The sequence below is a fragment of the Blennius ocellaris genome (genome assembly GCF_963422515.1).
Source record: "Blennius ocellaris genome assembly, chromosome: 3".
Lineage (NCBI taxonomy): Eukaryota > Metazoa > Chordata > Actinopteri > Blenniiformes > Blenniidae > Blennius > Blennius ocellaris.
Window position 1 is genome coordinate 8,618,829 of NC_137652.1, and position 60,948 is coordinate 8,679,776.

Genomic DNA, 60,948 nt, shown 5'->3' on the forward strand with positions numbered 1-60,948 from the left:
AAGAGGAATTGGGGTAGTGAAGAGTTAGAAGGCAGATCCCCCAACACGCGGGCCAACGAGGCCCCTATTTCTGATGCCAAGCCAAAAGTGGACAGGTGCCACCAAAAGAACTCGCACACACACGCAGTCGGCACTTTACTCACCCGCCGGACGATCTTATCGCCCTGAAAAACCATAACAATGTGATACCGTTCCTGATACGGTGGTAAACAGCGGACTTTGTCCTCTTGTGAGAAATAGTCCTGGTTTACAAGTGTGATTGTTTCACTTGGTACCTGGGACAGGATGTTGGTGCACTGTTGCAGCAGAGAGACGGGAGGCTTGCCCAGGCTGGTGGCAAGTTGAACCCTGAGCAGCTGCTCCTTCTGAGTGAGGTTGTCCTGGAGGGCGTGAGCCAAAGCCACAGCAGCACACCAGTTTGACAGAGAGTCTGCCGAGAACAGGCCCCCGCACAGCAGCTGGCCGGCTGAAATGGAGTTTGCTGGAGAGAGAAAAACATGATTTAAAAAACACAATATGTACACATTTGTAGGAGAAAGCACATAATGGATTGAAACTGACCATCGATGGTGGAGGGCAGCAGGGTAGCCACTATCTCCCCTTGACCCTTCTGGTTTTTGTAGAGGAAACACTGGAAGCAATAAAGAACTGCACAGCGAAGCACGAAGGGCTGTCTTTCGTTAACCATGGACATCAGCAGCACCACAATGGCTGGTCTATGGAGACATAAAGAAGGAAGATTATGCAACCACTTTACTCCAGGAACATCTCTCCGCTGGATAAATGAATCCACACTTTTTTAGTTTTACCTTGGCGGGTTTGAAGGAGCATTGACAGAAGCGAAGTAGTCCTGGTTGACCTGAGAGCCCCTAATAACCTCCGAAACAGTGTTGATGGTCTGAAATAAAGAAGCATGAGACCTTTGAACTATGGTATGAAGTCACGGACAATATGCAACAGTCTAAACCAGATCACCATAACAACCCCTTATCGCATAGACTTTCGTAGCGACCACGGATGGTAGCTTTAAGAAATAAGCTGTACAAGCATGATTGACGGATAGAAATAATTTGTTTGATTTGGGCGCCTGTCATTACCTCAGTGAGGATGTCTGCAGGAACACCAGTGGCCATGAGGATGGTGCACAGCTGCTGCAACAGGCCACACTGGTACATGGACTTCTGACAGCTGGCTGTAGCTCCGGGGGAGTTCACTGGAGACACCATGACACGCACCAGCTGGAAGCAAAATGTTTGACACACGACAACCTCGTTTTAGTTCTTTAAATTCTGTACACAAATTCAAATGTATATCAGACATGGCCCCGTTACCTGCAACATGAGGTGGAGGTTGGTAACCTTCTGTGCCGACCAGCCAGAGTTGTCGTCGCCGACCTCAAACCAGGGCTTCATCTTCTGGATGTACGAGCCCTCCTTGAAGAAGTTCTGGTTGGAGCTGTTGTTCTTCAGCAAGTTGAGGAGGAGCAACAAACAATCCTCCACCACAATACCTACAGCGACAGTACCGTTGTGTTATTGCGGAGCAGTTTTCATTCCTCTTTCCTTAATTTTTGTGCTTCCGATTTCTGCCCCGTGGCCATTGGGTATAAAACATTAGTTAATAGTAATTACATTTTTTTCATATTTAAAATTCTGTCATTTTGAATTTGCATGACAACCAATTTGTAGTAGTTTGAGTCAGTCTTTTGCAAATAGTGGTCATATTAATATTACAATAACAATAAATTAATGAGAAAAATCGCATTGTTCAGTTCTAATGTATGGAATATTTGAAAAGGTATCTATATCAGAACATAAACGTTTCCACATTTCAAAGTCTTCTAACCTCCATCACTGCTGCCCTCCTCTGAGATGATATCGAGGAGACGCTCAAATGCATTTTCGAATGCCACAATTTTCTGAATGGCTGCATTGCCTTTAGTCAGTTGTTGAAGCAATAACAAACCCTGTAAGCGGCAAAACAGGACATGAAGTTAGACACTCAAAGACCTTCAATTAACGCTTCTGATGTCTTCACACACGTCAAACAGTTTGCTGCTGCAAATTAGTGCAAAATAATATATAGCTTATTTTCAAGAGCAACTTACAGTCCATTTCAATGAATCTATAGTGCAAATAGTGTCCATGTTAAAGGCTTCAAGATATTTCATTAAGATATAAAAAGGACTCACATCATTGCGAATGACTTCTCTAGAATCTGCCAAAAGGTCCATCAGCCTGGAAACTCCTGCCAAAGGAAACGCAAACAAATACATGTATCAGTTTGCAGTGAAAAGGCAATGCTGAATGTGTTGAATTTAAACTACAAGTGTCAGTTTCCTGGAAAAAAAAAAAAAAGTCCTAATTAAAGTAGATGTAGATAAACAAAAATTACCCATGGGGCTGACCAGAATGATGCCCTGGACCTGAACACACTGGTTTTTCAAGAGAGAGGTCAACAGCTTCACCCCTGGCCAGCGTACATGGAAGTCAAAATCCTGAATTTAAAAGAGCGCAGAAACGCGTGAGGACACAGTCGACACAGCAACGACAACTCAGAACCTCTGCTGCTGGACCAGAAAACGGCTCGGCACCTCCAACAGAGTGAGCAGCAGGGTGATGTGCTCCGGGTCTTCAATGAACTTGTCTGTAAACTGGATACCCAGGTCATCTGCCTGCTTCTGGGCATTCTCATCTGTAAAAGTAGATGAGAAGCTGTTCTTAGTCACATTTTCAATAAACTCAGCAGCAGGGGTCGTTAGTCTCGTGGGGAAAAGCCACCTGGTTTGTTCATAGCGATCAGCCTGAGCCCCACAGCCGTGATCTAAAATGACCTGTTAGTGACTGCTACAAGAAGCAAGCATGTGCCCAACAAATGAGCACATGCTCAGGGTGAATCTTAGGGAACAAACCTTTGGGAGAACAACAAGAGGCTACACACACAAACAGGGGGCGATAGCTGGATGGAGGAGTGTATTTAACAAGGTTATTGCAGAATGAATTTTACTCCACAGATACACCGAATCAGAGCAGGTCGGAAGTTCTGATTTCATTTGGAAGAACTGGAAATTGTTCCGGTACATTATATTTCTTGTTTTCCATCATAAGATAATCTTAGGTATAAATATATTTTTTTTTTAGAAACAGCCATTACAAACCTCACTTTGCATTATAAATGAGATAAAGACAAACGGATTTTTCCCATTGTGTTTACTACTGCAGGGAGCAGACGTAGTTTAGACACAAACTTGTAAATTCAGCAACAAATATTTGATATTCCACTCAGGACGAGGTGAAAACGAACTCTGAGCAAACAATATGAGATAATATTACATTTACACTGTCATCGACAAAAAGACTGCACAAAGTTGCTTGTGTTGAATGGCTGGTTGTTTTTTTTAAACTGAATCAGCTTTTGAAACGGAGAATTACTCTGAATTATCTGCAGATCTGCACAGTATAATTGCACCAACACATAAACACAAAAGCAACAGAAGCGTTGATGAAAGTAAAAGAGGGAGTTTGTGACACGTTATTAGTGAAGCAGTCCTTTCACCACCCGAAAACCTTCTTCTGCTTCTATGCTACAACTAGGTTTAGTGAAGTTAGTCATCTAGTACTAATGTGGCTAGTGCACATATGATTGGTTTCCAGTACTGACCAGGCATGGGCACATTCTTATGCTTCCCTGAGGCAGGGAGAGGGGTTACAGCATCTGCAGGGGCAGTGGGGGAATAAGGAAGTTTTCAGCCTCACCCAAAAGCCAGCATCCATCCATTAAACCACTCTGAAGACGTTCAGCATCAGCTGACTGATTCTTGTGAAGAAAAGCCACGAATACAACCAAAATACAGCCGCACAACTTATCAGCTTGTTACCATCTGCCCAATGCAGGAGTTGTGGGAAAAAAAAACCCAAAAAAACAATGGGCTGCCTTTCCATAAAACAGCCAGTGTGAAGCTACAGTTTGTGTGTGCTGCTGGTGGCCAGAGGGTTTGGTATCATGCACAGTCAAAGAGTTTTACCTTCTGATTCATCTGTAGGGTTAAAACATGGAAGAGAAAAGAGAGACGAGAGTCTTTATATGAAGCAGTCATTGTCCATGTATTGAAGAGATAAATGCAAACCGACTGCGGTTTAGTTAATTTAATTTAATTATTTTACAAACGCAACACCGTCGGATATAATTGTTCACGGTTATTAGAAATCACCCTCAAAGGAGTTAAAATGATCTTGAAATGTCACCAGAATTCCATCGGGGATGTTTTAAAGTTTCCCATACCTTGTTCTTCCTCCTCATCATTGCAGATGATGTTGTAAAGTGTGTCCAATGCATAGCCGAGGATTTCAGAGTCAGATCTGTTACATTTGGAGGAAAAATCAGAGTATAAACAAGCGTGATTACTAAACATTTTCTAGAAAAGCCACAGAATAATTTGAATTAAACACACCTAAGAAAAGGAATTCAAAATCAATACAATGGTATCAATAACATCTGTTATAATGCATTCAAATTCAATCCAAACACGTTTTGCGCTTCTTCTTTTAACGTGGTACAAAACATAAAAGCTAAAATGTCATTTACACAAAATAAGATCAATGTACCTGTCAGTTTGTAGTATGGTGATCAAGTGATCCATCGCCTGTGTGCCAACTTCCATGCGATATTTCTGCAAATGATAATAACTCATGAGAATGGCCATGTCTTGTGGCCACAGCCCAAAATAAAGGATTACCAATGAATGTGCACGAAGAATAACTAAACTCTGAACGAAAGCCGTTCCTTTACAAATACAGGAAGTGTGTTTCACACCAACACTGACTCGCCCTTATCATCTGTAACCCTGTGGCTCCTAAACCCCTTTTTCAAGCCAAGTAAACTTGTTATTCATGGTTGACAGGACAGCTGGCAACAACTGTTCAGCAACAGCCTGGAGCTCTCAGCTATTTGATGGAACAAAATACCGCTAAAGAATTTTTTTTATCAATCTATTTATCTATCTATAACAATGACAAATAGGAGGGGAAAAAAAACTAGAAAAGCTTGCAGTTGTTGGTTTTTTTTTACATTTAATTGCACCAGGATTAAAATCAGTTTTTTTCTTATCTGTTAGCAGCTGCTCACTCACACACACACACACACACACACACACACACACACACACACACACACACACACACACACACACACACACACACACACACACACACACACACACACACACACACACACACACACACACACACACACACACAAACACAAACACAAACAAACACAAACACAGCTACTTTTAGGCGCACATGATAAAACTGAAACCACCTAACCCCAATCCCGTGAAATAAACTAGTGTTTTATTTAGAAGGTTCACTTTTCATTCAAAATTATCATTATACCAACTTATTCACACTTTCATCAACATGAAAAACTAAATATCAGAACATTCCTAAAATAGACACAAGGAATCGGATTTTTTAAAGATCCTTCAAAACAAACTTTCAACAATATGTCTACATTTTAACCTTTAGGAGCAAAGATTCACAGATAGGACAAGATATGACTGCAATTCAAATGGACTTATTTGCAAAGGTTTCCTACACAAAACTACCTTAGAGAGGGACTTAAGAGCCCGGACAGCATCTCTGCGGTCTTCCAGGAGCGTTGAGGAGGCAACCCGGTCACACAACTTCTGGATCTGGGAAGAAAAAAAACTATCATGTAGTTTTTCTCATGATATACATAGGAAGTCAATCATTTGTTAGTTGAGATTTCTGATGATTTTGCGTCATTTTTTTAAAACGTAATTTGTACATGGAAACATACAGCACAAGTTGTCGTGTTCTTTTCTCTGGCAAATTCTATATTTTTGCGATAATCAGACGATCGCAGCAATTTTTAACCTCAAACCTAAAAAAAAGAAGTCAAAAAGTATCTGAGCAGTGGTGATACAACATTGAGAACATGTGAGGCTTTTTATTAAGATGCATTAAATTCTTCCTTTGATTTTCCCTTTATAGAACACTGAGATACAAACATACATGCAGCAGGAAGTAAAATTTAGTGTCACTGAGTTTTGAAGGGAAAACAAAGGTTATGTGCTTTACAGATACAGTGAACAGAAAGCAAACATTGCTGCTACTTTAATCTATAACTGTTTTTAACCAATTCCTTGTAGTAATATAATCATTGATGGGTGATACTTACTTTAACCACACCATTTCCTTTAATTATGATGCTTGCCACAGCCAAAACTGAAATACAGTTCTAACATAATGCTTAAAGTAATAGCCAGAGTCACTATAGTGTTTCAGTAAGAAATCAAAATGAGAATCAACTAATAAGAAATGTGTGTAATTGTTATAAACAGACTCAAAAAGCTGCATTCAGCTGTACTATTCTGGCAACCCTAAGGATAAAGACAAAGCTCACCTTGCTAGACTTGTTTTCTGCGGACTGTTTTCTGCAATCTGCACAACATTCAGATCATATTTATTATTTAGTGAAACCTGCAGAAAACCAGGAACTCCTAAAGACTGAGATGTGTTCATGTGGCCCTGTCTCCTGCATTATCAGCAAAGCAACGTGTCCAGAGTCCTGATGCACAAACGGATACACCACGCGACAGGGGTGTGTTATACACTCTTTGACACTGTGTAGGTAATTCATAGCCAAGTGTGTGTGTGTGTGTGTGTGTGTGTGTGTGTGTGTGTGTGTGTGTAAATATATATATAAATATATAAATCCCATACATATACAGCATTGCTCGTGGTTTAGGTCAATTTGATAAGTATCTATTATTGAGAGTAATTTGAAGTGGATCGTGATCAACGGGGAGTTGACAGTAGTAATGAATTAATCAGCTTTTATTCGTTTCTTCATTCAATGTGGCCGCAGGTTGACAGTTAAAACTCCTGCTGACAGCTTCGAGCTAATTAGCATGTCGACTAGCCGTTTTACCCTCATTCAGGAAGGCCCTGCGGTCTTTAGACTATCCTGGGTGGGTTTTATTTAGAGATACACACAACAACCAGCAGTTGACGCGGGTGTTTTCGTGAGGCCGTGTGCTCTCGGTTTGCCTGGCAGCGCCGAGTCGTGCGTTAGCTGCGGCTAGCCGCGGTGTTGCTCTCCTACCGTCTCCGCTCCTGACGGCTGCGGCCCGGCTGCCTGCCCGCCCATCACTCCCCTGAAGAAGTTCATCGCTACAGACGTCCTCTCGGTGCCGTGTTCAACGCGTCTCTCCCTTCAGACGAAACTACGTATCAGTCGCTCAGTGGCCAGGACAATGAATATGTCAAAAGTAAGGTAAACAAGCGCACAATGGTGATTTTATTTTAACAGTGTACACAGACCGACCCCGGAACACAACTGCGAGGGCTCTGCGCATGCGCGCAAACGTGGCGATACGTGGCCGACCAACAGGCCACGAGCTGCTCATTTAAAGGGCCAGGAAACTGATCGCGTCGTCATTAACCCAAATAACCTTAACAAATCATCACAGAAATCCACAGCACCATATTCTATGTCTTTCTATTGGTATTTGTTTCATTTTCTCTTATACTCTTTAATTTACAATTTCTATGATCACACTTTTAACTTGAGGATCATCTCAGGTCAAATCCATACAGTGTATAAGTTGCCTGTGATTTGGTCAGACCGCACATTACTTTTTTGGTAAGATTTAAATTGTTAATCATTATTGATTGAAAATTAAATGTGAGAAAATGTTTTTTTGGGTGGGTAAAAAAAAAAAGATTTCATCTTCTATAGTACTCATTCTATCCATGTCATAACCCTAGGGGTAAATTAATCAAATTTCTCATTAATTGATCCATCCATCCATCCATCCATCCATCCATCTTCTGAACCACTTAATCCTATGCACAGGGAACTGGAGCCAAACCCAGTTTACTATGGGGAGGGCAGGACACACCCTGAACAGGTCACCAGTATATCTTTAATGAATTGACAAGTCATAAAATCATCTGAATTTTTTTCTGTTTTTGTCTTGAGAGCTGTCAGTTCAGAAAATTACCCAGCTCGTTAGGGTTATTGTGCGAAAGTAAACTGGTGGATGTACGACTCCTAGTAACAACCCTCACAAATCTACACTCAAGGCACAGATGAGCTCAAATATGAGTTGAATTCGTGTGCCTGTTGTGCCACTATGTTCTGACATCTGATGAGGTCAGTCCAAAGGTTTTCAGTCAGTCTTGCACCAAGTTTACAGGACTGCTGGTTTATATCCACCAAGAGTTTGATTCTTCCACAATTGTTTTCTGGCTAATCAGTTTCTCTAAACAGTTCTCAGACTGAGCTTCTTCAAACTGTCAGCAGCCCAATGGAAAATAAATCATAATGCATAAAGTGAAACGTCATCTGCAAAAGGCCCCAATAAACAAGATTCATCCGAATATGAGACAATGTTCTGTTATCATCTATGTACTATAACAAACACACACCTTTTGGCAAAATCATGTTTTCTGATGCAATCAAATTAAAGAATTTTGTTATCACAGACATCCTTTCTCAGGAACAAAGGAATGAGAAAAGATCAACATGATGTTTTGCTATTCCATAACCATTGTTAATTCTAAACTAGAACGGGTACAACAGCTTGGCTACCAGGTTATGGAGAGGCTGCAAGGAGATGCATCAGTGCTATTATTACTAGAACATTTCTTAGGAAATTTTGTAAATAAATGAATAGATAAATAAATACATGCAGACGAAAACATAACCTCAACTAACTTCGTTGGTCACCCAACTTTCACAAGTGAAGGTAACCATTAATATTAGCACTATTCGCTGTAATTACTAATACTACATTCATTAAAATATTAAGACCTGCTTAAATATCAATAAATTCAACAACAGAATAGTTTTGACATTATCTGGACTCTTTATTTAAACTGACGTCTTTGACAGTTTATGTGGATAAACTTGTATTTGGGAGATAATTTCTTTGTGATGACAATGCTGGTCAATAGGAATCAGTAGGCTATCTGAAATAGGACTGGAAACACAAGTGAATACTTTGTTAGGCTGTGTTCAAATGCAGCACAATTTCAAAAGGAGGATGTATTCAAAATATCAACTCCAAATGTGCCCCAAAACATAACATATTCCTGAAAGTGTAAGCTGGTAGCCTCTAAAGGAGAAATCAATGAAACATGATGCTTATTTCAAGCAGTGTTGTAGCTTGTGTTTCTACAGTCAGAATAAAAAAAAAAAAAAAGCCAAATAAAGTGTGTTAATTGTCCTAATTCTTGTCTTTTTAAGACAGCCAGGTTACAAAGGATCTGCAGTGGAAACAACTTGTTCATTTTGAGGGCATTTACCTGTAAGCATGACAAATGGTAAGAGCCGGGCTGTTATCAGTAGTTTATTGTATGTTAAGTCCAACACATTCAAAAAACTGAACTAAAAAAAAAAAAAAAGAAAAAAAATTCTCCACCTGCAACATTTTTTTTTGAACTAGCAACAAGGGTAAACACAGTAAACTTAGGATGGCAGCCAACTGTTTACCATGCCTGCTAAAGCCAGAAAGGTATTTCTATCTCCATTCAAAATGGACTGGAATGATTCACAATCGGGATCCACCACCTGCATTTTCATCTACAACAAAATAAATGTAATTTTCGTGTGTTTGTGTAAAATTTCTTCGGAGGATCCTTCATAGTTTGGAAAGGGATGAATTGTTGAAAAGCAATATTTAACCAGTTAGTAATTTATGCTCCAATAATTTACCACCACTGACATGTAAAAAAAAAAAAAAAAAAAAACAATAAAAAAAAAAAGCCCAAAACAAACAAAGCATATTGGTCGGAAAGCATGATGGCTCTTCAACAATCTCTGTGACACAATCACCTGACAAACATTTGGTAGGGCTGCAGCACCCAATAGAAAACATCGAAGGACGAAAGAGTTAAATTGCTTCTCCAGTATCAGGGCAGACGCTGGAGGTAGCAAATTAAGAGTCTCTGTTCAAAAACGATTTTCATCTGAAAATATTTCATCTGGATCACGAGGGAGCTCGGCCAGGTGTCGCTGTGAAAAACCACATTAAATATGTCATGTCTGTACATCACATCGTATTTTAACTGAGTAAGAGCGAGCATTAGTCCATGCCGACAACAAAACGAGCCCTGCTGTTTTATCTTTCATTGCCAGACGAGAAATTTGGAGAGGCTTTATTCAAACTGACAGATTGTCCCAGAAACGTTGGAAATAGTGCAATACCACCCGACAAGGAAGACCTCATTCGTGTATTTGTCAAGAAAAATGCTACATCATCTTTTTACTTCCCATTTCAGTGCAAGATACAAAATAAAGAAAACATCGTTATTTGTCGCGTTTTCTTTTCCAGATGAAACTAAAAGGTCTTCCCTCTCTACCAAGTGGTCAAAACAAAAGCTGCTAGTGGACAGTTAAGGAGCTGACCGGTATGTTATTGAGATCACACTTGCCTTGAGTTGGGGGGGGGGGGACAAAAAAACAAAAAGGTGAAGAAGCACAGTGAATAATCTGCATATGAAAATGCAATAATGCTAGAAAAGTGAGCACAAGTAATTCCTTAACCAGAGGCTGGAGACACGGTCGACGCCCCAGCCCACACAGACGAATACAAAATTGTTGCTGAGAAAAGAACAGTCTGACAACTTGCAGGTTCCAGGGATTTAAACAAGCCATGAGTCACAGAAAGTGTGAACATGCGAGGATCCGCAAGTGTCTGAATCATGTGGCGAGACACATCCAAAAACCTGAAGCTTTCTGGAGTAATGGCGGTGCGGAACTGTGGCTGGTTTAAACCAAGAACCAAGCATTCAATTATCAACACCTTTAATGTACCTTGGGGTTTTTTTTTTTTGTTTGTTTTTTGGAGGGGGTTAGAAGTTCTTCAGATACACCTCTTTAATATTGAACAAAACTCGAGGCACCTATTGTCTCTACAAAAACGCAGAACAGACACAATCACAACACAAAATGTACAAAACTCACAGCAGATCATATTAGGTAGTAAAACAGAATGGAAAATGAAAAACAAAACAAACAAAAAAATGCACCTGATAAACAAATCTTTTGAATACTGCAAGTATTTCTTGAATCTGCTCCCAGCAGACCAGAGTTCAAAATGAGCAGCCCCGTGTATTAATAGGCAACGAGCCTCGAACCGCTTTATGCTTTAGTAAGACTGGAAAAGGTGAAATAGAAGGCACCATCATGCTTTTGTCAAGTCGAGACAGAGAAATGAAAAAGTATACACAGAAAAGCAAAACATACAGTAAACTAGGATTTTTGTTGTACATTTATTTGTTTACTCCGCACGTAGGACAGGGAGGGAGGGAGGTGTCGCCTATGCCAGATTCGCAGTCAAGCCGGCAGGGAAAAATTGAAAGAAGAATGAAAATCCGGGAGTCCAAAAATAAAAATAAAAAAGACCACACCACTTTCTGTATCGCCACTCTATTGTTCAACTTTGTTTAGTCATTTATCCTTCCCCCTGACTCGTTTGGCGAAAGTCCAGTATTTGAGCTTCGTTGTATTTTAAGTTTTTTTTTTTTTTTATGTATAAATGAAGAAAAAAAAAAAAAAAAAAAGTCGATTTGCTTGTCATCTTGTCCATCCAGCAGAAATTGAAGCGTAGATTTGGGTCGAAGATATGAAAAGTACATTGGTCACAGCAGATGGGCTGTGAGGGAGGCCTGCCCCGGTCAGTCGTATCGCTTAAGAGACAAAACGGGTCTCTCCAGCTGCGTCCCGAGCAAGGATGTCAACGTAACATGACGAAAGTACCCATTAGTGCATATTGATGAGTGCATTATGCAATTCTGAAGCAGTGGTCTCTCAAAAAGGAAAACGTAAAAGGCAAGCTATTCCCCAGGAACTGCACGAATTTTGCATCACACCCCTTTTCCAACAGTTAACGGGCAGAGAACTTCCATATAAAATGTGCAATAGAGGGATTTCATGAAGCAGCGCCCCACTTAAGTCAAGGCATATAATCTCTTTTCCAAATGATGGGCTGTATTATTGTAGTTTAAAGTCTCATCAGTCCCTCCTAATGTGGCAGATTACTCCTTGTTGGTTTGCCTTTTCTCACAATTTTTACAAATTAAGTCTGTGATTTCTTGAGATACCCGAAAAAAGGACGCTCAGCTCACAACTAAGAAGCAACTTTTTTTTCTTTTTTTTTTGTTTGCTTGTTTTGTCTATTTCACAAACAAATGGTTGACAGGCTGTGTCACATTCCAAAGCAAAGAGGGAACGAAAAAAAAACAAAAAAAAATTAAACAAAAGAAAAAAAAAACCAAATATATACTTTTATACATGAAGATTTCTTTCGTTAACGAGAACGGCTGAAGATGAAGAATATGATACTATTTCCACGCTGTGGGTGGCGCTCTTCTCAGCGGCGCTGTGTGGCGAAGCGGCCTTCTCCCTGGCCAGCGGACCCTCTTCCAGAGCCCATGCCAGGCTTGGGAGCCATGCCACCCCGGGGTGGCGGTCCCCTCCCGTCGCGTTCACGCATCATCCCGCTTCCCACGATGCCCCGTGAACCTCCGGGACCCCGATCGTTGCGTCGCATATCCCGACGGTCATCGCCGCCGCGGGTTTCCCGTTCGCGCACGGCCCTGGTCTTCTTCTCTTCGACATTCAGACGCACCTCGCCTCGAAACATGATGGGCTGCGGGGGAGGAAACACCAGGTCACTATGGACAGAATAATCCCGCTTCTCCCGCTTATTCCACTACCCACCATCGTGGATTGGTTTGCACACACAGGTTTGTCTTTCCCAGCGTTCATAAGAAGGCTGCATTAGTACAGCAGTGCCGTGTGGGAAAGACGCATCCAAATCCTGCCCACTGATGGATGCGGTGGCTCTACGTACGCAGGATTTGTCCTGTCAGTAGCAATAAGCAGCTCAACTGCTGCTGCTGGTTTGTAGCCAGTCTGCATTCATCAGCCCAATACAGAAAAGCACATAACTGCAGATGAATCACTTTTTGACCTTTTACTGCAAAAGTAAAACTCGAGTGTGGAAGCAGTGGTCACTATGGCAACGGCAGATTTGAAAAGTTCAGATATCTTTTCAGACAAAACTTGACATGAATGAGTCACGCTGCGGCCGAGTTTTGAAGCCCAAATGCAAATCTAAATTTTCTGTGAAAATTCAATTGTTTAGGAAATATGACACATTGGTGCAGCGAGAATTGATCATTCTTTGGGACAATTTGCTTCACTGTATTTTTTTCCTTCAGAAATACGATTTGTAAAGGGGAGGACAAAGAATGCAAGCAAGACGGAGGACAGGCTTTAGACAGTTTAGAAAAAGGTTTTAAGATTGTTTAAGATAGCCAGGAAAATCAATCCCATAGAGAATAATTGTAGAAATGTGTGTCACCAAACCACCACCAAATTAAAGTGGGTAATGAAATATTGATACGTGCCCCTTCTACCTTGGCCCCGAGGATTCTTTGCACGGGGTCAGAGTCATCGAAGACCACAAATCCAAAGTTGGGCAACTTCCCACCGACTCCCTTGGTGTTGATTCGCAGTTCCATCACATTCCCATATGCTGCAAGAAGCACAGACAAGAAATGTTATGGCCAAAAAAATTTATAAAAATGTTGCAACTGGGAAAATAGTGTTTGGAAAAACCTACTCATGAAGAACTCTTTGAGCTCGCTCTCGTCAATGTCATGTGGGAGGTTGCCAACAAACAGCTGGTGGCTGTCTGGGTACCGGACAACCCGCCTGCTGTCCATGTCACCAGATTCAGCATCTCCCCTGCCGCCTGCAGGTCACAACAACAACAATCACAACAGAAGCAGTGCCAACGTGTGAAAAATTGCCTCAGTGAGAAAGCCCGAGCAGAAAGATGAGCTCATTACAGATTTATTACCTTTGTTAACAAAACTCAAGTGTGGTTTTCCCGTTTGTGACTCTGAAGAAGAAACACCATCTAAGAGTGCAAAGAGTGCCAGTCGTGAGAAGATTGTGAGGATACACCAAAAAGTGAAGGAACTCTGATTCAAACAAGATTCAAGTTTTCCTCATTACCGGGTCTGGGACCCCGTGGAGCAAAGGCTGGTCTGTCGCGAGTGCGTTGGTCTCTGGGGCGAAGAGGTGCGGTCTGTGTCTCTGGTTTAGCTTCAACTCTGGGCTTTATGAGGGAGGCGACAAACACAATTGACAACGTGAATCATTTCCGTAACGCCGCCATGTAAAATCAAATGCTAGTTCAGCTTAAAGGTATAGTAGAGGATTTTCTTCTTCCGGGTGGATCATCAAAATAACTGGTCCTCCCAATTGTCAATCATTCTGGTGATATATGACGTAAGCCCGTCGTACGTGCTCGTCCCTGCGTGCAGCTCACTCCACACGGTCCTCATCAAGCCGGTGGCCGACCCGACGCATTATTCTCGGACATTTTTACACAGTTTCACCCCCTCTGGTGCAAATCTTCTTGTAAAGTGAGCTTATGTGAGCGATGCCGACTTATGACTTGTAAACAGAGCGTGCACGAGGAGAACTGGGCTCGTACATGTCTCTCGCACGCGTTTTAGTAGGCGTTCCGTCTCGGGAGCAGGTACAGCGTTGCGCATGCGCATTTTTTTCAAACGGTGGAGAGGGCGGTTCTTTCCTAAAATTCCTGAAAATCCCCCTGTATACCTTTAACTGCTCCCCCGACAATGGTGCAATTCATTCCATGTCAAAAAAAATTATAATACATACATACAAATACACAGCTTAAAAACTAAATGAACCAGTACTAGGTAGGCACAGAACGTTTCAACACACAAAATATGTGGCTTTGCTTGAACGATTTAATTTGCAGTGGAAGGGATTCATTTCTAATGACAAATGAGAGAGAAAATTTTAAATGAGTGGGAGAAATTTACCTGTGAGCTTGAGGCTTTAACAACATGGGGTGACAGTCCAGAAGAGGGGACAGTACCAGAAGGCGGCAGGTTTTTACTGGTGACCAAGGCCCAGGAGAAAGTCTGAGAAATGCAGTAATGCATCATTATGGCTGTTCCGAGATAATTCAACCAAATCATTGTCGTGGAACAGAGAACTGGTATGACAATAAAGAATCCATGATGTGTAGTCGTTCAAGCACAAGAGGTAAAAAGAATCCGGCATATTCAAAAGGATCTGTCGAATGAAATACAACTTAATGTATTGATATGCTTTACTTTCATAAAGGTTTTTAGATTCCAATTAAAACCTGGATTAAATTAAACTATACAATCTCCAGCTTTACAGTTTGCCGAAGTGTCCTTGGGCAAGACACTGAACCCCAAACTGCCTGGGTGTATGCAGTGTGGGAGTGAGTGGTTGGTGGTGGTCGGAGGGGCCGATGGCGCAGAATGGCAGCCTCGCTTCAGTCAGTCTGCCCGTAGCTTACCACCATCAAGTAAGGAGTGAATGAATAATGCAATGTAAAGCATCTTTGAGCTTCCTGAAAAGTGCGATATAAAACCCATGCATTATTGTTATGTGTAGAAATGATTGATATCAAGGGGTTTCCTAGAGTCACTGTGACTCAGATACAATGAAATCATAGTAGTGCAAGTTCCATTCGGTGATATTATTGGAACAGAAAATCCATCTAAAAATACTCTCTTCACCTTCGGAGGCTCCTGTGTGTTTGGTGGAGACTCCACGGGCACTGGGGAAGGTGCCTTCTCCTCCAATTCTTCCAGAACCTTCTCATCTACTTCAGGCTTCAGCTCCTCCGCTTTGGGCTCTGGTTCAGGTTCGGGCTCAGGTTCCGGAGCTTGCTCCTCCATTGGCTCCTCTACTCCATTACTGCACAGCACAAAACAAACAAGTGTCACTTCGCGAATCAAAATCACTTTCAAAAACTCGAGCATTTGTGCTCAAGCATGATGAACATTTGCATACGTGACAGGGTGAGAATCGTAGTAGATGGTGCTGTTGGGGCTTTCTTGAAGGGGCTCAGGGGATGGCGGCCTCTCCTCTGCTTCCTCCTCAACCTCCTCCTCTGATTCTTAGAGCGAGGAAGAAGATACGTTAGCACCCTCACATTTAACGGTATTATACCAGAATCCACATGGGAAAAATTACTTACCCTCATCCAGTTCAGCCTCCGAATCTCCAAAAACCTCATCTTCATAGCGGAAGATGTCATTGTGGACGTAGAACTTGTTGGCCACGGAACCCTAAAAATGTTTGTCATGCAAAAAGAAAGCACCTTCAGTGATCAGTAGATATTGCCGGTTCACAATTAAATCATACAGAAGATAAACTTGCTGAATATCAAAATAGAAAAGGGCAATTTCTTCCATTACACGTTAAATGTAACTACTCATCTGATTAAATGCACTGCTTCAGCCAGTTCTATGCAATTGTATTTACAATCTATTATTAACCGGTAATAATCCAAAAATAACATTTTTAGCCCACCCTTGAAACACACACACAAAAAAAACTAGTGACAAGGATTCAAATGTAGAAGCATTTACCTCTGGAGCCAGCACAAATGTTTGCATGAACTTCCTCATGGGTTGGCCATTGTTTGACAGTTCTCCAAGGACCTGCACCACCACTCCATCACTCAGTGTGGCGTGGGCATCCACATGCCTGATCTTCGTGTGGCACTCACTAAACTGCAGAGACATGACTTTCTTGTGGATTTCCTAAGAAAGCAAAAGTGGGAAATCAAACAAATATTTTAAACAATGTTGAGATATATACATATTTCCAGTATTTGAAGTTTTTGCGAGCATTTATTGCATAAATATAAAGGAATTTCATACTAAAAGAACTACTTTTTTGCACAATGTGATCATAATTATTACAATACTACCAAGAATAATCTAGTCAGTTACCTAAAACATAGCATGATGACTCTTCTTTTTTTTTTTTTATTATTATCACACTTACCGCTTGTCCATAAACTGCTTCTGCCAACTTCCCGTTCGGGTCGAGTCCTCCATGAACGTAGGAAGAATTCCTCCCATAAAACCTGACACACAATTGACAGTTCAATGTCAAAAACACCTTCGTATTAATGTTCTATCAATTTCAAAATTCACAGGTATCTATTTACCTGTGCAGGAAATCTGGCGCCTTGTTTAAGAGTGTGTAATACTGCCTCACAAACTCCCGCCCTACAAGCAGGGGACTTGGCTTCTCCATCACCATTTCTTTGGTAAACAATATTAAGTGCTGAAAGTAAATGAAAACAGGTTTAGTTTGTGAACAGACATTTTGAATACAGTAAAAAAAAATTATAATAATTATATATATACTTCTCATATTCAATTGAACAACTCTGTAATAAACATTTCACTTTACAGCTGGTTGTCATTTTTTATTTTGAGTAACTAATCTCGCAGAGATTGACGGATGACGTTAATGAAAATGTCAACTGTAGATACTACTGATTCACTGACTTAATACATCACGACCACACAATGGTTTTCAGAAGGACAATGGTTTTCAGAAGGACTGACCAACCAAGCCAGCATTGGTTCGGAGTTTGGTGCAGACTTGTTGCTTTATTGTATTAGTTTTTATAACGTTGACAAATAACTAAAAAGACCCCGAAGCGCCAATGAGAAGAAATGGCATTCAGACAGATAAAGGAAGTCCTGATAGTCCGCGTGCATGTGAATGTCTTTCAGGTAAACAACAAAATTGTATTTCAGGAGAAAACGAAACAAACAACAGGCGTCCCCAGTTTCACTTCACCAAAGCGTTTTGCGTTTTTTTTGCCAAGACCCATGTGTCACCGGATCATGAAAATGTGTTTTGGGGCTTAAAACTGAGCAAAACGTCTGCTTAGTCCGCTGACTACTGGCGCACGAACCAACACTGAACTGCGCCATCGCATCCATCCAATGAGACAAAGACAGAAAACAGCTGCAGACCAGAAAGGAGACGAATGACACAGACGTCAAAGTTAAACAACCAATAAACACAATTGTATCACAAATAAAACGTGGTTTGACACATATCCGTGGCATTGGCGAGTTTCGCCCATCTGCGCAACCTTTTGTAGTGAGCTGGCCTGGTGGACGAGGCCTGCTAACAACATCACATTTCCCTTCTGTCGCATGGCCGTGCATTTTCGGATGTGCTCCGCAAAACTCCGCTCATGTATTTCGGAGTCACTTCTCCATTCGCCGACTTATCACTTTCCCACATTGTGTGATCAACTGAACGAGCATTGGCGGTAATTCACCGGCCTCATCGCTGTCACTCGAGGGGGGCTAACGCTAGCACAGCGGATGGGGAAAGCCGCTTCCGAGTTTGCGAGCTAACGCTAGCGCCGGCTAACTTGTGGCGTCGTCGCTTTTTTAATGTTTTCACCGCTACTGTATGCCGATGTATTTGCAATTCCATCATCGCAGACACAAAGAAGCTAAAAAAAACGCTGAATGGATGAATAATGACAAGTTGTTATCCCGCCGCGCACAACTCGCACTTCCGAGCACAAACCAGGAAAACCACGAAGCCACCACGACGTTCAAACCCAGTCATTAGCCATTACGGTCAACCAGCACTGCGCGCGTTACACCAACCATGCCCCAAAACAACTCACCGTATCCCGTCGTGTGTTTTCAGCGAGTGTCCAGAGTAACGTAGTTCAATGCTGCCATAACGCAAACAATGAATGCGCTGACCTTGTTCACAACTTCTTCACTGCCCAGACATCACCAATGAACCAACTTCAGTGCTATGATGCTAGCTCAAGCACAACAAAGGAAAAATAAAAAATGTCTGACTCGTACTCCAAATGTCCGACCACGAAGTAAATGTGGTTTCATTACAGAATAACAACACACCTGGATGCCCCCCTGAATAACAAGTTGCTGTAATCGGAAAGTCACGGTTTGAACCAGACAATGCGGCTAACGCGAAGCTAGCCGCTTGCCTCACCGGATGGCTAACTTACCTTGTGAAAGACCTATCTATGTAGACAGAATACTTTGTAATAAATAACCAAGAGGAACCGACTATAAACGGCTCTGAAATACAGTGTCCCAGGTGAAATGTGGTGGTATTTCCCACGCTCTACAACCGAACAGTTTACGATCTCTGCTGTACAGAGATTGAAGATTTAAAGTGATAGCCTCGATTTATTGTTTTACCCCTGCAAACTGGGGCAGGAGTCCCCATCGAATCCACTCAGCCAATGGGAGGCTTACACTAGGGATCATATTGCATGACGTCATGTGATTAACCACGCCCACGCCAACTTTCTCCCAATATCCCCAAAAAACACTCAAACATGCAGCGACAACTGCTGTAATTTAATAGGCTTTTGCAAATGACAAAATAAGAAACCATAATTTCCTTGTTTTATTAATGAATATAAATTGTAGTTTTCTGCACTGCAGAAATTGACGGGTTGGAAAATGGCCAGAATAATTTATCACCAGCTATTGCGATTCTTATTATTTAAAGCTGTCCTTTCTGTTGACTAGTCTTATGTTTGCTCCTTTTTTGTTTTTGTATCCTTCCACTTGTACTTTGATTTTGATATTAGTGATGATTAATTTTCTATTAAGGATGACTGTGTTAATGCCCCCCCAGCATGTTCTTTAAAAATGGTCATTATTTATTTCTGAGACTGTTATCCTCTATGAGAGTTTGTAATTGTAATTGTAAATTGTTTCTTATTTCCCAAATAGAAGTTTTAAAAAACACAAACAAAAAAACATACAGAGTCTACCAATAATCTACTGACCAACAACCTCATAGAACATCAGCAACAAATTAAAATGTTACTTCTACTCGAATTTTTTTTAAGTTCAGTCAAAGAAATATCTGTTAGTTGTGGCAACATATGCAGATGAGAACAGGCTATTTTTTTTTACTCATAAGACTTGTTATTTCTGGGTTTACTCAAATGCCATAAGAGCATGATAAACGTGATGTGAATATATACCTTTTTTCTTCATTAGGGTCTGAACACTTAAAGTGCAGGATTTCCTCAGATTGTTTGCCAAGATACTTGGCCAAGATAAATCGTGTTTTTGAGGGATGTAACATACATAACTTTTTGTGAAACAAATAATGCTTTTACGGCCATGACTAAAACTCAACAGGAAGTCGGATATTAGGAGTAATATGGCGAATTTTGGGGAATCTTTTCCCAAATTGACAAATTTTCCAGAGTAAACTTGTCCCAGAGTGAAACTCCAATCTACTTCAACTTGGGCTTTTTTGATCGAAAAGGGGATGAAGAGCAAAAGTTATCACAATCGCTTGCAAAATTCTTTGTTTTTTTTTCACAACCTTGGTGATGACATCATCATTAGATTCAGGCATTCGGAAGCAGGAAGAGAAACTTGCAGGACACCGGCCCTTCAGGACAGAATTTGGACCCGTGATCTGCAACTGATAACATTTCATCCACGGTAGACCAATTTCAGACTACATACAGCCAAAAGAAACAGCCTCAGTCATCATCCCTGATTTGTTGTCTAAACAACAGATGTAACAGATAAAGTGTACAGTTTACTTGGAGCTTATAAATGTATCCTAACTTCATGGTTTCACATGTTCTATTGAAAAAAAAGTGTAGTGGGTTTAATTGTATTCCTTACTTGGGGAAAAAAACATGTGTAACACCCTCTTAAGCTCACATGTCAAGTCAGCTTCGGTGCCTCGTTGTCGTGGTAACCACAGACCCAAACATAGATGTTACGTAACTTTATACTAAATCCTGCATTGCGTTTTTAATGTAACAAAGGACACAATAACCCCCTCTAAAACTGAATAACACTTATAGTGAAGTTTTGTTCCCCCGAATTTGACTGTTTAGAAAGTGAATTATGACTTTTACATATCAATAAAAAAATTAGTTTTTTTTTTAAAACAGTTCACTGTATTAATTCCAACACTGAAAAGTTATGAAAAACTTTTCCTTAACCGTTTCAAAATAAATCAACTTGGAGAGATGTGTTTTCCATCCTTCCAGTCGACGCCATGGCTTCTAATGAAACCTGAGTCCAAATGAGGGAAAAGGTTTTTTTTTTTTTGTTGTTTTTTTTTGTGAAGAACACTTCAGGAACAAGATGGCTGTCCCGGGACGAGACGACTCTCTCTCGCCGCTTTTCACCTAAACACAGCATTTTTAACCTAAATAACTCAACACTTCACTGATTAACCTGACTACGAAGGGCGGCTTTTTAACAGAAGACCTCGCTTTTTGAAACGGAATCGAGAGTCTCCTGACGTCGCGGAGAGGAAAGTTTTATAACGGTGTTGTGGTGAAGACGGCAGCAGCTGGATGTGAGGAGGAGGAGGAGGAGGAGGAGGAGGAAGAAGAGGACATCGTCTCTGACATTTACATTAAATAACAAGGGTGTTTTTTCTTACTCAAAGACACTTGATAACCCTTTTTCTGGCTAACTTCAGCTATTCCCGATGCCCCGTCACAGTTAAGAAACAAAACTTTTTTCGCCGCGTGAACCATGAGTTCATCCCGAGTCAGACCGCAGCAGCTCGCGCTGAGCCCCGCGGCCAGGTCCCCGCACAGGCTCGAGCACAGCGAGGGCATCGAGATGGAGAACATCCAGCATCAAGACCTGGGCGTCGGGGGAGTCGTCGGCACCCCGTCCCCTCCGTCCAGGCAAGCGTGGAGCCGGGACAACCCGGGCTTTGAGCCCGAGGACGAGATCATGGAAGCCGACTGGCCTCAGGCGAGTCCCGGGAGGAGGTCGGTGTCCACGGCCTCCAGCAGGAGCTGCAGCAGCGGCCCGAGAGGCTTCAACCGCGCCGGCAGCAGCCCTCACATCGCCCGGGGGGGACTGTATCCCACCCCGACCCTGGACGCCCAGCAGCAGGACAGGCACGAGCACCGCAGCTGCATGAAGCAGATCCTCCAAAAGATCAGAAGTTGGTCACTTTGTTTTTTTCTTTTCTTCACTTTCAGTGTTTCAGATCAAACGACCTCTTGAGTTTTGAAAAGACGATCAAGTTGATAAACTAACAGCACCATGGCATGGCCCATTACCTTCAAACTGCAAAATGAATTGAAAAGTCTTCTTTTTTTGTTGTTGTTGTGAGAAAAAGAGTCACTATCTCAGTGCACCTGCACAATGCAGCGAGTCTAACTTATAAATGATAAATATCACAGTGATTTTATCAATCACTTCATCGTCAGTCCAAGTCCATATTGCTGGGAACTGCACAACGGGATGCATATGCAGAATATTGTTGTTGCTGGGTCAGATTAAACTAGAAAGAAAACATTTTAGATTTATCATTTCTTCACAAAAAAAAATCGAGTTTTTAAACCAAATGTAGTCCATTAACGTCTCGTGTTTAGTAGAAGCAGAAGATGTTTTTAATTTGTTTCGACAAATGTGCAGTGAAATGCCTCTGAGTATTGAGTGCGCGTGTTGTTGCTTTCTTAAGGTGTTGTTTTCTGCACAGTTCTCTGGGGCACGGAGCTGATGGAGGACAGCGACAGCAGCCGAGAAAGATACCTGAGGAACGTACTGAGGGAGATGCTCACATACTTCGCATTCCTCATCACGATCTGTATCCGTAAGCAAACACACACATTTTTATTCCTGTTCATTCATGCGAGTGACATTAACTTTAGTTGGTGAAAAACAAAAAAACATCATTAGGTGCAGTAGGACTGCTGATCGAGGCCAGTCGCTTCACTGGTAGCTTTAATTTGTTTCCATTCTCACATTCCTGCTTTTAAAAAGCTCTGCTACCCAACGATTTGTTGTAATTATTACATGACGAATAGAAACGATGAGGAGGCTTAATGTTAAAGATACCCTGCTCTCTTTTTTTTTGCCGCAATGAAAAATGCCAAAATGTGGTTATGGGTGGATCAGGAAATGATTTTCTGGCAGGCATGGCCACGGCATGTGTTGCCAGGCAGTTTGACTTTAAGTGCTGTTTCGAGAAGGGCCGAGAATGCTACAATGAAGGGTAATCTGCATGTCAAACAACAAGATAATTAGAGGACGTGAGGTGCAAAAGGTTTCCCCTCCAGTGTTGGTTCTGCTGTTTTGTTCAGCATCTCATAGCCGGTGTTATTATGTTGTTGTAGCTGGCGCGAACAGGATCACTACTTTACTTTTCACCTACTTTTCTCTGCGGTTCTCTGATGTTGTGGTTTGTTCCGCAGTGACTTACGGGATGGTGAGTGCCAACATGTACTATTATACCAAAGTCATGTCTCAGCTGTTTCTGGACACTCCGCTGTCTGCCGGGGATCCCATGACGTTCAGGAGCCTCTCGACCATGGAGGACTTCTGGAAGGTGAAATGCAACAATGATCTCCGTTTTGGATATCGGCTATTTAAAATGCCCTTTATACATTTAAAGTATAATCTTAATGTATCTTATCTTTTGGACAATCAGTCCGAAAATCAGCCGACTTATCATTTGTTCACTAATTTCCAATAATGAACTTCATGATTTGAAGAAATCGGCAACAAAACAATGAACATCTTTTCGATCCACTGCTGCTGTTAAGGAGTTTTTTAGGTCTTAAAAGTTTCTGTCCCCTCTCTGTGGTGCCGTAACCTTTAGTTCACAGAGGGGCCTTTCCTCACCGGTATGTACTGGGAGGTGTGGTACAACAACAAGAGCCTGCCGGAGAACCAGAGCCTCATCTACTACGAGAACCTCCTCCTTGGGGTTCCCCGGCTCAGACAGGTCAAAGTCCGCAACGAGTCCTGCTCCGTCTACAAGGATCTGAGGGACGAGGTCCAGGACTGCTACAACATTTACACCCCGACCAACGAGGACACCGCCTCGTTCGGCCCCAAGAACGGAACGGCGTAAGTGTGCACGGACGAACAGCAAGCACAGAGTTGTGACAGTCGTCTTGAACTCGCGATTACATTGTAGAACGGAGTCCTTATGTTTATCGCAACCTTTGAACGTCCTGTTTGCCAGGTGGGTGTACACCACCGGGAATCAGATGAACAGCAGCAGTTACTGGGGCCAGGTGTCCAATTATGGCGGCGGAGGATACTACCAAGACTTGTCTCGTACCAAGGAGGAGTCGGCCGCCCGCCTGCAGTTCCTCAAAGACCACCTGTGGCTGGACAGAGGAACTCGAGCTGTCTTCCTTGACTTCTCTGTTTACAATGCAAACATAAACCTTTTCTGCATCGCCAGGTAACAGTGATCAGTCCAGTCCAGCCATCCTTTATTATGCACATTTGTCTGCAACTTACGATCGTTGAAGATTTATTGTCTTGGAGCAAGATGAGATTCTACTAGATAAGTTGTGGAGTGCCGTAATGCGCAAAAATGAGTCAAAACACAATTGACAGCTAACTTTATAAAGTTAAACATTATGTCAATATGATGCATCTGTCAGGTTGTTGGTGGAGTTCCCCGCCACGGGCGGCGCGGTGACGTCCTGGCACTTCCAGACGGTGCGCCTGATAAGATACGTGTCCAGCTGGGACTACTTCGTCGGCGTGTGCGAAGTGGCGTTCTGCCTGTTCATTTTCTACTACGTGGTGGAGGAGGTGCTGGAAATCCACATCCACCGGCTGCACTACTTCAAGAGCCCGTGGAACTGCCTGGATGTTCTCATTGTCGCAGTGCGTAATCATGTCGCAAGTTTAAAAAAAAAAAAGACAAAAAAAAAGTACAAATACATTATGAAGTGTCTTCGTATCATACCATTCATATCTGATTTTTTTGTTTTTAATTGTTTCTTCCAGCTCAGCGTCGTTGCTATTATCATGAACGTGACGCGGACGTCCATGGTTGGAAACCTGCCCACCGGCCTGTTGGAGAACCTCACTGCTCACCCCAGTTTCGAGCCTCTTGCCAACTTGCAGATCCAGTTTAACAACATGGCTGCAGCCATTGTGTTTTTCTCCTGGGTCAAGGTTCTTGTGGTTTTTTTTTTTTTTTTTTCCTTTTTGGTATTCATTTACTCCCTTTCACAGAGTAATTTGTTAACCAAACTCTCTCTCTCTCTCTCTCTCTCTCTCTCTCTCTCTCTCTCTCTCTCTCTCTCTCTCTCTCTCTCTCTCTGTCTCTCTCTCGCTCTCAGCTTTTTAAGTTTATAAACTTCAATCAGACCATGAATCAGCTGTCCAGCACCATGTCTCGCTGTGCCAAGGACCTCGTGGGCTTTGCCATCATGTTCTTCATCATCTTCCTGGCATACGCTCAACTGGCCTACTTGGTGTTTGGAACTCAAGTCAACGACTTCAGCACTTTCCAAGCCAGCATGTGAGTAACAGTAAAAAACAAAAAAAAAAATCCCAGGAATACTTTTCCACCCTTGACGAGTGACAGTTCCAGGTGTAAATGTTGGAACGCTCTTCTGTTTGAGCAGATTCACCCAGTTTCGCATCATACTGGGAGACTTCAACTTCTCAGAGATTGAGGAGGCAAATCCGGTGCTCGGGCCCATCTACTTTACAACCTTTGTTATTTTTATCTTCGTTATTCTCATGGTGAGTCGAGTTTTCCCCTGGATGATTTACAAGATGAATGATTGTCCTTGTTGAAACGGCCTTTCGGTATTTACAACACCGCTTTTATCTCTTTTGCTGTGCAGAACATGTTCCTGGCCATCATTAATGACACTTACTCAGAGGTGAAGGCTGACATGTCTCAGCAGAGGTCTGAGATGGAAATGACTGACCTCATTAAGAAGGTATTGAACCGCAGATTTCCATTAAATCAATTCTAACGTTTTTCCAGAAGCTGCTCCACTCGACTTCAGTTGAATCCACTTGGAAATGGAAAAGTTTTTGACAGGAAGCACTTTTTTGCCCCCCCCCCCAAAAAAAAATGAAAGAAGCCATTTTTCCTCCTAATTATTTTTCATGACAGCAGCAGCAGCATCCACTCATCTCAACTATTTTTTTGTGTGTGTAATGTGAAATACACGTCACCTTGAATTGTAAAAACAGTGTCACGTATGACCACTGCATGTATCTCGAGTTTACCATGTTTATATGCGATGAGGTTTTAGTCCCTGAAGGCTTTTCCAAGTTCACATGAATTGGATAGATAAGCTGAACTGAATGACTTATAGCAAACAACAGGTTGCGCTGTGTTAGGTTTTCGTCTTGAAATGTGACTTTTTGAAGACACTTCTCCTTTCTGAACTCTAATTGGAGTGCTTAATGTCATTAGTTTTGCTGGTTTCAGGCACCGGAGAGAAAAGGGGGTTTATTTATATTACACCATTCATACACAAGGTAATTCAAGGTTACAATAATGTTAAAAATAAACATTTAAAAACGTGTCAATTTCAGATTATTAAAAACAGTGAGACCAAGACAATTTATAGTTAGATGTATAATAGACATGGCATATTGGAAGTAAATCTAAAGCTGCTGAAGAGAAATAGTAAATAAGTAACTACAAATGGTCCTAAAATTAAGTAACATATTATCTACTTCACTGGCAAGCTCCACTGAGCAGGTCTGATTTATTCGAGTAGTTCGAGTCGACTTCTCGAAGTTAGTTTCACAGTGATGAAACAGAGAAACTTAACAGCTGCTTCAGGTTTATTGGTTTTGACAAAAAAAGAGTCGAGAACAGATTTTGTCAGGCTCCTTAACAACCGTTTGGTGTTGTCCTGTTTGATCGCAGTGACTTGTATTGCTCTCGGTCCCCCTCCTCAGGGCTGCAACAAAGCACTGATGAAGCTGCGACTGAAGAAGACGGCGGTAGACAACATCTCTGACAGTTTGCGTCAGGCGGGGGGGAAACTGAACTTTGACGAACTTCGCCAGGATCTGAAAGGGTGACGACGACCTCGTCGCGCTAAAAGATGCTCACTTCAGTGCGGCGTGAACTCAGTCAATTAGAACTTTCCCCATCCTGTTTTTTTGTTTATTCAGAAAGGGTCACACAGACGCAGAAATCCAAGCCATCTTCGCTAAATATGATCAGGACGGCGATCAGGAGCTGACGGAGCACGAGCACCAGCAGATGAGGGACGACCTGGAGAAAGAGAGAGTGAGTGCTCACGCTGAGCGGCTTCTTCTGTCCGGGAACGCCTTCGGTTCTCGGATCTGAACTCAATTGTTCTGGAGGCTGGAAAAGCCGCAGGCGCTCAGTGTGTTTCTGTCCGTACGCCAGGAGGACTTGGAGCTGGAACGCAATTCACTGACTCGACCGGGCAGTGGGCGGAGCTTCCCTCGCACCCAGGACGACTCGGAGGAGGACGACGATGAAGACAGCGGTCACAGTTCTCGTCGCCGTGGCAGCAGCTCGGGGGGCGTCTCCTACGAGGAATTTCAAGTGTACGCTGCTTTTATTGTGATAGATTTTAGCAGCTGGTTAACTGCATGTCAAGCGTTGTGTAGAAATAATGGACGTGCTCCCGTCTCTCCTCGTGGCTCAAATGTAGTTCGTCTTGGTTCTTAGTGGGCGTCAAACTTTGTAACGCTGAAGAGGTTGCTTTAAGACTAGATCACTAACAGTTTGGTGTCAATAGATTCATTTTTGCTGATAAATGTAGAACCCCCTCACCCAGAAACATGGATCTTGTTTGGCTTAACTGGATCTAATCAGTAAAATGTTTAATATTTCCTGGTAGAGGAGTGAAATGTATAAATGGCTTATTAAAGTCGTCACATATGATAAATGTATTTCACTTACACCGTACCTTTCCACTGATTCACCTGTCGTCAATAGAATAGAACAGAATAGAATAAAATAGAATTGAATGTTAGTCACTTCCACCCATATACACACACACACACAGTCGCATTTTTATGTAAATACTGTCATTAAAAAGTCCAACAGCAGGAAAATATTTAAACAATGTGATAGTGATATACATTTTTGATACAACAAACCTGTTGTGTAATGTTTTGTTCGGTCTGCCATGAAACAGCAGGAGTGCTACAACAAGCCCGGCCATTTTCAGATTCACTCTATCGCCATTCATATATCAAGTCTTTCTCCCAGATTAAGTGTGACTATATCAGCGAGTCACGTTGAAGCTGTAAACATGACAACAGACCTTCCTGTCCTGCGTCTGTCAGGCTGGTGAGGCGTGTGGACAGGATGGAGCACTCCATCGGCAGCATCGTGTCAAAGATCGATGCAGTGATCGTGAAGCTGGAAGCCATGGAGAGAGCGAAGCTGAAAAGAAGGGACGTGCTGGGCCGCCTGCTGGACGGAGTAATGGAGGTCAGTCATAGGGAACGGCATCAAGCCATTTCTCCTGCTTAGTTTATAGATGTGTAAAACACGACATATTTGCCTTTAGTGTTTTTCTCAATCAGCTATGAAGCACTTTGAAATACATTTACTATGTAAAAAAAAAATGGTTCTATAAACAAAGACGGATTCATTTGCACATAAAGACTGAATTTAAAGGGTCCCTGAAATAATTCTATTAAAATACACCAGTATTTAGCATTATTTTTCCCCCTTTCGAATGATATATGACACACCAATGACAATCACACCACTATCTTGCTCTTGAGCGCCGAACGTCTAAAAATGCCTTTAAATCTCCCGCCCTGTGAATCTGACCTAGTTTTCCCAACTTGCCGTAGTTTTGCGCTGTGACGTATGAGGAGTTATTTACTTCCGCCCACAACAGCTGATCGTAGTGTCTTGTTTACATGTGCTCTGCATTATCGCGTTATTTAGCAGTTTTTTAGAGTCATGCCTAAGCGTTGTGTTGCGGCTGGGTGTTCCCAAATGCCCAGTCCGTCTGTAAGTGTCCATAAATTCCCAAAAGATGAAACTTTGAGGAGATTATGGACAAAACAAGTGCAGCGCACTCGCTCCAACTGGACACCAACAGAGGCCTCCTATCTCTGCAGTCAACATTTCACGGATGACTGTTACGAAACAGCACCCGCAATCCGAGAGTCACTTGGTTTTGATGTGAAGAGGAAACGTATCCTGAAACCTGGTTCTGTCCCCACCATTTTTAAACGGCTTTTTAACGGATTTTTAAACCCAACCTTCAGTAAGTCTTTTTAAAACCTGCTAAAACTTAAGACAAATAGACCAATAAACTTTGCAAAACACCCACTCTGACACAAGGGTAAATACCCGGTCACACACAATATGTGCACACGGGTAAATACCCGGTCACGCACAATATGTGCACACGGGTAAATACCCGGTCACGCACAATATGTGCACACGGGTAAATACCCGGTCACGCACAATATGTGCACACGGGTAAATACCCGGTCACGCACAATACGTGCACACGGGTAAATACCCGGTCACGCACAATATGTGCACACGGGTAAATACCCGGTCACACACAATATGTACTCACGGCTCAAACATGTATGGTTGAACGCCTTGATTTTCTTCTAATTCTTCCTCCGATGATTCCTCTCCTTCATCTTCGTCCAAAACCAACGATACGTCACTTAAATCTTCGCTAACATCGCTCCTAGGTGCTTCTGTATCGCCAAACCCCTCCATTCTTCAATCAGCTGATGTTGTTTTGGCTGGGACATATAACCCCTCGTACGTCATATCCGGTCTAGCTCAGGCGGCTCACATTTATGGCCCGCAAATATACCGTCGTCTGCTGCATCATGTAAAGTCAATTAAAAGGGTCGGAATTCGGACTTTTATCTGGGAATGTTATATACCTTTCGAAAGCATATTTATTCTTCTTTCTAAAGATGAAATCTGAAAAACATTTCAGTTACCCTTTAAACCTCATATATAAACTCTATAGCATTAAAAATGTAAATGAACAACGCAGCTTTACTTCTGAAATAAGCTCCATCGTTGGGTATGTGGCGGTTTAACACAGGTTGCTCCAGCGCGTGTCGCCAGGTGTTAATCTGGTTATTTGTTTGCATGTACACATCGCGCATCAGCTCACCTGTCTGTGTCTGTCAGGACGAGCGTCTGGGACGGGACACCGACGCCCACAGAGAGCAGATGGAGAGGCTGGTGAGGGAGGAACTGGAGCGCTGGGAGTCAGACGACATGGCCTCGCAGGTCGGCCACCCGCAGCCGGCCATACCCGTCGGGCCGCGGCCCCGCCCCCCGTCGTCGCTGTCCACCGACGGCCCCGACACGAGCGCCACCGGAAGCAGCCACGTGTGAAAACTCGGGCCTGCGAGAGATTATTTCACGGTGGCGAAGAAAAACTCCGTGCAGTATCAGGTCACAGCGTGGGAAAATTTCACGGAAGGAAATATTTCACTTTATTGAAGATGTTGAGATTATTTGACAGATTGGGATGGAATAAAGAGTCCAATGCACCTCAGTTAGAAGAATAAAAAGCACTGCGACTGAGTGAGGTTCTCACCTGGAAGTGATGTTCAAGTCCTGTAAAAATGTATTGATTCCACACATGATGACAGAAAACTTTTAAAGACGTCTTTAGAACAACGAAGGACTCAGCGCGGCGTCAGTTTCATACACGAGTGCCAGTCTACAAGCTCCCCCAGCATGATTTTAGCGCTACGCGACGGAATATGCTCACCTGCTTCTGATCACTGCATCTACACATCGTAGCATTTACGCAGATACTCCAAAGGTATTCCTACGAAGGTTCATGTTGCAGATTGTTGTTTCATCGTTTTAATATCCAGTAGGTGCAAGTGGGGCACATCCTGTCATGTCTCCTCATCTGTACTTCAGTAAAGCTTCAAAATAAGTAGCTTGCCGCGTTATACTTATTGTAACTTTAAACAAACTTCGATTTGGAGTGCATCCATTGTTCATGGGAAACCCATGCATTTATTATTATTGTTATTATTATTATTTTTATGGTGCCTTGCTTTTTTTTTTTTTTTTTACACAATATTTTTTTTTCTTTTTTAAAAATTTCTGCCAATAAAGTTTTATTAAAACACAAATAGTACATCAGGGTTTTTTTGTTTTTTTTTAATTACTTGTGTCACTCATTCTTTATTTTCCATTTACACGGCTCTATTAGAGTGGGTAAATAAGCCACATACTGCACGTTTCTTCAACATTTCCTGACAAGAAAGTGTAATCTGGAACGAATGAGAGAAATATGACTCTTTAACACTTCAGCTGTGTTTGTGTGTGACAACAGGGTGAAGCAGAAGTGAAAACAGAAAAACACAATGGAACACGGTGTCATCAAACATTTTTATACATGTCCTGAAGCTGCAATACAATCTTTGCTCTGGAATAACAAAATATTAAAATTAGTGGCTACTTCCTATAATTCTCTTAATAGCTACAGTTACATACTTTAAGGTGGAAAAACAAAAGACTCAGTTGAGTGTAATTTGGAAACTATATTTAATGCCACTGATTTATAAAGGTAGTGGGAAAAATTGATTTGTTGACAAAAATACAGTGAAGGTAAACCTTTATAAACAACCACAGGTCGCTGTGAAATATAAACAGTTTCAGTACATTGGCACTCGTAACATCTGCTCATATGTCCTGTTCGCGACTGAATGGCGACACATGGATCGATTTATACAAAGATCCATTCGTTATCTGTACAGACTGTATCCTTTACAGCACCGGGACTTTTAAAGGCCGTAACACAAGCCACAAACCGGCTTCTGGAAGGAAATTCAACGTATTCAACACTCTTGAATGTGGAGAAGTCTAATCATTCCTACTGGTTCAGTGAGATGTACGCTGAAATTATGCATCAACTGTGTAATTTCTTCTTTTTTTTTTTTAAATCTCAGCTTTCAACTTTAAGTGAACTTCTTGATGTAGCGGAGCTTCAGATAGGCAATGATGAGAAATACGAGCGCCATTACAGTCAGAGCTACGTGATTCTCCCAGAGTCCCCACGAGGTGTACTCAATTCCCAGGTAGTCCAGATACTGCTCGCCTGTACACCTGAAATAAAGCAAGAAAAACGATAAAGTAGCAGTTGAGGCGTTAGCGAAGCAAGCTTGAGATTGTTGGTTTGATGGTTCGAATCCTACAGCTGACCGGTTACCACGGTGGCAAAGCCCCTCACCCCCAACCGCTAACTGCACACTGCATAGTGGCTGGAACAAAAGAATCGCTACACGATTCCAGAATGTTCCGTACGCACATGCAGCTCTACTCACGTCAGTCCAGCTGCGTTCACGGTGCAGTTGTTGACGGCAGCAGACGCGTCGGAGTCGCGAATCTCAGCCTCCTCACAGAACTTCAGATCCACAAATTCATTGACCTGCAAGGCCTGAATACGGCGAGCAGAACGACACGGGGTCAAGACGACGCCCGGGACGACCGAGACACTGAGGTGTACTCAGACCGTTGAGTGACTTCTGATTTGAATTACCGCAAGGCCGTAACGAGGAATACTGAGGTACTTCAGCCAGGCCAACCAGTCCATGACGCTGGGCAGGTTCACCAGGAGACCTGAAAAAATCTGGAAACGCAATGCAGACAGTGTAAAGAGAGTTTCTTCCATCAGACCACCGCACACGGAGCAGCACACTAAGAAATCGATCATAGATCATAGATCACAAACTTAGTCATTGAGGACTTTTGTGTCACGACATGTCTCACCATCATGAAGACAAACGTGATGGTCATGAAAATGTTGGCTAGCGCCACAACGCTCTGGTCAGCAGAGATGGCCATGGTCATGGCGGTGGCAGTGTAGGCCACGAGAGTCACCGTCAGTATGAAGACCAGAAAAGCCTCTGCTGACGTCTTTAGTCCTACACAGACAAGAGCGATGACAGACGAGGCCTCTTTTTCATTAGGCTCCAGTCAAATATGAAACACAAAAATCATTTCGCCCGCAGATTTATGATTCCTACCGATCAAATAATAAACAATGCAGCCGAAGATGACGGAGGTGAGGCTGCGCAGAGCGATGTCAGACAGGATCTTGGCGAGAAAGTAGACCGACACTCTGTAGTAGCCACTGACGTACTCGTGCCTATAACAGGGCGAACACGTGAGGCACGGCTCGTTAAACGAGGGAGTAGAAAGTTCTGATAAGTATCGTGTGTCAGTGCACGTACACAAAGAGTTTCCTCTCAGTGATGAAGAGCTCGGCGGCAGACACTGTGCTGAAGCACTGGTTGGTGGTGATGAAGAAGAGAGCGCCCATTCTGCAGGAAAAAAACAAAACAAAAACAATAAACCAGAAACTTTGGTGAGTCTCTGACCAAACAGTTCTTTACCGGAAAGTTTGCATCTGAAAAAAAACAGCAAATACAGGTTGTGTAATAAAGAACTGACTGATTGTCCAGAGAGAAACTATAGATCAGTGGAGTGATATAACAGCAGTTAGTGGTTCGCGCTCTCTGGTGTAGAAGAGTGTGACTTATAAAAAAAACATTGTGACACGTGGGGAAGTGGGGAAAAACATGTCATATGAATGAATTACATTCACCATTTATGATCATGTTGCTTAACAGGATCAACTGTATGTATCTGTCGGTTATCTGCTCACATTGTGTGTGTCACTGCTCCAGTATAATCGGCTAAAACATAATGTAGTATGACGAAATAAAAGCTCTGTCTCAATCTGTACGCGGATAGTAAAATTGGTCAGTGTCTGTAAGCATGGGGGATTTTGAGACACGAATTTTGAGACTAAGATCTCTGATTAAATCATGGAATTTATAGCCCATATGTTTTTGCCCACACCTCATAGTCACAGGAAAACATAAACAGCTCTGTTAGACTCGATCTGATCAGATATTATGATGCTGTTAATATTACATTATGAAATACTGTAAAACCATAGCCAGTCAATACTAAAGCCTAATGACATGACAACTGCTGTAATTCAGTGGTAAGTGGTTGCATATTATCGGCACATAGAAATGTATATTTGAGTACATGGAGAGAAAAAAAAATCCAATATACAATGAGCACATAAAAACTTCTTCCACACAGAAACTCTAGACTAGAACCTGGTTCTGTTAAAGAATAGAAGAAAGAACAACAACAAAAAAAGACTGTTCCTAATTCTATCAGAAATCTCAACCATCACTTTACAGATTATGGTACTGAATGCGGTGTGGTCTATATTTATTTGCATATCAAGGAGTGACTGACTCCATCGGGGCCCCAAAGATCTGACCCTGCACAGAGATAAAAGGAAGGAGGGGTGAATAACTTGAGACGTTTAAGCCGCATACACTGGTGCCTGCCATGCTGCCGATGCACTGAGCTTCAAAATAATGGCATTAGGTCTTTATATTTCACTGAAGCATGCACAGAAAAGAACGAGGGAGACGACGGCAGAGTTTTCTGATGTGCTTCACTGGACTTGTGAGTACCAGGTCGTGCCCAATGCAATATGGTAAGAGGATTAGCCAAGTGGGAATTACTCTACTTTTCACACTTCTTCATCAAAACAACCATTGACTTAACCTGAACATCTAAAAGGAAAGTCCAATATAACAGGGGGGGGAAAAACACTCTGGATATGAACTCTGCTATCAAGTTTTCACACAATCCTAGATTATAAAACAACTTTACAAGACACGTCTTGATTAATGAAGCAAAATGTCATTATTAATGGACAATAAATGACCTTCATGCGTAATAAACAATTAGAGGCACCAAACTGTGAACGATGAAGTTTAGCTAGATTAATTTAAATCTTTTTTTGACTGATGTGGGTGGACCAACACACTATATGTATATTAATATAGATATAAACACGATCACTTCCATTTACCTTCTTATGACTTTTTCTTCTGGATTTTTCTTTTTTTTTGTGTGTGTGATCCTACTAAAACAATATGTTTGGGTCTTTTTAAAACAGTAATATATTCTATTGTTAATAGTTGTGTTATTGGTGGGTATGTGTGATGGTTTCTCACCTGTTCTGGATGCCACTCTGATCATCTTTGACCCCAAAGAAAATCGCTCCTACGATGAGGGCGAGGAAAATGTTGACCGTCACCTGCACAGACAAAACCAAGACATTTAAACATCAGAGGCTGTGATGAGCTGCTAAAATCCAGTTCCCTGTAACTATTTTTTTTTTCAGGCATTTGTGAAGAGAGGCTGTAAAGCAAGAATGTGCGAGGTGTTTTGAATTCTGGGGGGAGCGCTATAACTCTGAGGACTCTCTCATCCATTCTGAATAGCTTAATTCTGATAATAAAAGATCAGCACATCGCAGAAATCCTTTTTAGAGATCAGGGTTGGAAATGTCAGATCCTCCTCCTCCTCCTCCTCCACCTGCACTGCCTGCAAGAGCAGCATGACAGAAAAGAGTGGGACAAGTGAAAACGGCACAAGTATTAAGCCTGACAATTTACAGATTATGACAGCGCTAAGCGGTTCCCAGGGTGAGGGGATAAGCCAATAAGGTTGAGCCTTTCTTCACCCCATTCCCCTCAGCCCCTCATGTGGAAGCGGGGCAGTGGAGGGATAGGTCATGATGCCATCATGTGACGACTTCCATCATGAGCCGACGGGCTTTGGCCTGATATGATATCAGTTCAGATTCGAGCCCAAAAAGGCAAGAGCGGGGTCACGACAGTCACCAAAGCCGATTACAGCGCCCACACCGCCCAGAGCCCCTCTTGCAGGATTACCTTGACTTATTTAGGGCCAATTAGCTGTTAATAATTCCTAAAGTGAGGAGACTTCTGATGGCATTCTGCAGACATGGGGCCACTAATGAGAGCGTTGGGTTGACCCCATCAAAGTGCCGTCTCTGTATCCTGTTCATGAGGACAGCGCAGGCAGAGATGGTTTTACACTCATCGCTTGTTGGTGGAAGTCTAACGTTACAGTCAAACATAAACCCTCAAGCTATCTTAAAACCGAGAGGTTGATTAGAAATTCAACGGAATACAAACTGACCAAGATTCATGACTTGAATCTAATTACTTTAGGGAGAATATCTTTTCAATCTTAGAATAAAATACAAGATTGAAGTGAAACTATAAAGGGGGTGTATAATTTTATGTAAAAATATATATGTAAACATTCATATATGCTCCATTCAAAGTAATAGATGTCGATAGAATTTTGTTTTTTTCCCTTCTTCCTTGCGTATGAGGTTATGGTTATTTTCAGTCATGTTTCGTTTCCTGGTGTGTTTAGTTGTTGCTATTCTCTTTAAATTTCACTGAGGTCAAAACTCCAAAAAGTCTCAATGCTTTCTTGAATAACAGAATCATTTCTAAGTAATCAATGAAGACACCTAAAATCAGTGTGCTGGGCCACAAAAATTACACAAAACAGTTAAAAGGTATACTTTTCAACTTAGACATGTTACTAATTGCTCTATATCTGCTCTCCAGGCGAACTGATGCTGATCTTCTCATTGCAGATTTTACCTGTGCCACAGATATCTGGGGGCTCAACATGAGGTTCTGGAAGGTTCTCTTGAGGACCCATTGCAGCTGGTGAAAGAAGGAGCTGTTGTAAGTGATGGTGCGGGACGCCGGGCGGGTGGTGCACTCCTTATCCCGGAGGATGCGCTCCAGCTCGGTCTGCGTGTCGCCACAATAAGTGCTGTTCCTGTAATCCTCGACGAGGCGCTCCACAATGCTCTGCCGGGAACGACCGAGCTCCTCCAAGTCCAAATCTGGGTGCAGGAAGCAAAGGTGAAGGGTCGTAGTGTGGAATACAGTAAACATCTTATAATATAAACAATAACTTATTTGAAATAAAAGACCCAAAACACAGAAATTTGAACAGAGACCTTGTATCGCTGCATTATGTAATAATGGTACAATATGTAATCGTGTAATATGTTTTCAACTCATTATGTAATAATTCCACAACTGAATAAAAAATTTTTTTTAACATAGAAACAAATTATTTAACATAGAACAATATATACAGATGAAGGGCAAAATTAAAGAAGAAAGTGCAACAGCCACATTTTGTAATAACTGTTGCAATATGTAACGAGTTATTCCAAAATATGGCAAAGTTTATGAGAAAATGTGGTCAAGAATTGTATTACATAATGAGTTGAACATTTATTACGTTATTCCATGTTGCACAATTAGTACATAATCCAGCACTACAGACCTTTCATTGTAATATGGAGGACAGAATACATGTAGACAGATACAGATACAACACGGAGACAGATACAAGAAAATATTGAATAATTATCTATATACTTTGGTTTACTTCTACTTCCCTCTTTTCTGCAGGACAAAAGTAATTTCACTGGTCATGCAGACGAATTTGACATAATTCCCACCATGTTCTCCTGTTTTAAGTTATTTCTTATCGTATTGATACTCAGATATTTTATGTGCGCACAATAAAAAATGCATGTATCCGCATCATAATAGGAATTCACTTTACAGTGGTTATCACATTCACACACACACACACACACACACACACACTCACATACCGATGGAGGCAGCTGCCATAAAAAAAAAGTTGCTCAATCCATCCACTGGGACATATCTGGGGTTCAGTGTCTTGCTTAAGGACACTTCAACATGTGGAGACGGGGAATCGAGTCTGCGACTGTCTCAAACCAAGCCACAGCCACCCCCCATCACACATCATACAATATGTATGACATGCACTATTACTGAAGACCTTGTTTTTTCCACTGTGAAGCGCCACTTTTAGGAGGTAACAACTGCCGGATACAAGAACCAAGCTATATGTAATAGATATGTAATAAAGCTATTTCAATTTCATTCAGAATAGAACCTCTCTCCGTGAGGGCCAGTCAAGCAGAGCTAAAGGGCTACATATGACCCCCCAGGTTGCTGGTTGTTTCATCAGATTCAAACCACACCCTGAAGATATTATCAAATAGTTTATATCAATGTTGGCAAAAACTAAAAGATGCACTGATTGTGGTTTTGTCAACTGATTCCACGCCACTTGCACCGTACCTTTGCGTCACATTACCTTCAGAGCCGTTCACTCTGGTCATGGCTGCGGCAGCGAAGTCTCCATTAATCACATCCAAGAAGAAGTCGGCTGGATTGTTGTGGGGCTCACAGGGGTAACCTGGAACGACGAGGCCGTTTGTTACCAGTCGTGCTGCAGGAGCTTCTCCACAGTCAGCCTATGTCGCATACAATTCCTGCTCACATTCAAGAGAAGGTTTTTTAGTTGGCTCATCTCAGCCTTATAGTTGTATTCAGGTCACGTTTTAATGTAATCTGGTTACATTTTTTTTTTTTCAGGCGAAAACTGAAATGAACTTGAGCAACCCGAACATCCCAACATCTGACTCAAAGTTTTCTAAGAAAGGCTGGACAACATTTTTCACCAATGTTTGCAAAGTAGTCCAAGGCGTTGGGCGCCGGGCCGTGGTACACCATTCTGCCGCCAACCAAGAGGCTCAAAGTGTCAAACAGTCTGTAGATGGAGTAGCGAGGTTGATGGATGGACATAATTATGGTTCTTCCCTGGCTGGCCATCCTGAGAGCAAGCATACAAATAATAAAATAAATCACTAAAATCTATTTCTGTTCAAAAGTCTGAGTCAAGAACATGTGAAGATGGGAGAGTAAGACATTTCAACTGTGGCAGGTGTGCAAAAACAAAAGTTTAAAGTATGTCAACATTAAAAACTGGGTCCAAAATACAAGTTTAACCAAAACATTCTGTAAACCTGCTTTCAACAAACTAACTTGCTTGTTCTTGTTTGTTTTGTTTGTAATAATGTATTTACTTTTTGTGTTTCTATTAATCTGATTTATTTTCGTACCATTTTATTAAATTATTTAGAAAGTTTGGCTTCGGGTGAAAAGGGGGGAATAAATAGGTAAATTATAAAGTGATAAGTTAAAAAAAAGATACAAAACACTATATTAATAGGAGGAAAAAGAAGTGGGAGGTCTATTTTTGTTTGTTTCCTGTTTTGTTTTTTTTGTTTTTTCCTTTCATTCTAAGTGGGTATTGAAAATGTATGTTGCAATACTATAATTTACCATGGCCACTTGGAAGAAAAAAAAAAACAATTTCACACCGTGGCACAAAATATGTGAATAAAATCCAAACACTGAGGATTTAAAGCGTATTTACCTCTTGAGCAGCAGGAGGACGGAGTTGGCAGTGCTGGCGTCGAGTCCTGTGGTCGGTTCGTCCAGAAAGAGAACTGCGGGATCGATGACGAGCTCCATGCCGATGTTGGTCCTCTTCCGCTCCCCTCCTGAGACTCCTCGTGTCATCGCCGTGCCTAACTGAGGAAGACAAAAACAAACCCGACATCGATCGGTGAACGTCGCCTCCGTCACGGGGGCGGCCGCGGTCCTGCCAGAATAAAAAGCACCTTGGAGTCTGCCACTTTGGCCAGTCCCAGCTCTCTGATGAGGTGATTCACTCGAGCCTCTTTTTCACTGGGCGGCACTGAGCCGGGCAGCCGCAGCGCTGCAGAGAAACGCAGGTTCTCCCTCACAGTCAGCGTGCCCATCACCTCGTCGTCCTGCGGGAGGACACGAGGTCAAAGGTCAGCCTTTTTTTGACACAACAGTGAAGAACTACTAACTCACCATTAAGAACAAAATACTGCATTAATATACTTTAATATCGACATGGAAGTCTCAATCTTGTTTTTACGATGTGAAGGTGATCTAGGTGAGTTGTTTTAGCACAGTTTGGGTTTATAAGGCCACCAATAGATTTCTGCCTCTAATTATCTGACTTATTAGTGCTGCAGAGACAAACATTTGTCACTTTAGAGACTCCAGATACAAATATTCTTGTTTCATTGCTGCTTTGTGTGAGATTGAACCAGTCGTGTCCAACAATGTTGGCCTATAGTAGCACTGGTGTTGTATTATAATTATAATTATAATTTCTTTTTAATGCACAGGAGATGTTGGATTCATTTTTCATATTTTTCTCTGGCAGCGTGAGATTATCTCACCTGAACCACATATCCAGAGAGACACTTGAAATTTGGAGGCTGTGGCGCCCCATCAATCAGTACTTCTCCTGAGAGACCAGAGGGATCCTTCCTCGCAGCCAGAATGTCCAAGAAACTTTGGAGAGAGAGAGAGAGAGAGAGAGAGAGAGAGGGGGAAAAAAAGTAAGAATACTAAAAACAAATGTTCAGTGTGTGGGTTGAATTTGTTAAGAAGACCGGCTTGGTACTCACGAGGATTTTCCACTTCCAGTAGGTCCAAGGATGGCATTCAGGCCAGGTTTCATAACCCCACTGTGAAACATGCGCACAGATTTTTTTGAACAAACCATTCAAACAAAGAAACACTAAGGAACAGCAGTGAAGACACTCCGGATTGGATCGGTTTGACAATGAACGCGTCACAAGAGCAGAACAGGCGACGGCTGCTCACCTCCATCATTTACTCTCACGATTGCACTAAATTAATTTTCACACACTTTCCCAGTCAGAGCAACATTCATGAAAGGATTTTGGAAGCTGAGCAACTGAAAAGAATCCGAAAAGAAAATCCCGAAGCTTCAGTGGATCGGTTGCACAAAAGCAGCAGAAAGAGTCAGTGACACAAAATGAAAGACCCGAATTAAACCTGGAGGCGATCGCGTTCACGTGATGCCGTTTAATTCGTTCCCCTGGCAGCCTTTTCTTTAGTGTAGCAGAGATTATATGCAAGAACCCATGCTTAATATCATATAATTAACACTGTGGCAGTAACAGGCCCAAAAACTTGTGTGAAATGATGCATTCGTCCATGGGAAATGTCAGCTGTGTTTAATACCATCAGAGCAAAACCACAGTAAGAGGCTATTCACTATTGTCCTACTTTGTATAGGGATACAATGAGCCATATTGAAACCGCTGATCTTTCACTGTAACAACCCCCCCCCCCCCCCCCCCCCCTTCTTTAAAGTGCTCCAACGAATTAAGGCAGTAGACTTTCACACTGCGCTCAAAGTGATCAGTTTTGTCAAGTGTTTCTGAACGGCAACCAGCTGAAAATCACCAGAGTTTGGCAATCCTCCGAGAAAATGAGTGGAAGCAGTACTGAGCATCTGTGACCCGAATTCAAATAAAACACAGCCGCAGTCTGAAGGCAAACACGTTTAAAAATTGAAACATAAAGCATTTAGGAGATGTTCCGTCTGGATCGTCCCAGTTTGGACATCGGAAGCAATTTTTTTCTTTCTCCCCTCAGCACTTTTTTTTACGTACCCGAGGACAAACGTTGACGAGTCGCTGTATGAGGAGGAAGAATAAAGCCAACCGGGAAACACGGAAAGAAGACAAACAGACTGAGACTGAATATTCTACTGACTTGAGGTCCAGCAGCACGTCCCTGGAAGTGACTTTCCTCTTGCAGAACAAGCCGCTGTTGATCTGCACTTTGTATTGGATGTTGTGGAAGCTCACAGTGGCTCCGCACCGCTGGCTGTTCCGCTCCGCGGCCGAGGCGACCTTTGACCCGGCCGCCCCGTTGGTACCGAGACCTTCGATCATGGCGATGCTGATGTGGTTTGTCGTCTCCGTCATTGTGGTCGTCACTTGGAAGCACCCCGCTAAAATACATACGGTTAATCAATGACTCACGTCAGCGTTGTGAGTTAGTGAGAAGTAACAGTAGTCTAAGGAAATGAAACGTATTGTATTATCTACGCTAATACACAACTTATAATAATGATACGCACAAACACCTGATCAATTTATACCAGGAAATAACCAGACCCGTGCATGAGATACATGAGAAATAAAAAGAAGCAGAGCTGTAAATAATCAGTGCTAAGCAACTCGATTGAATTGGCATATTTCTAGATATACCCGCTGTTACAGTAAATTAAAATTCACATATTGAAGCTTCCACTGAAGAGAAAGTAACAACATTCACCGATAAAAGTGTATTTCCCTCAAGTCACACTGGGAATGAATTGAATAGTTACTTAAAATGCAGCTGTAAATCCACACAAATCTGACTCTATTTCAGGAATGTTCACTCTATTCCTTTCTGTAAAATATCGGATTTTTTTGTGGAAGTTGAAGACTCACCTTGATGTTGTTGTTTTTTTCAGGAAACAAATAAATGTATAAATCTGTGCGGTATAATGCTGTCGAGAAGTTAGACGAGGAATAAATAACCAAAGCTGCCATGAGTTGTTTATAAAGTATCTTTAAATAAAAAGTAATTAATCCCCTTAAAGTTGAGGGGACAAAACAAAACCCTCTCATAATGCAAATAAATACAAAGATAGATAGATAGATAGATAGATAGATAGATAGATAGATAGATAGATAGATAGATAGATAGATAGATAGATAGATAGATAGATAGATAGATAGATAGATAGATAGATAGATAGATAGATAGATAGATAGATAGATAGATAGATAAACTACTTTGATACATTATTTAGATGTACAAAATGATGTATCATCTTTGTCTGCTAAAAGACCCTAATTTAATTCAAACATTAAACTCACATGATAATTAAATATATACATGCTCAGATCAATTTCTGCAGAATTCTTGTTTATCTAATGTTTGATCACAACAAAGCTATTAATAACATGCAGATACCAGTCGACATCCATTAATGTAATAAGAATTGTTTTCACTGACTGTTTCTCAAAGAGAAGAACACAAACTGATGCAGTGGCACTTGAGCTTTGTAATATTTGTTACACACTCATAAAATATCCCTCAAATGACCACAAATCAGGCCATTATATACAGGTACTGCTATTTAAGTGATAATTGCATGCAAATGTAATTCAAATAGACCTTAAATAGCACACAAAGGAAATCACTTTCCATTCTTCATGTCCTAAGAAGTGATTGAGTGACAGCAAAGCAAAGACAATAAAATAAATAACAAACTGAAGACATTTAGCTAATATATACAAATACAAACTAATACTTTTGGGATTTTTCTTTTCTTTTTTTTAAAGTAAACATGCTTCTACAGTGGTGATCTGTGCGGTTTGAGGTTATAAATATCCCTCATACCTCCCAAATGGCTTGTGAAATAGGCATTAAAAGAAATTATCGGGAAAGAAAAACACCCCTTTATACTGATTTCATTTTAATCACAAATTAATCAACAGTCACATTTTAGAAGTCAGACCATGCCAACATTTATTCCACATATGTATTTCATTGCATTTCAATAGTGCAAAGAAACATAATTTGTCCGAAATGAGAGAAAACGTACAGCTACTACGATGTTAAGGCTACGAGTGGTTATTCCTTTTCTCATGAGAAAAAAAAAAAAAAAATGTATGTCACCCAGAGATGTAGGACACATGACCTCAGTGAAATTCCTCCGGTGGAGGCCGACTCCTCCAGTTTTACATGTTGGTTTCATTTGATGTCATTCGACAGGGAGGCAGAGTAACAGCAGATGGACGCAGTAACACAACTGATGCAGACGTCAGAAGTTGTCGGGGGGGAGCAAAGAAGAAGAAGAAGAAGAAGAAGAAGAAATGAGAGGACTGGTGGGGTTCGTTCAGACTCACCGGGCGACGGGGATGTGAGGAGAGAGCAGATTTTCCCTCGGCAGAGCTGCAGCAGACTGTCTGAGCTCAGACACAGGCTGCAGACCAACATCAGCTCATGACAGGAGGGACAGGTACCTCTGCACTCACACCCTCCGCCGGACCACACTGGATTAACCCCTTCATCGCCCCAGAGGAATGCCGCCCACATGCTTGGTGAGGAGGAATCGTCGTCACAATGTCATCACCCCCACATGCAGAGTTTTATTCGCCGCCGGAACATTTCTTTTTCAGACGTCATTCAAATTCAGTTGATGTCATCCCGCTGTCATTTTCATCGATTTGATGTTTTTTTGTTTTTTTTTCTTTTAATAATCGTACATGTTTTCTGCTCAATACTTTTGCACAGCTGCTACACTCCCCTCTGCACGACTTTTAAATACTTCTGTTGTACATATCTAATGTTTTAATATTTATATCTCACCTTTCTGTATTATATTTTCTATTATTGTGTGTATTGTTTATTTTACTGCTGTCACAACATTTCACTGTTAACACTGTTTTAACATTGCTAGATAGTGACTAAATAAAGGACTTCTATTCTATTCTATGTTTTAATGTTTTTATCGTCCCTTGCTGTTGATCAAGAGTGCTGTACAAAAACAAGCTGTCAAAGTAGTTTTTTTATTGCATATATTTTATACGATTGTTTTCCAAACTTAACTTAAAGTGTAAAAGATGTACTTATTGGCTGGTTTTATGCTTTTTCTTATATTGTAGTACTTTATGAGAAGGAGCTTTGTTGATACTTTTAACTGAAACATCTGTACTTTTTAATGTATTTTTGTTTATTTATTTTACATCAGATTGAAGCCTCTCGGTGCCAGTTTTAACAGATGACCCATCTAAATGAATTTTACAAAATTCACGCATTGTGTGATAATGGTATTGACAGAATGCTACTTCAACAACGTTTGTGCCATCTCCTTCCATTATCACCACTTTTTTGCATCCACATCCCTCGAAATAAATTAAATAATGAATTTACAGTTGATCTTCAATATCTCATGTGGGGAAAAATAGGATAAAATTACAAAATATATTTTAGTATAAATAATGTGCTATATTAACATGAAAAATATTTAGAACATTTACAAATGTATAATGAGGCAAATTCGTAATTCTCTTTGATTTTCACTTTTATTTAATACAACTTACTCTGTAATATGTTTGAAGGAAGTCTGTGCTACAATGGTGCACGATGATATACATTAAAGTTCATTAAAACCTAGATCACAATTTGCCAGCATATATGGTAACCACTTTAATAAACAGAGGCATTCACCGCAAAAGTCAGATAACTCAGGTAAAAGCAGTAAAGGAACAAGTTACAGTTTAAATCTGACCTTGTGTCAAGTTAAATTCTCATTTTTGTCAAAATCTTATTTTACTGCTTTCTATGAGATTAACAGGATTAGTTTGAATTTCCTGTCATATTTTGTATGTTTTAAATACATTTTGGCAACTGCACATGCACCAGCTGATAAACCAACTTTTATCGGTTTGATTTGGAACGACGTTACTTGTTTTTTTACATAAACTGCCGAGAAGCAGGTTTTTTTTTTTTAAATATATATTTTCCTCCAAAAACAAAAACAGAAATAAACCTTTTATTAGTCTTGAAACATATTCATTCAAGAAAAAAAAGATCTGGAAGAGGATCTCTCAGACTCTTAAAAATTCTTTGTTTAGAAAAAAAAAAAGCTTTGATGTTTCAAATGCATGAAGGTAAACACAGTAATGGTATAAAATAATCCAATCCAATAAGAATATATACTGTACTGTATTTTATGGAGATTCCATCTTTGAACAAGTTGAGTTGTGTGTGTGTGTGTGTGTGTGTGTGTGGGGGGGGGGGGGGGGGGGGGGGCAATGGCTTTAAGCCGCTTTTAAAAGTATTCATCAAAAACATACATTTTCAAAACAGGATTTCCTGAAAGTGTAACAAAAATAAGTGCAAAGACAGATCGATCAGATATTTGATATTTAAAGCATCTAAAAAGCTTAATTTTTGTTCATGTCCTATAGATCCCAATCTGACATTGCCAATATTCTCCTACAATATGACAAAAACAAAACAAAACAAAACATCCTGCATTCAACTTGGCGTGAGACAGATCACGTGCAGGGTTTCCACGGCCGATGTGGTTCAAGCCCTTTCAAAACCCCTGCAGTGAGATTAATTGGTCAATGAATGCACTTTAAGGTAAAGAATTAAGCCTATTTAATGTTTAAACAGCTGGTTTGCCAATTTTCGTTTCCCCCCCGTAAAAGATTAGCGGTGGTTAAGTAACGGCACACAACATTTGTTATCCATCTTTAATTGAGACATCGGGAGCCATACAGTCCAAAAATACAACATTTCAAAGATCTGCGGAATAGAATAAAAGCAAGGTCCCAGATACAGGTCAGCGGTGGCGACGATGTCGGAAAGGCAGACGAATACCGAACAGAGAGAACTTTTAAACAGCTGGGAGGGAAGTTTTCAAGCTTCGACACAAAATCCCGGTGATAAACCGCTTCACTCAACAGGCGAGTCGGCGGCGAACAACAGTCTGTCCAAATCGTCTGTCCACGCCGGCCGAGGACATTTCGCAAGACGCACTAATGATAAGCATGAAGTGCTGCATAAGTTTATACTAGCTTCGCAAACGAGAACAAATTAAAATTGGTGAACACAAAAAAAAAGTCAAACAAAACTGTCCAGTCATTGTAGCTGCTTAAATCCTCTCACATTAGGTGAGCTCAGACAACCTGTGCAGTTTATGTTCCCCACAAAAGGTTTGATTGTTTCTAGTCATGAAGGGCATTTAAGGCGACGTCGTCACACGTGGCTGAACGGGTTTAATCAGTGCTTTGTTCCGTCCGACGGAGATGAGTGAAGTATGAATGAAACCACTTTAGCGTCACACGACACAAGCTGCTACGCAAACGTTCTGCTAAGGGGAGGTTTTTTTTTTTCCTGATTTAGCCACGAAGCAACAAAGCAACAAAGCAATTTGGACAGATTTACATAAATATATTTACAAAAAAACAACAACAATAAAACCTGTACATTTTGGTACCCTGAACACTCGGTGCCCCGACACCTTTTTTTCCCCTCCAATCGGTACAGATATGAACACTTATACACGTCTCAGCCCAGTTTAAACCAAAAATATTAATCTCTACTCTTTTATTTTTTCTTCTTTTCTTTCTTTTTAAAATAAACGAAGCCACTGAAACACTGTGAGAGCTTCATCTCAGTCACTGGGTCAGTCTGAGGAGTATTTTGAGCACAAATGTGGCCGTAGGTAATACAGGTTGATAAAGCCGTAATAAAATATTCAGTTTGATTTAGATCCTTGGACAGTCCAGCGTCAAGACTCACTCAACCATTCAGAATTCTTTCTTTCCATGAAGTCTTTTTCACATTAACACACATCACAGCACTTTCCTATGCACTAATCCCTTTGTGAACCTTAAAAATTTTTTTTTACAGTTCAAACCAAAACCCACAGATTGAAATGGGAGTTCAACACAAATACACAACTGCTTTCAAATACAACTTGTCAAAGAAAAAATAGAAAAGTCCAGATTTGGGGTTGATTAAAAGCAGCACAAATGAGAAATGTGTGAATTGGCTGCGAGGGAGGAGAGTCTGCCGGAGAGCAAACTATCAACCATCCACTGTCATCATGGATTCCTGTCTGCCACTCACACATAAATCATCCCACTGCACTTATGAGGTGCGAAGAGATTGAAGTATTTGTGAAGAGATTGTGTGTGTGTGTGTGTGTTTTTAAGTGCGTGAATTCACTTACATCATAAATCTCCAAGCGACACATTCGAGCCACCATTCATGTCTTTTTTCCTCCAAGGGCACCGGCTGTATTGCACACATTGAGCGGGTCTGAAGACCCGCACCTCCTCCTCCAGCGCCGCCGGGTCTACGCCCAGCGTCCACTGGACACGAAGCTCCTGCTGAAGGAGAAAGTTGTGTCTGAAGTCTCGTGTTTCCCCCAAGCACCAAACGGCACCACGATGATTGTGCTGTTGTCCTCGGAGCCGTACTGAAGAGCCTGGGGGGGGGGGGGGGGGGGGGCAGAGAAACACGAGTATTATGCATCAGTAATGAAAAAATAAGCCAATACTTCAATCTGTAATTCCTCCATCCTTTAATCGGCTCGGTGTTTCAGACCATTTGGCTGCTGCCACTTTGCCTTTTCGTTCCAACCTCACTACACTTTCATTCCTCAACAAGAGAAGCTGAGCGCATTCCCTCACCACACTGATCACCACGTCAAAAAGTCAGTCATATTTTCTTGCTTGTTGGGTCTTTGCCATTCATAAATAAGTTACTTCCACACTTTTTTTTTTTTTAAGAAGAGTGAAGCACTGAAATAGGCTGCAGTGACTCCTGCATCAGTTTTTCTCACTCTGGTTTGTTTTGGGTCGGTGGCCTGCGTTGGTTTGTGACAGCAGCACACCTGCTTTTAATACAAAGCTTATTCATTTCAAACAAGTGGGATAAAACCGAGAAACATCTAAAACATTCATGATGGCCAGTCCTCTTTACCAGAATAGGACACTCTGCTCCTGAAGCCAAAAAGAGGTGAAATACATTAACCAGGGGGACCTGAACACACATTTTCAACAGAAGGCTAAAGTTCCCCTGTGTGACATTGTGCATGTTGACATGTTGAAGAGGAGTATGTCTGACTGCGTGCAGGAATCTTTCAAACAATTCCCAGCAACTACCAACCATCAAATACCTCTGGGCAACAATCGACGTCGCCTTGCTGGCGACACGGTGACGTTTGCTTTTAGACTCGAACACTTCACCTGGTCAGATATTCTCTGCGCCGCCTCTTTGGGGTCGTGACACTGGTTGATGACGTTGCAGATCTCCTGGCTGTTCATAATGAAGTTCACGCCGTCGGTCGTCAGCGCCAGGAAGGAGTCGTGGGAGTGGTGCAGCTGGACGACAAGCAGCATTTACCGACACAGTCAAACGTTTTCAAAACAATTTTTTTTCTCCTGGTGGGATTGAGCAACACTCTGGCTCAAAGGACAAACTGGATTTCACCGCATAAACGGCTGACAGGCAAAGCGTGATGAGACAACGTGGCCAAGCGTTTGAAGATTTGAGGGGACAGAAGAACTGTTGATTACGTTTTGTCTGATTTTCATCAATGATCTCTACCTATAGACCTACCATGATCCTCTTTGTCTCAGGCTCAGCGATGACTCCCATTTTCTTCAGGTCAAAGTCTCCGATGCTGCGCGTCATAGCCAACCTGCCATTGACGTTGGGCTGTCCCAGACTGTTCCAGGTGATAAAACCCCCACTCTTCTTCACCCTTTTGGAGAGAGCAGGCAAAGGACGCGTTTGAAAAGAATTAGAATGATAATTAGAGGTCGAAGAAAGCTGGCGTACAGAACCAGGGTAATGCAACTTTTTCAATCAAGATCGAACAGCTTTAGAATCTCATTTCAATATAGTATATAAGAACGTTTTCTTTCATCTAAAAAGGTTTCTGTAATTTTAATAATTCATCCATCTTTGTTCACTGTCAGGTGATGGTCCCATACTTTAAACGATAAATAATTTTTTTACATCAAAAATGGCCTAAACGATACATAAAAAGCACTCGGTTGATGTGGTACATTAAGACTTTTATAAATACTAAGATGGTGTGAATAGTTCTGTAAGACTGAGGTCTATCATTCAGCTCCCGGTGTTGCGTTGGATTCTGAGTAACAGCAAAGGAGCCTTATAAACAAGACTGTGACTTTGTGATCACACCAGAGAGTTTTGCTGTTAATGAGCTGCTTGAAGGCTTGAAACTGTTGCACTTTAAACGTCGTGGATGACTGAAGAATATGGGCTCGAGCCTGCGGACACTGGAGATGTATGAAACCGTAATGAGGAAGCGTCTGAGAAACAGTAAGCGTGCGTGTCTGTGTTCAATTGTTAATGTTTATCCAGTCACTCAAAACTGGGATCAACATTCATTTTGCAGATACCGAGTGACGTTATTCCGTTTAAAAGCTGAGGTCGCCCCACACACCTTTCCTTCTCATCCTTCCTCTCAGGAGTGTGGTCAACAGTGAGCTTCAGGGCCTTGCCCTTGCGGCACAACATGGCGCGGCTGTCACCCACGCTGCCGACCACCAGCTCGATGCCATCCCTCAGCAAGGCCACCGTGGCAGTGGTGCCTGCGTTCATTCCGGGTACTACAGAGACATAAAGGCAAACATCAGGGTGGGAAGAAGCACTGGAGGTCCACTAAAGAGTGACTGGTCACTACCACTTGTTCACAACAACCATATGGTGTGTCTCACACACTCACATCCACACACAGACACATGAACACATGGATGGGAAGTCATACGGGAGATTTGGAGCAAACTACAGATTAAACAATAGAGGAGGCAGTAACACATGCAGTTTTGAAACTGTTGCAGCAGAAAATTCAGGTCCGGGGCAAATTTTTATAGCAGTTATGCCCCAAAAATGAACGGAAACATAACTCGACTGATGCAGCATTTATCCATGTCCAATACTTGGCTTGATAACGGGAAAGAAACATTATCTCATCTAAAAATGTCACACTAACCTCTATGAAGTGCATTTTGTTTTATTTCTTGATGTAGGAATATACTTCAAGAGTTGTCAGAAATTAAAAAAAAAAAAACAAAAAAAAAAACTGATAACTTGTATCGACGCAGATAAAACAACGGCACGTCAGCAGCGGATACAATGTTAACCTTTACGGGCTGATGAAATTTGACTGACGTCACTGGGACATTCAAGGTCTGATCTGGATAGAAAACATGCTGCATCTCATGGACGAGACCCGTCACTGACGACAAACATCTCATCATACAACTTGTCAGACTTGACGCACTGTTTCACAAGAAGCGTAAGCATACACTTGGTGAGAGAAGAAAAAAAGAGAGCGAGAGAGAGAGGAGTGAGAGAAAGATAGGGAACCTTCCAGTAGTCCAGGATTTAGGACCCGCTGGACTCTCCTTCAATATCTAGCCTCTCGTCATCCACATTGGTGCCAAGGGCCTCCAGCTCTGAGCTGGGTCAGCAGCTGCCGTAGATAACATGCACACACACATACAGGCATATTGGGACATTTCACACAGCGTGGCCGATGTATGGCCACATAACAGGCAAACTAGCTTTTGCAGGAACAGACAACCCCAATATAGATATCAAGGAGTTTGGGTAAAGTCAAACGGACTTGGGATGTTTCTACACAGCTATGGCAAACACGTAAACCATTAGTGAATATCACACGGTTTTTGCTTTTTGGGGGATATTTAAGTTTTCCCCTATATCCCTGGGCCCATGCTTATGATAAACAATGTAAAAAAAAAAAAGTAAAGACTGGGAATAAAATATAAGCAGACCAGCAACAAATTAAAAGAAAAAAAAAAAGAAAAGACAATATCAACACAGATTTAGTTTGTATGAATAGACTTCAAAAATATTGGCACATTTGCATGAAGATGTACAAACTATGCCTTCAAATTCATATCAATGCTCTGCCCTTATCAGAAACCTGTGAACTGATAGAGGCGAAGAACAGTGATAATAAACTAATGCAAGATTTAATTGATGGTAACCCTCTTGAAAACACTTATTGAAGTCTGCGTGTATTAATTGGTTATAATTGGTGCAAAAAAGTTAAGGTTTTTTTCCCCCTTTAATTGTTGCGTGTCTGCATTTTTAAATGTCGTGCTGGAAGCAAGAAAGTGCCCGTTATTTGCTCTACTTGTAGCTTGTTTATGATTCACCAGTTAATCAGTAGCTTGGGGTAAAATGACAGACCTCTAATCAAATGTGCTCGAGTCATGTGAGTCGGGAAATCCCAGACTTCAAAGCCTAAGTAGAATAAGTCAATTAGGTTTGAAGAGAGAAGAAAACACGTCATCACATATATTCATGTGCGCAGGTACAGTATACACTTATATCTAGAGAGATGCAACATGATAGAACCTACCATTTGGTAAGAAGTGCAAGTGCCTTTGTAGAGCTTTGTCTACTTCAAGAAAGGTTTTTGTTAAAACTAATTCCAGATTGTCTTCATCTGCCACAAAGTCCCTAAAAGAAGGCCAGAGAGAGAAAAAAAAAACCCCCAACAAAATTAGCAAACATTCAAACAATTAACTTTATGTGCCAATAAGTCATGCAGACATATTACAAGTTTCTTACTTGATAAATTTCTCCATGTACTTCTCACAAAAGTTGGCGGCCTCTGATCCTCCATGCCCATCAAACAGAGCGAAGTAGAGGACGCTGTCCGTCAGCTGAGAGACACGGAAGCGGTCTTCGTTCTCTTTACGTTGCCCGATGAGTGAGGCACAGCCGACCCTCGACAAACTGACTTTGGGAATCGGCTTGCCGTAACGGATGCTGGGCGGCAGCAAGATGGGCTCATCGATGCGATTGTCCCAGATGCCAAAGGAATCCCAAGTGGTGGGGCGACCACTGCTGTCGGCATCGAAGCGCGTGTTGCTGCGCAGATTATCCGAAGGGCTGTAAAGTTGTCTGCGGAAGATTGTGAACTGCGGGTGGACGTTGTGCTGGAACGGAACCGGGGCTAAGGCTGGGTGGAGAACACTAATGCGACCCACATGAGGACCACTGCACCTTGTCAGGCGCACAAGGCAAGCTGCTGACATCACCCTGACAGCACAAACACCGGAGAAGTGCGAGATGCAGAGAAAAGAGATTGTATTGTCCAAAACCTGAAGGAAAAAAAAAAAAAGATTGCTTAGGAGTGTAGAAAGAGTTTAACCAAAGATTGAACTAGTTTAAAACAAATCATGTATCAAGTTATACAAGTATCATTGGAATGGGGAACGTTCATATTAAAAGTAGCTAATGTTACCATGCATATGGATGCACTGGTGGCTCAGGGTTCAGATTCTATGAATGCTTCGTTTGTCAAGTTTGACTGAGCTGAAGTCAGCACAGAAGTAGGTTTTTTTTGGCTTTAGCAGAAGCAGCTGGGTCACATAGACTTCGTTGATGTCCGACTGACACTGACTCATTACAAAGCTATGCCCTCTGTAAAAATTACTTAATGACTTAACTTAACAGCCTTCAAATTTTAGTACAAGGTCATAACATTTTGTTGAAAAAAAAGAGGTTTGGTTAATGAAACATCAGCTTGTTGTAGCATGTCAGGAGGCCAACAGGATTCTTGCAGGTTTACATTACAACTTGGCCTGAAAACAGTGAAAGCTTTAAACAACTGGTGCCAGAAAGAGGGTGAAGTGAGAGACCGCATGTCCCAAAGAAAAACGAGGAAGTGTTGATCATGAAAAGCTTCACCAGAGAAGGAAAAAGGAAACGAAAATAATAAAATCTTTCCACGGTGAGAATTATTGAAGAGATTTCAAGAGATTGGCGACGTTTCCGATTCTGTATGACTAATCTTGATAAAACATATTCTTTACTCTTTTAAACTATGAAACTATAATCAATATCCACCGGTTTTCATGTAAAATAACAGCTAGAATGAAGTGATAGTTCGCGATTATAATGATCTCATTAATCAGCTTTAGAACCAAGTACGTACGCTCCTTCAACGAAAAACTAATCGGATGCATTTGTTGAAAGGGTATTTTTTCATGATTGTTTTGACATAAGCTGAGGACAAAATCATTTTTAAAGGCGTAGCTGCACACTGCATGATAGAAAATAAACACTGGGGTGTTATGTAACAGCTAGCAGCCGTGGAGCTAGCTGCGAGCTGTCAATCAAGCGCTTTTCCCGACATTACCGACATACGTAAGCAGATTTTAAGGCTGTGATGTAGTTGGGATATTTGATCATTACGACATGTCAAACAGAGCGATTAAAGCAATAATGAAAACGCCCGTTTCTTTCTTTTTTTTACGTTAGCATCAACGAGCTAGCTGTGCAACACCGTTAGCTGACAAGCTCACGAGCCCGAGCGCGCATTTTGTTTTTCAAATCAACATTGGCAAAGTCACGACTTAATCTTTGAATCGCTTACCATCTCTATGAAAACATACCTTGAATTGGCGGTATTTAACAGTAAGCTTGAGTTTTCCGCGGACTCAGTGTGAAGCGTGGCTCACCGAATAGAAACCTCCGCCCTCCAGACGCTCAGCCTCAATGTTATCAAACAAGGCCTGTGATGTTCGCCGCGCCAATCAGCGGCCTCAAAACTCGTACACCTCCCTGACGCCCCCCAAGTCTGGACGATCTGATTGGTGGATGAAAGTGTAACTGACAGCTGTATGCACTAATAGCTGATGAGTAGCTTTGTCCTCCTGTAGCCTGTTGGATCAGCGTGTTTATTTTTTGACATTGAAAGAGCCTCTTAGTACATGCTTCAGTTTTACAGTTTGCTATAAATGTGTTGTGCACAATCACAGTTTATTTTAATTTAGTTTATTTGTCCTTCGATTGCCCCCAATTCTTCCCTGACTGCTTTTAGGACATACAATTGCATATTGTTTACGTTGTTGACCCTGCTGGGCTGAAAGATTACTGTGTCAGGAATTTCATCATGCACCTTGAAATGGTGTCAGTGTGTGACAGGTCAACATGTTGCGCTTCTAAAATATGACACTAACCCTCATCAAACAGTGGACTTCTTTGGAATCAGTGAATTACGTGACCAAGAGCCTTCAAGTCATCAGGGTGTGTAAACTTGCCATGATAAAAAGATCGACTCTCTAAAGATTAAAAACCTCCTGGACAAAGTGTGTCAACAAGTTACTTGTAAAACTGAGCTGTGGAAGAGTTTTTTTCTCATGGTACGTGACAAAATAAATTTTTTTTAGAGGTCATCCAAGTAAACACATCTTGATAAAAAAAAAAATAATAATAAAAAAATAATAATAACAATAATAATAATAATAATAATAATAATAATAATAATAATAATAATAATAATAATAATAATAATAATAATAATAATAATAATAGTCATCATTCATTATAACTGGGTATAATTGACTCCTGAGTTCGTGAGCTCTCATGTAATTCCTACATTTCCTCACTGGGTGGCAACAAATTCAATGAAATGAAGATGAGCATCGCACAGCAGGGATTCCTGCGGGTTTCTGGCAATGATGTGTTTGTTTAAAGCAACACGAATTAACTATTTCCTTCCAAAACAGTGACGTGAGCTTATCTGAAGTTCATGTCCACCCTTGTTATGATTTACATTCTGGTCGCTTCTCATATAACCTGCTGGATTTTGTTGGACACAAAAACTGTCAAAACGAGGAAGGTCCGGTTTTTTCCGGTAGCACCTGTCATATATTACAAAACCAGGATTGCTGATATTATCAATTAATATTTCACTTATTGTTCATTATTTGTGTGAATATGTGATCTATTAATACTGTGTGATAAGAATTGGGTCTGGCGATTTTAAGGTAAAGGATCACACTGTCCATCGCATCGATAAACTCTTTTGTTGGTTCTCGATTATTTGGGTTCAGCAGATCGATGTTAAAATCCCCACAGGTAAACAGGACCTCTCGTGTAGAAGTTGTATACATTTCCTTAACCCAGTCCCTGAATATTTCAAAGTTATAACCTGGTGTCCTATAGATGCAGCTTTTTCATATACAGTAACTACAACTAACCAAACCATATCAAAACTCACTATTTATTCAAACCATAACACATTTAACAGTATATTGTGACCTTGATGCTTGAAAATACGGTTTAGCAGCACATAAACTTGTACATAGTATTCTATGGCCTCTGAGATGGAGATGGTCACATTTCATAACAATCATTTGACGCACAGCGTAATACAACACACTGGGATATTATTTCGATGCAGACCTGGATCTTTTACTTTGAATAGAAATATGCAAATAAGCAAATGAGCAAAGGGAGTGTGCGTCATAATGACTGTGCATGCAAAAAATAAAATAAAAACGACCCTCTTCAGTGGTTCCCTTTGTTTTCATTTGGTAAGTGTTGATTTCCTCTGCAGTGTTTTAGAGATCAGTGGTGCTCTTTATGGGATTATCTGCCATGAGCGAGACCTGAGTTGACTCGCCCCTCCCTCCTCTCCCTCCCTCCCTCCTCCTCCTCCTCTCTTTGCATCCTGTGCTCACATCTCTCCTCTTCCACCGGCTCTTGTTTTCTGCCTTTTATTTTGTTCGGGGGGGGGATGCACTCTGCAGAGGAAGTCGATGTTTAGTCAGTGAGCATTATTCCCGGGATCTCTCAAGGTGACAGCGGGCATGCTGACTTTAAAGTGAGCGAGCAGCATGCTGCCACAGACAGCGGTGACATAACCGGGCTGACGGATCTCTCCCTCCACAGCCTCCTCCTTCCTCCAGCAGCACAGTCCTCCTCTTCTTCACGGGGGAAACCAGCACCTGCCGCCGCACCTCGCGCCGTATGACCGCCTCAAAGGTGAGTGAGTGTGTGCGTGTATGTGAGTGTGTGAGAGCTCAGCTCTCGAGTTCATGATCGCGCGCGCGCACACACACACACACACACACACACACACACACACACACACACACACACACACACACACACACACACACACACACACACACACACACTTCCCAGCGTGGCTCTGCCATGCGGCTGCACAGCCTCCTCTCTCCCCGGTCACCACGCGTCAGGTCCGGCCGTGTGGAGAAAGTGTCTCCGTGTGTGAGGAGCCACGAGGTTCTGTTTTTTGTTGTTGTTTTTATATGTGCGTTTGTTTGTTTGTTTTCTTCTCGTTATACCGAAGAGCTGCAGCTCCGCGGGCGCAGGATTTGTTTGTTTGTTTGTTTGTTGTTGTTGTTGTTGTTGTTTTAACCTTTCAGACACTTCAGATGAAATGCACAACTGTTTTTAGTCCATATGATCCCAGATGGATAAGAGAAACTTTTTAAATTTTTATTTTAATGTTCAATAGTGACAAAATGAACAAAACAATTGAAAAATGAAAATATTCAGTACAAAATGTTATCATAACAAGGCCAACAACATTTCCTAATACCTTCTTACAAAGTTTATGAACACATTATTTTGCAAAAATAAAATTAAATGCACATTTGGCCAATCAGATGGAGCCTCACTGTTTTACTCTTGAATATTTCAATATCATTCACACTTGCAGGTTATGTGCAATATATTGAAGATTGAAGATTTCTATTGTCACTCCTACAAAGACAATTAAATTAACTTTGGTCCTCGCTGTATTAGCAGCATTAAAACATAGATTATTGCACTCACATTTCATAAGCCACACTGCTCTGTATGGACTGTTTAATTTCACAAATCAATGCTGGTCCTTATTTAAGTTTCACAAAGTGACTTTGAAAAAAACTAACTGTATTATCACTATGATTTTAATCGTGATGCTGGTATTAGTTGACAGTGACAATCAAAGTTTGTATATCTTATTCTATACGTGGTGGCAACTCGACACAAGCAGAGCGATTCAAGAAAACATGACAAAAATGATAAGAGGTCATGATGAGAAAAACACAAGTTGAGGATGAATTAACCAGGTTGATTTTCTGAATCTTACCAGTTGACTAGATGCTTCCTGTTTTTGCCTGACTGAGTTGTTCATTAGAATATTATTCAATAGAAATGCTCATTATTGGTAGTTTGCTGGGCTCATTGTAGAATTAAATTAGCTGGTTTGGGTTTTTGATCATTTTAATCCGCTTCATATTACTGTAAATGTATTTGATTTTGGACTTCGCAGGACAAAATCTTTGAAGACATCATGTTGTGCACTAGTAAGCTTTCCTTTTACAGACAAAGCAAATAATTAGAGAAGTAATGGACTGATTAATTGTGGATGAACTGTCCCACCAGCTACTGTCTTTACAGAATTCACTGTACTGTACCTAATCAGTGAATGTCAGCCCCACGTCTGCAAACACTTTATCAGTCATAAGTTAAATCTGTTATTGCTCTGTGGGTGGTTGTATTCTGTCAAGCCGCCAGTTCACCAGATGGCTTGGATCCATTGTTTTTGCCCAATTGTGTCTGAATGGACGTAAACAAATGTGAGACAAAAGCAAAAGTAGTTTGTGAGCCCTGTGCTTAATGATCCAAGTCTAATTCGCACCACATGTCGTGCAAAGCGACAAATTTAAGACTTTGTGCCAGAGACTCTCCCCATGTGTTGATGTACATCAACTTCAGAAGGTCAGATCCAGGTTAAGTACTGTGATTGAACTGAACTGTCATATTGTTCAATTATTTACAAAATTTGATTTGGCACAGATTTTAAACAAGACCATACCTTTAATACTCAGATTCACTTAACCCTGTAAATCATAGTTGGGGGGGAAAAAATGGTTGGCTCATTAATGAAACAACAACAAAAAAGCTATATCATCCATTTTTGTTTTGGCCTGCTTTAACTCGGCAGACAAACGTTCATCCACTTTGTTTTTTCATTTTCATGCTACGCTAAATCTACCACTTAGAATGAAAACAGTATTTAACAGTCAAGGTAGTTACTTTGGAAAGAAGCTAAATAAATTCATTGGCTGAAGATGAATACTATTGTGTAGAACTATTGTTATTCTTGTTGTAAACCTAAGGGTTTATTTCTCCTCTGTGTTCATTTAAAAAACACAAGCTCTGCTGTGTGATTCTACATTATTTTGATAGCTGGGCATTTTAACAAGGTAATGCTATCAGTGCTGTGTTATTTATATATACATATATATATATATATATATATATATATATTTGAATCACTAGCTTTTTATTCATAAAAATGAGCTTGAAGTGATCTGTGACTCACGACTGCTGGTGCTGTGTGAAGTGTCATGCCAACACTTGGATTATTGAAGTAGGCCTGTCATCCACCTAATGTGTAAAACCTCTGCCAAAATAAGCATTACACTAATAAGTCTGCAACACATCTTCACTTAATGAGGGGGGAAAAGAGAGCGGGAAAAACAACAACTTCTCAGCCAAAAATAGACCTCGCCTGTAGTAGTCGGCTTTGAACTGCAGAGAAAAAAAAGCCTCAGACTGATTAATGAGGAGTTTGTGGTGGCCTATTTCAAGACGTGTTACTCTGTTCAGTTTAATTGTCCTCCGTCCCTATTCAAATCTCTTCACCACTTTCATGTCGGACCATAAAACTCCAACATGTATTCCTGGCATGCTATCACGCAGACTGGTAACGCATACCTGAGATGGTCTCTCTTTGTCCACCCTGTGACTTGTGCAGCTTTGCTATGTAGGAGTTCATGTATTTGTCAGTCGGAAGCAGAAGCTCTTTTGTTTCTCTACTCGACACCTTTTCATTGAAAAGGACTCTTCTTGTTCCGTATCTCGCAGTAAATCTCACTCACCCATATCAAAACATTGGAAGACCTTCAGGTCGCTCGACTCGACGCTGCTTCCAGGTTATTTCCCCAATAAACTAGCTGCAAACTAAGAGGACTAAATTTGTAAGTAGTGTTTCAGGTGAACAGATCTCTTTGCTTTGCTTGTGTCTTTAGTTATTCATAACAGCAAAATGAATGTGTTGTAATGGACTGCAACCAGCGACAATCAAATAATTAGCTTTCAGAGATTAAACAAACAAAAAAAAAGAAAAGCTAAATGGGGATGGTTGGTTTTGTTGTGGTTTTCTGTGAAACCTTTGTTGATATTGCATTATCTTTAGGGATTCATGGTTGTTAGATGATGGGAAGTCCTGGAGGTTTTCAGTGAAATGGGAAATTTACATTTCCGGGGCTTATTTAGTCTACCGAGATCATGTGAAATTAGGAAGCTCCAGTCCAGTGGCTGACTTGAGTACATTTTGTCAAGTATGAGAATGGATTTAGACAAAAAAAAACAAGAAGAAGTTTTATTGTTTTCTCACATTTCATAGATGAAATCATTAAAAGATGTACAGAGTGATAAGTAAATGTTTGTCGCTGGCAGGATTGGATGATGTGGACACGTTAAAACTCCCGATGTTCAGAAGTGATGTGTAAGCTGCTGTTCCGTTGTGTTAGCTTTGAAGAATGTGTCAGGTTTGCAGCATTTGTGATGGATCCTCAGGTGTTAATCCACACGAAGGTGAAGAAACCAATCAAAGAGTGGTTCGTCATTATGAAACTGGTCAGAAGATACAAGGTCTATTCATACACGTATGCAATAATCAAGTCATTTTTTCTGCCTTTAACAATATTTATGTTTTAATATGTGTTGTAACTGTTCATTTATTTGATTATTCCACCAGGCCTCTCGGGGGCACATTTATTTAAGTTACACTTGAGCAGATGGTGTACAATCAACCAATGATTTGTTTCTAGCCCTTTGAGTGGCAAAATAACTGAGTAAATGTGTTGACAACATTGTTAAGAGTGTATATTTACAGTTGTTATATGTTCACAGTGTTGTGACTGCCGTTCTCCTGGTATGTTATAATGTAATAACGGCTGTGAGGCTTCCAGCTTACCTGTTATGTAGTATGTAGTTTACCTTCTGCTTATATTCAGCTTACTGATCAGTAGTACTGATTTGCGTTGTTATTGACGAAGGTATTCCAGTGTTTTTGTATGTGCATTTCAGTTTTACACTTATTTGTATTCAATTTGTTCAACTACAACACAAGCCTGTACCTTGGAAGATGAGGTACGAAGAAGAGTTTCGCTGGCAGTGAATCCCAGTATAGGACATGAGTCACACTGGGTGTAATCTCGCTCTTTATTACATTTAATATGTCTGCTCGTCATTGCCAAGTAACACCTTTAAGATGTCCTATATGGAAATGTTGTGCAATTGTTGTGTATTCTGCTATAGGAGGCATTCCTGTGTTGAGTTTGCATGTTATTCTGCAAGTCCTTTGATTTCCTCCCACAGTCCAACAACGTGTATTGAATGTTAATTGGCCATTTTAGATTGTCCCTCGGTGTGAGTGTGTGTTTGTCCAGTGAGGGACTGTCGACCTGTCCAGGGTCGATCAGCTCTAACTCTATATTGGAAAAGCTATATAAAAGATAGATGTTGTAGATATGTTGAATCTCTCACAGCTGGCTCAATGATGAGGATTTTTTTCTTATTTTCTTTGTGTTTGTCGACTTCTGATTGTCCAGCAGAAGTCTACAGCTTCTCCATTACTTCAGGTTCGTGCGCTAATATGCAATGTCCAAGATAGTGGCCATGGCAACAATTATACTGGCCAAACATCAACAATATTATCATTGCCAATGTTGGCAGTCTGAAGGGTGATTGAAGTATTTAATTAGCTCAAAGCTCAGAGGTGTCCAAACACAGTGGATGGATTCATGGACCTATGTTGCTGTGTTTACTTTTTCATATAATTACATGTGTAGTTGCAGTAATCGTTGAAAGCTAAATAGCTTATCTTCCATCCTTTAGCCAGGTAGGCCATCATGCCTCACTGCTTTCTGAAGTAACGGCAGTATTGATTAAATATTACTCAGAGGTTGAACATTGTGGATTAGTATGCTGTTTGTCTGCTCAGCGATGTGTTGTTGTCTGTCCGTGTTCTTAATGTTGTCATATGTCCTCCGCTCCTTTGCCGCCACAGGCCGCACTCGCAAAGGAGGTGGTGGGGAGCATGATGTTGCTGATGCCTCATATACGCGACTATGCCCCCAGAACAAAGAGCCCAGGGGCATTAAAGTCTCTCTGCCACCTCCAC

General features: G+C 41.4%; 5 protein-coding genes across 10 annotated transcripts in view; 1 reads left to right on the forward strand and 4 right to left on the reverse strand.

Moving 5' to 3' along the window:
- The window catches only part of uso1 (USO1 vesicle transport factor), a 15,964-nt gene extending 8,617 nt beyond the window's left edge, over positions 1–7,347 (reverse strand). Inside the window, exons 1-16 of one of the 3 annotated variants that reach the window (XM_080520239.1) lie at positions 7,129–7,347; positions 5,606–5,692; positions 4,605–4,669; positions 4,282–4,358; positions 4,025–4,036; positions 3,661–3,714; positions 2,594–2,694; positions 2,395–2,497; positions 2,192–2,247; positions 1,846–1,966; positions 1,332–1,510; positions 1,098–1,238; positions 810–898; positions 562–716; positions 276–481; positions 144–164 (exon numbers count right to left, since the gene is read on the reverse strand). In XM_080520239.1, coding sequence (XP_080376365.1) covers positions 144–164; positions 276–481; positions 562–716; positions 810–898; positions 1,098–1,238; positions 1,332–1,510; positions 1,846–1,966; positions 2,192–2,247; positions 2,395–2,497; positions 2,594–2,694; positions 3,661–3,714; positions 4,025–4,036; positions 4,282–4,358; positions 4,605–4,669; positions 5,606–5,692; positions 7,129–7,194 — 1,533 coding nt within the window. In that variant the 5' untranslated portion in view covers positions 7,195–7,347. Of the gene's footprint in view, positions 1–143; positions 165–275; positions 482–561; positions 717–809; positions 899–1,097; positions 1,239–1,331; positions 1,511–1,845; positions 1,967–2,191; positions 2,248–2,394; positions 2,498–2,593; positions 2,695–3,660; positions 4,166–4,281; positions 4,359–4,604; positions 4,670–5,605; positions 5,693–7,128 lie in introns of those variants that run through there. The other 2 variants (XR_013937179.1, XM_080520238.1) reach the window with 2 other exon arrangements.
- A 1,780-nt stretch (positions 7,348–9,127) lies between these two features.
- Positions 9,128–19,068, reverse strand: g3bp2a (G3BP stress granule assembly factor 2a). Its single transcript, XM_080520254.1, has 13 exons — positions 18,929–19,068; positions 17,078–17,196; positions 16,912–16,993; positions 16,491–16,664; positions 16,097–16,187; positions 15,910–16,015; positions 15,633–15,813; positions 14,901–15,002; positions 14,059–14,161; positions 13,901–13,960; positions 13,661–13,792; positions 13,455–13,573; positions 9,128–12,682 (listed from the first exon to the last, which is right to left on the reverse strand). Exons 2-13 carry the CDS (start codon positions 17,170–17,172, stop codon positions 12,404–12,406), a joined length of 1,524 nt encoding a protein of 507 aa, XP_080376380.1. The 5' UTR covers positions 17,173–17,196; positions 18,929–19,068; the 3' UTR covers positions 9,128–12,403.
- Positions 19,069–21,292: 2,224 nt separating this feature from the next.
- pkd2 (polycystic kidney disease 2) lies at positions 21,293–30,796 on the forward strand. The gene is made up of 15 exons (XM_080520847.1): positions 21,293–21,879; positions 22,420–22,533; positions 23,135–23,268; positions 23,542–23,792; positions 23,911–24,135; positions 24,341–24,569; positions 24,693–24,863; positions 25,031–25,212; positions 25,319–25,439; positions 25,544–25,642; positions 26,622–26,743; positions 26,841–26,958; positions 27,082–27,245; positions 27,993–28,140; positions 29,836–30,796. Exons 1-15 carry the CDS (start codon positions 21,456–21,458, stop codon positions 30,043–30,045), a joined length of 2,712 nt encoding a protein of 903 aa, XP_080376973.1. The 5' UTR covers positions 21,293–21,455; the 3' UTR covers positions 30,046–30,796.
- Positions 30,797–31,631: 835 nt separating this feature from the next.
- Positions 31,632–41,287, reverse strand: abcg2d (ATP binding cassette subfamily G member 2 (JR blood group); the record flags this gene model as incomplete). Its single annotated transcript, XM_080519448.1, has 15 exons — positions 31,632–31,779; positions 31,998–32,110; positions 32,213–32,302; positions 32,443–32,597; positions 32,700–32,821; positions 32,907–32,996; positions 34,725–34,807; positions 36,198–36,448; positions 37,753–37,854; positions 38,120–38,271; positions 38,878–39,035; positions 39,125–39,277; positions 39,722–39,836; positions 39,953–40,012; positions 41,073–41,287. 15 exons carry the CDS (start codon positions 41,285–41,287, stop codon positions 31,632–31,634), a joined length of 2,007 nt encoding a protein of 668 aa, XP_080375574.1.
- A 1,732-nt stretch (positions 41,288–43,019) lies between these two features.
- ppm1kb (protein phosphatase, Mg2+/Mn2+ dependent 1Kb) lies at positions 43,020–53,444 on the reverse strand. 4 transcript variants are annotated; one of them, XR_013937099.1, is made up of 9 exons: positions 53,329–53,422; positions 51,516–52,051; positions 51,304–51,404; positions 51,132–51,185; positions 49,357–49,522; positions 48,501–48,645; positions 48,128–48,262; positions 47,107–47,364; positions 43,020–43,167 (listed from the first exon to the last, which is right to left on the reverse strand). XR_013937099.1 is itself a non-coding variant. In XM_080517842.1 (8 exons), the coding sequence occupies exons 2-8, from the start codon at positions 51,983–51,985 to the stop codon at positions 47,233–47,235; spliced, it is 1,203 nt and encodes a 400-aa protein (XP_080373968.1). In that variant the 5' UTR covers positions 51,986–52,051; positions 53,348–53,444; the 3' UTR covers positions 45,609–47,232. The 4 variants fall into 4 exon arrangements, 3 of the variants coding, with proteins under 3 accessions (XP_080373968.1, XP_080373966.1, XP_080373967.1); XM_080517842.1 differs by lacking the exon at positions 43,020–43,167 and having other exon boundaries at positions 45,609–47,364; positions 53,348–53,444; XM_080517840.1 differs by lacking the exon at positions 43,020–43,167 and having other exon boundaries at positions 45,609–47,364.
- Positions 53,445–60,948: the final 7,504 nt, after the last annotated feature.

Coding starts and splice junctions, on each gene's coding strand:
- g3bp2a (XM_080520254.1), bottom strand. CDS start 17,172: ATGGTGATGGAGAAGCCAAGTCCCCTGCTTGTAGGGCGGGAGTTTGTG. Junction 16,016..16,096: donor GGAGGCTGAACTGGATGAGG/GTAAGTAATTTT, acceptor CCTCGCTCTAAG/AATCAGAGGAGGAGGTTGAG. Junction 13,961..14,058: donor TCCACGGGGTCCCAGACCCG/GTAATGAGGAAA, acceptor TTGCACTCTTAG/ATGGTGTTTCTTCTTCAGAG.
- pkd2 (XM_080520847.1), top strand. CDS start 21,456: ATGAGTTCATCCCGAGTCAGACCGCAGCAGCTCGCGCTGAGCCCCGCG. Junction 24,136..24,340: donor AACCTTTTCTGCATCGCCAG/GTAACAGTGATC, acceptor TGCATCTGTCAG/GTTGTTGGTGGAGTTCCCCG. Junction 25,643..26,621: donor TGACTGACCTCATTAAGAAG/GTATTGAACCGC, acceptor CCCCCTCCTCAG/GGCTGCAACAAAGCACTGAT.
- ppm1kb (XM_080517840.1), bottom strand. Junction 51,186..51,303: donor CTTGCACTTCTTACCAAATG/GTAGGTTCTATC, acceptor TATTCTACTTAG/GCTTTGAAGTCTGGGATTTC. Junction 48,646..49,356: donor AGGAAGGATGAGAAGGAAAG/GTGTGTGGGGCG, acceptor TCTCTCCAAAAG/GGTGAAGAAGAGTGGGGGTT.